Raw genomic sequence first — 72,089 nt, forward strand, 5'->3', positions numbered from 1 at the left:
CTCCTTACATTTTTACACAAATATCTGTACTTTCTACTCTTTACATTTTAAAAAATTGGCTCGTTACTTTAGTTTTGAATCATTTCAATGGAGTTACCGTTATTATTTTTCACATCATCAATACCAAATTCAATCTAATTGGATGGGAATCTACGTTGCATTTGACGCACCACTAAAAGATGAATCGACAGATTCGGCGGTATTCATTGGCATAGTAGTATGGACGACGAGATGATTGAAAATGAACACAACGGAGATCTAGTCCTATTGGCAGACATCCATTTAAAATGTAGGCAACGGCATGAAAAAAGTGGTTTCTACTTTTACTTTTATACTTTAAGTAAATTTGCAAGCCTGTACTTTGTTACTTTTACTTGAGTAAAGAAGTTTAATCAGTACTTCCACTTTTACCAGAGTATTTTTTAACACAAGTATCTGTACTTTTACTCAAGTACGGAAAGTGAGTACTTTTGCCATCTCTGGGTGGCAGTAGTGTTGTTTGACAAACATGGATGCCTCCAGTAAAGCACATTCAAAGGAAATTTACTCTTAATAAAAAAGACTTATCATTTATTGAACAGTATGTATTAATTTCATATTTAAAGTACTTTCAGAAGTTAGAAAAATAACATAAAGGTTTTTTTGTGTTTTGGGTCTGTTATTAATTTTAAGTGAGTCTACCGTATCATAAAGTTACAATATTTCCAGGCCAAAAAGGTAAGAAGAATATAATTTCCCTTCTCTAACAAACAAAAGCACCATGAAATATATAGCCTTCTGTTATATATTTCGTCAAGTTTGATTTGGCATTTGCAACTGAAACTGACATATCAAAAAATAAAAAATATTGATCCTTGATTTAAACTTTAAATTTAAATTAGAATTCTTTTTTATAAAATATTGGATATGAAATAATGTTGAACAGGTTAACTCTTCACAAAAAAAAATCTGTTTTTATGAAACATGTATGATGTATAATGTATAAACATTATAATAATACCAGTTTGCCAGTGATTTTGAGTTTATAATTTGAGATTTGTCCTCTTTCATTTCTGTTGCTTTATCTTCCCTGACTTGTTTTAAAGGACTGACAATTTAATAACTTTGTTCAGTTTTTCTCAATTTCTTTACTTATGCTTATATTGTGAAAAATAGAAAATATTTAAGATAGGACTTTATTGATCTCACAACGGAGAAATTCACTTGTAACATCTGCTCCAATAAACAAGCAAGGACAAGATGCATTAAAGGAATAAGTCCACAAGTTCTAAAATTACAAATACACACATACAAAGACAAACACATATATCTATATATCTATATATATATATAATAGGTAAAAAAGTGATCTTACGGACAATGGGGTATGATCTGTAGAGTGCAAATACAGTATTGTGACAAAGTGTTAGCAGTGGTTGCAGGTTTGGTAAATAAATAATTAAATACACGCTCTTATTGTATAGACTTTTTGCACTGCTGATATTACACAAGGTTATTTCACAGTAGTACATACTGTAAAGCTAGCAGCGGGGATAAATGTCCTGCCTTAGAGCTTCTTTTTACCCATGGGGTGTATAAGTCTGTAACTAAAGGAGCTGCTCAGCCCCTGAAAGTCCTATCTCTTAAATCTTGATTTAAAAAAATAAAACAGGCAATCCCCCTATTAAAATACTTTACAAAATAAATGTTGGAAAATACTGTTATATTTCACTTTTTTGACAAGGGCTAGTAAAAAGAACAAACAAAAAAAAAAACCCAAAACAAGAACATTCTCTAGCACTTACTAATGATAAGTCTCTCTATTTCTTTTAAGTTTTGCAGGTAAGTAAAATTAAGTAAAACTTGAACAGATATAAATGTTGTTATTCTAAACAGCGTAGGGACAGTTAAATAATAGTGTAGGTGTTTTCTCATAGAATCTTGTCATTCCGAGCTATTCTTATTTGCATTTTGGCTAACTTTAAATAAAGTTAATGAAAAACATTTCAGCCCCTGCGCTTTCGTCCTGTAACCCCGTTGAGCGCGTTTCCATGGTGCTGGGTCTGAGCATGCGCCTTTAGGGTCTGCTCTTCCTCCAACCTAATAGGTATGGTGGATGACGCGCGCTTGTCAGTTTTTGGATTGTAACTTAGGAAAGAGATTGTTGTTCTATTATACTAACATTGCTGATCTGGGAGCTGCAGGTGAGATTTACAACCACTTAATTGACCGATATTTACAATAAATAGGTAAAACTCGACGTTGTGCTAGCACTAGCCTCGCAAGTGAAAACCATAACCGGCTAGCCAGTCTGGTGCGTGCTGCTAAGTGAGGACGAAAGCGTATTCAATATTTCGCTTATTTACTTTAAGTTAATTTAGTTTAGTCGGTGTTTGGGGTCGATAATTAAAAATGCAAATGGCTTACTTAAAAGACAATTACAAAAATTACGCACTCATAAAACCAACTCGGCTAGATAACTTAACGACCTAGCTAGCTTTAGTTAGCTAGCCTAACATCGCCTCAGACAGGCCTAGAGGCCTAACTTAACGTTGAACTTTGAGCAGGCGATCACCCGGATGAGACATCGCCTTATTAAAGTAAACAATGTCGGCTGTTGCTTTACTAATCCTTTTCTAAATGTGTGTGTTTGTTGTGTTTTTGCTGTATATGCAGCACAGATCAGCTCAATGACTCCGAAGTATCTTGTTGCATCACCATCTGGTACTTCTGCTAACTCGCTGCTGGTTCTTATTCTCAGCGCTGAGTTATGTATATAAAGCTGCGTTTGCGGTTAATCTTAGTGATCCCGTTGAAACCAAGTGTTTCATTAGATTAAAGAAAAAGCCGAAGTTGCTGCAATTCAATTTGAGGTTTTGACATGTCGTCAAACAAGTTCTGGAACTTTTTCTTGTTTTTTTTTTGCCTCAGGCGACTCTCTATTGAAATGCTCTATGATTATGAAGGACTTTTGAGAAGTTTGTTTTTCTTCAGGTGCAGTGTTAATTAAATTTGTGTGTGTGTGTGTGTGCCATTTTTGTGTTCCTGCTTCTTCTGTCAACCAGCACATTGGTTTTCAGACTTAAATTGAGAATAAAAGTGAATTCTTGCAAAATGTTTACTTGTTTGTTTTTAAATGTATTTCGACTTAATTTTTTATTTTTCTAAAATATTCGTTTTTTTTCCCCTCAACAGGTTTGTGATAGCAAAAGTGCCACTCTGAGTGGAATGCTGGACACTGAGTCCACTACTATGGAGAGTAATGGGAACACATATCTTCCTGACCTTCCTGCTCAACCAGCAGCCTGGCCTTCAGACCAAGTCCCTCCACCACCAGCGCCCGAAGGCTCAGATTCTTCTCAGAATGATCTTGGGCAACAGCAGCAGATAAACCAACAAATGAACTCCTCTGAGCTTGGATCTGTGGATAAGGCTGTTGAGCAGTTTCAGATCGCCAGTGCTTCTCATTTCCAAGAAGAGCATCCGCCTCCACCCCCGCCCCCACCTCCACCACCTGCAGAGGAACCAGACCAAGCAGTGCAGTATACGACAGAGTCTCAGCCAGAGGCTGTTATGCAAGATGGAAGTCAGGGTAAATACTAGCTAGTCTTGTTTAACATCACAAACAGAACTAGATCCCTAAATCTCATTACATTAAAACTTAAGTTTCATTTCCTGCTGTGATTTAACCTGAAGGGCATTTTTGTATTGATCCACCCTGTCTAGATGGTACTGAAGCACAGCAGTTAGAGGATGGCATGGAGCTTGAAGACCCATCCAAAGAAGGTTCACAGGAACCATCTGTTCCAACAGAACCAAGCCTACCCTCAGAGTTTGAAAGACTCTTTAAGATCTGTGAAGACAGCCCAGAAGACTTTAATGCCTGGGTGGCATTGCTGCAATACGTGGAGCAAGAAGTAAGAAAATGCTGATTATTTTCATATTTCTTAAATACAGGGAAATCGTTATACTCAGCTCTAATTTTAAAAGTAGAATTTTAATGATCCTGTCTGTTGTTTCTCTTCAGAATCTCCTTACGGCTGCAAGAAAGTCGTTTGATGTATTCTTCCTACGTTATCCTTACTGCTATGGCTACTGGAAAAAATATGCAGATCTTGAGAAAAAGCACGGCAACATACAGGTTGCAGAAGAGGTAACATTTTCTGACATTTTTCATTGATTTTTATCTCAGTAACTGGTATTATCAAGGTATATCACACTAGTATCAGCCTGTCATGAATTAATTTAATAGTAAAATTTAATCACATGACGCATTTGGATTCAAACCAAACAACAGTATTATATTTTATTGCAATAATTTTTGGAACAGTTGATCAGTTAACCTTATAGGCCGACGCTAGTGTATTCACATGGTAGTCTTCAGGGTGTTTTCTTGCACATCTCAGATGTTTACCATTTAAACACACTCGGCTTTCACTGACTTGTAATTACCATAGTTTTGATACCAAAGAGCTCTCGTGGTATTTATTTTTTTATTAAGAGCATGCTGGGTAGTGACTTTAATACTGCAGTTTCAAAAAACTGTCTTAAAGTAAAAAATGAAAGACTGGATTATGTGGTTGGACTTGAATCCTGATCAAATGTGTATTACTAAACTTTTTAACTTTTAAAGAGCATCCTAAACAATTCAAAGCTTATTTTATTTATTTTTTACCCAGGTGTACAGAAGAGGCTTGCAGGCGATCCCTCTCAGTGTGGACCTTTGGCTTCACTACCTCACCTTTATAAAAGAGAACTCTGATCCTGACGATCCTGAGACAGAGGGCCGGATCCGAGCGTGAGTAAAACATTATTGGTCGAAAAGCAAAGCCTTCTCAAAACTCTTAACATAACCAGTAAAGTACCCTTTTTTTTTTTTTTTTTTCTAATAGGTCATATGAACATGCAGTTCTTGCAGCAGGCACAGATTTTCGTTCTGACCGCCTTTGGGAATCCTACATTACCTGGGAAACGGAACACCAGAAACTGGCTAACGTCACCACTATCTATGATCGTGTCTTAGGCATCCCAACTCAGTTGTATTCCCAGCATTTTCAGAAGTACGTGTAAACATGAACCTATTTTTTGTCGTAAAAGATTATACCTTTTTTGTTTGTACTTGATTGTTTTCTAATCTTTGTTTAACTGTATTCTGAGAGTAACATTTGGCTGTGTTTGTGTAGGTTCAAAGATCACGTGCAGGGAAACCACCCCAAGTACTTTTTGTCAGAAGAGGAGTTTGTTCAACTTAGACTGGAGCTCTCTAAATCTAGCCTGTCAGGAATGGTTGCTGAAGATGGAGAAGCAAACGTTCCACAGGAGGAGCTGCCACCTGGTACTGAGGACCTTGCAGATCCCGCTAAGGTAAGAATGGCTTTACAGTTCCTAGTGAGGGAGAAGACTGACAAAATTCCACTTGCAGGTTTAGCAGGAGCTTTCCTGTTGTCCATGATAACATAGGTAAAGAATTGTTCAGGTTTGAAGAAGTTTTTCTATGTCACCAGCCAAGCCAGGAGGTCCAGTAAGGGACTCGCCCTTAAACTAAAAGGATCAACCGGGGCTCCTTTGAACCCAGCTGTGCAGGGTGCAAACTTTCCTGTCCCTTCTGCAGGCTTCTTGTCTCTGGCAACATCATGGTGATGTAAATCCTTGGTTGCAGGACTAGCAGTATTCAACAAGTGGACAATGTTGTGCTGGAAGGGGACATTAAAAATGCTGATCTAGATCTTTATGTGTTTTTATTTAGAGGGTGACAGAAATTGAAAACATGCGCCACAAGGTGATTGAGGTTCGGCAGGAGATATTCAACCACAACGAGCATGAAGTCAGCAAGCGCTGGACCTTTGAAGAAGGGGTAGGTTTCATTTCTCTTTCATACAAGTTTGCCAATGAAATAATTTTTCATGATGCAACATTTTCTAAATAATTTTATTTTTTTGTCCTTTTAGATCAAGCGACCTTACTTCCACGTCAAAGCCTTGGAGAAGACACAGCTAAACAACTGGAAGGAGTACTTGGACTTTGAAATTGAGAACGGGACCCCGGAGCGCGTGGTGGTCCTCTTTGAACGATGTCTCATCGCCTGTGCCCTCTACGAGGAATTCTGGATAAAGGTATTTTGGGCTTGAACTCGCGTCTCGTTGCTGCTGCCTCCCTGCACTTCCCCATCAACGTTGATGATCAGATCGGCTCAGTAAAAAAAAACAAAAAAAAACAAAAGCAACAAAGCACAAAAACAAAGAAAACGTCCTGCACTCTTTGCGTGTAACGTTGATATGTGACTGTATCTGTTGTATTAGGGGATGGCCAGCTTGCCACACAAGATTTGACTGCAGCATTTGCCAACTACTACGTTGCATCTTCTTCGTCTCCCACTACCTTACAGAAACTTATCTAATTGGTTCCATGAAGGTGCTGATGGGTTTACACAGAAAATTTCTGAAAACGATCTTGTCTATGAAGCATTTCACTGTGTGTATGAACTGTATATACAGGTTAAAAATGTTTTGTCTCTTTTGCCTTTTCTTCTCTTTTTTTTGTCTGTCCTCTTGCCTTTCTTCCAACTTGCTTTCGTTTTTTCCACTCTATAAAGTATGCAAAATATCTAGAAGGCTTCAGTACTGATGGTGCGAGACATGTATACAAGAAGGCTTGCACCGTACATCTGCCCAAGAAACCCTCCATTCACCTTCGTTGGGCAGCCTTTGAGGAGCAGCAAGGTAAGCATATATTCAGCATTGGATATGTCTCTTATGGCCAGTTTTATCTGAATATCCTACTCAAATATCTTACATGCACCCACACAATATTGGATAAATGTAATTTTGGTGCAGGTTATGATTAAGAGAAAGATAACAGAATTATCTGTCAAAAGACGAAACACCATTTGCAATCTTGAAAAGTGCTGTATTTATGGTTTAAAACAAGATTTTTAATTCTCAGCGATGTCAAAATGATCAGCAAGGTTTCTCAAATACCTTTCTTTTAAATAAGTTGAAAACGAAGGTAATTTTGAAATTATTCTCAAATTAGATTTAACGTTGAGTCAAGATTTGTGAATAGGCTCCAAAAGAGAATGCTTCAAGTCCTATACTATGCTTTCTTTAGCCTTTCAAAGCCACCTATAGGCAAATATGTGTTGAACGAATGACCTTAGAACTATGCAGGTATTGATTTGTTGCGAAGTATCGTTTTCTACCAACCCCAATGAAGGATACTGGCCTTCAAAGTGAAGCCGCACCTCCCCATCTGGGTGCTACCTTTCTGACAACATCTCAGTTTTTCAGCTATTCTAAAGCCTGAACGAAGCCTGAGACCTCTCGCAACCAAAAAAGATATCCATGATGTAGACATTAGCTAAATATAAAGAGCTGCTAATGGAGCCACTTTGTGTAAACTTTGAGCCAGAATCATTATTCCCTGCCTCACTTCACCCTCCCTGATTAGAAAAAGTGGGGTTTGTTTAGTGCTGACACCTTGCAATTAAGGTACGCGCTGCGTGGAAGGAGTGTTTATCACTGGTTTGGGAGAGACTGTTAATCAGACAGCAGAACTTCTGATTATTACTCAGAGATGCATTTATCAAGACAAATCTTTGTGCATGATTCTGATGAATGAGTAGCATTACAATGTATTTAAAACCTTAAAGTTATTGAGAAACTGCGTATGTCAGTGGGATAATTGTTAGTTTCTAACGATTACCAACCTTGGTAAGGAAAAAAGGACACCGTTTCAAATTGCTCAAATACAGCAGAGCTAGATGGCTGAAAGGCAGGAGCATAAGTGACTTGAAGCTGTAAACCTTGTTAACAGATTCTGCTAACTTCCCAAGGTGCTATAAGGGGAGTAAAATCATAAGGATTAACATATTTATTAACCAAAAAACCTGGTGGTTTATGGCAATTTCTCCAAACTATAAAAGTGTCTACTTTAAAAGGTTTTTAATAATTAAACACTAATTTCCTTTATGTATCAAAGGACACAAGTTCTCTTCTGTTAGGCTCTCCTAGAAAACTGCCTTGATGCTTCGTATCATTATAAGAAAACAGCTAATTTAAATGATCTGAACTGATTGATGGGAAATATCCAGCCAGAATTGTGAGAGGCTTGCCAACATCTACAAAAAAAATAGAAATCCTCCAGAAACTTCGACGTTTGTCCAAATATTAGTTGGAAGTAATGTTTATATTCCACTCTGCCTGTCTAATTTGGACATTCAGGATACTAGAACTTCAAGAATAAAGTTAAGGCTATGTCAATTTCTAAATGTTGGAGGCAAAAACTGGAAATTAAGCTACATTTCAAGTTAATGGCATTATATAAATGAGCTTAGGTCAAAGTGTGGTACTCGTCTTTGTTTAGGCCAAGTGGAAGAGGCTCGCAGAATCCTGATGACCTTGGAGGAAACGATCCCGAGTCTGGCCATGGTTCGTCTTCGGAGGGTCAGCCTGGAGCGTCGCCTCGGGAACCTGGAGCAGGCTGAGGCACTGTTGAAGGAAGCAATGGAGTCTGCAAAGACTGCTACAGAGTCATCATTCTATGCTGTAAAGCTGGCAAGACACATGGTGAAGGTGCAGAGAAGTCTGAGCAAGGCAAAGAAGGTGCTTCTTGATGCTATGGAGAAAGACCCGGTGAGGAGTGGTGCATGTGGCAGTTCACATGGATACCTTTGTCCATGCTAGATCAATTCTTTTTGGGATGTGAAATTTGGAATGGTGTATGTGATATGTATTTTTGCTTTTGTAGACAAATTCCAGACTATATTTAAACCTGCTGGAGCTAGAGTTTAGTGGAGACGTGACCCAGAATCAGGCGGAGATCTTGGCTTGTTTTGACCGGGCCCTGAGGAGCCAATTGCCCCTGGACTCCCGCATCGTCTTCTCGCAGCGCAAAGTCGAATTCTTAGAAGACTTTGGCAGTGACATTAATGTGTAAGTAAAACAAGATATGAAGAGACTGTTACTAATGTGTTGAAACTTTGTCTTATTCATATTTGTAATTCACCACTTAGGCTTGTGGCTGCATATGAAGAACAACAAAAACTGCAGAAAGAAAGCGACTCTTTAAAAAGGAAGGCTGAGAACGGATATGACAGGTGAGGAAACGAGGCCTGGATAGGCCAAGCCATGTTTAGCTATTAAAGATAGAAAAACTGTTCCATGATGATCAAATCAGAAGAATTGTCTAATTTTCCCTCTTCTTCTAAAGCTCCCAAGAACCTGATGGCAAAAGGCAGAGAATGGATGATCCCTCTGCAGTTGCTGCAAATGCAATGACTGACATGCAGGCAAACAACTCGGCATACAACTACAACTGGTACCAGGTAGGTTTGTGTCGAATGCTTCCCTGGAACAGTTTATCTTGTCTAAAAATTAACTTAATGGTTTTTGTTTTATTAATTTTTTAGCAACAGTATGGTGGTTGGGGACAAAATTCCTGGGGGCAGTACAACCAGTATGCCCAGTACAACCAATACTACCCTCCTCCTCCAACATGATGGACTTGAAGATGGAGATGCATCTTTTCCTGACTTTAAAACCTGGAGCAGAGCAAATTGCTTGGATGTCAGATTTTTAATTCAGCCTCACACTGGGCAGGATAACCTTTTTTTTTTTTTTTTTTTTTTTTTAGATATTTTTCCTTCCGCTGTTATTTACTTTCCTGGTGAAATTTCATGTTACAACCCCCACGTTAGAAACACTTGTTTTCTATGATCGAAACAAATCAGTTGGTTTTAAAACTGCAATTGCTAGATATGGTTTCAACAATCCTTTGATCTGAAGAATGTTGTTTGAAGGCAATTTTTTTTGTTTTTATTTGTCCTGTATAAGAAAAAAAACGTTTTTTTTTTTTTTTTAGAATGACTTAGTTTGTTTTTTCTGTCTTTTTGCTTTAAGGTTGTTAAAGAAGCATTTATGTGTTTCTTTAGTCACGTTTCATTTTTCCAAACATTAACACTTGTAAAAATTTCATGATGGTGTGCTTTTTTTGACTTGATTTTCCTAATAAAGAGATTGATATCCTGAAGACTCCTGGTTTAATGTCATGAAGTAGTTTGAAATTGAAAGAAAAAAATATTGATCTAACCATGTCATGGGTTTGTTACAAAAACATGGGATGTGTTCCTCTCCATGTAAGTGCATTGAAATGTGTGGAATAAACCCACGTTTGCCATGTAATGATTTTAATTTCAGTAACAGAGAGGTAATAAATATAAAACCTGCTATAAACAGGTTCTCTCAAAAAACCTGATACTGCTGACCTTTAGCATTTGGGCTCTTATTGCTTGGAAAATAAGGCTCCTACATTTTTACTAGTTAGGTGAAATATCCTTTTTTTTATTAACTAAAGCTAAATTTTTAGTACTATTAGGTGAAATATTGTTTTATAAAATACAGCTTCTAAATATTTAGTACTTGTTTAAGTTGGGTAAAATATCTGTTTTTTGTTATTTAAGGATTGATTTCTTATCGATCAACATGCTATCACCGCCCTGGTTTTATTGGCGTCACTGTTGCTTCCGCCTTAAGTTACGCAAATTACGCAAGTTACGTAAATCTGCACATGCGCTGTTCTAACCGTCAATCGGTCCTTTTTATGCTCGGCGTGGAACGACTAGCATCAAACGAGGTGAAACGCCTTCACTTAATGCCCTTTTTCCTTCTCAATAAGTATGAATCTTCACAGTTATACGTCGATTTTGAACTTTTATTATAAGACGCAGTGTTCCGTGGTCAGTTTTGTGTCTCTGGTTTGTGTTTAGCATATTTTAGGACTACTTCTGTAAAACGCAACTACCATGTGGCTAGGCTAAGCTAAGCTAGCATATACTAAGCTAGTAGACGAGAACCTCCGGTTTATTTACCTAAAGTTTCGACGAGTTGCGCTTCGTTATCGATTAAAACATTTATTAAATATAAATATCGGTATGTAATGCTATGATAACAATGTTTGTTGCTGTGATTAAATGTAGCGCAGAAGCTTTGGTAGTTTCCGACCAAAGGCCGACATATTGATTTGTCAGATGCAAAGTAGAATTACACGAAAGTGTTAAAATGTCGCAGTTATCCGTGTTTAAAAAAAAAATGAAGGCAGTTTCTAATGAAGATTTTATCTCTAGATTATACAGTTGGAAGGTCCAGAAAGCTTTGAAGTGTGAATGCCTTTCTTAACCAGTCTCTGTGGTTAAGTTTTAATATTTTAATAGTTAATTAACGTTGAGTCACATCTGTTCGAGAGATTCTGACCTTTGTTCTCAGGGTAGTGAAACATGTTTATTATTCTAAAATTAGCAGATCTACCGATCATAGCAGCTCACACACAATAACAGGTTGTCTATACCGAGTATAATAAAACCTAACCCTCCTCTAAAGATACGTTTCTTCAACTATGTTTTTATGGAGTAGATGATATTTAATGACTTAAATTCAATAAATGCAGTTTGAAACTTTGAGAATCTTTGTTTAACAACCTACGAAGGCAAATGAGAAGCAAATTTGAGGCAATGGTAGTCAGCAGCCTCATTGTAAATCCAGTGACTGGCACAGAAATGGCAGCTATGGTTTCAGTATTGGTGATGCCCATTTCTTTACTTTTTCTCTTGTAGAGTAAAAGATGCAGCTCTTTTTGCGTGCCCAGAACACTCACACCCTTGAGGTGACCGGACAAGAGACCGTTGGTCAGATCAAGGTAAAAAAAAAAAATGCTAACAGCATGCCTTCTAGGATTACTTTTTGAACTTTCCACTCACTAATAATGACTCGAATGTTCTCCCAGGCTCATGTCCAGGCTCTGGAAGGACTCCTGGTGGAGGACCAGGTCCTGCTGCTTGCTGGGTGCCCACTGGAGGATGATGTCCCCCTGGCAACCTGTGGTGTGACTGAGCACTGTACGCTGGAGGTGGCTGGCAGGCTGCTCGGAGGTTGGTACATTCTTGCAGAACATTCAGATTTTTTTGACCCCGGCATTATAAAGTGTTCTTTAAATTATTTTAGTCTTAAGAGACCTCAAGCTACATAAATGTATTGAGGTAAAATATATATATTTTTTCTTTCCCAGGTAAGGTGCACGGTTCTCTTGCTCGTGCAGGAAAAGTAAGAGGACAGACTCCCAAGGTAAAGTATCCTACATTTTAATTTTTTTCCCCTCCACTTGTTTTTCAAGTCACCTTAGGTAACTTGCAAATCATAACTAAGAAAATTATAAGCCCTTTTTTGTTCTTCCAGGTTGACAAGCAGGAGAAGAAGAAAAAGAAGACTGGCCGTGCCAAGCGCCGCATCCAGTACAACAGGCGCTTTGTGAATGTTGTGCCCACCTTCGGAAAGAAGAAGGGACCCAACGCCAACTCCTAAATGCTTCCCTGCTCTGATGGAGGAATGATGCCACCAACATCCCAGTTTTTACCAAGTTAAAGTTTGTCTTGTACAGAATAAAGCATATTTGACTTGGCATCATCTGGTTATGTCTTTTATAAGGGTAGTCTAATGGTGCCTTCATGTAGTATGGTAATTATGGTAAATACCGAGAGCCAATGTGAAAATTGTACAAGAACATTTAACCCATATCATAATTTCCACTGTAAAGCTGGGAATATTCTATAATACCAGAGCTGCAGAGATGAGGTCAACTTTGACCTTTCAGCGTGGTGCAGAGTATAGGCTAAATGCAGGTGACCGCAGACAGGGGGTCTCTGATTGGTCAAATCTACATCTGCTCTACACTGCATATTTCCTTTGGTAGCTTACCACCTTGTTTTGTGTACCACCATTGTGGAGAACGACTCGTGAAGATGGACCAGCTAGAAGAGCGCAGGAATGTTGGGGCCCTTTTTCCTTTGCTCTTTTTCGCCCTCTTTTCTCCTGTTTTCATACAAACCTGCCCTCACTTCCTCACTGCTTCAGCCTTATCTAGACCCCCAGCTAGTTCGTGATTGTCCATCTTGCATTTTGGCATGGAATTACATAGCGCAGACCACGCTTTAATATTAGGCATAAATAAAAAATATCTGTGACAAGTTCACTGTGACCGATAAAAGATCTCTCTACAAAAGCACTGTGCTGCAACAATGTGCTGGTAATTTCCATATGACAAGTGAAAGGATCATCTTCATCAGAATACATGAAGGCAGCATAATTTGCTAAAAAAAAACTTTTTTTCAGGAGTTTTATTCATTCAAATTTTTTATGGTACCTTTAAAGAAAGACCTTTGTTTATTCCATTTAAAATTTTAATTAAAGAGGGCTGTGTCATATTGGGAACAAGTATTTTAAGGAATGTCTCACTGAAAAAAGGATTATCCCCATAAACACATGAATTCTTTTCTTAAATTTACATTCAAGGCAGTGGTGCATCCCTTAGATATCTCTGCTTCAGCACATCTTCATAAATGATTGCACTCAGCAGCCACCACAAGATACAGGGGCCTACTAATCACCATTCAATTCATGTGTAGGCAGGGAAATGCCTAAAACATGCCAGACAGTGGGTCCTGAGGTCAGTTTTAAAATCATTCTTTTAAGATTTTAGGCTCCACCTGTCTTTGTTAACCTTTCTGGTACGTGTATTGAGATGAGTTAAAATGGACATTACCATAAGGCAGTTAACTTAGATACATGGAGCCATAAAAAAAATAAAAGCCATAACACCCATAAAGTCTTAAATGTAACTGCATGAAACCTGAAAAGGTGCAGAATGTTAATGTTTTCTGATTGTGGCACAAAGCTGTGCTTCCACAGTGAAGGTTTCTGTCTAGCATAAATCAACTGCCATTATCAACTGTTTGTGTAAACTGACCCAACTCTTCAAGAATTGGGTTTTTAGCATAAAATCACTTCACACTCATGCAAGGTGAGCTGTATCATTAAGTACGGGTGCAACTTACAGAACTACTTGATTAGTTTAGAATATGGTGGCATTTTTTATTTTACCTGAAAGCTATCAGACACCATCTTAAATCAAACAAAACATTTGAAAGAGATTTATCATCTTTATTGTACATGCAAAAAGACAACCTGTTCCATATCAACATTAAAAATGCATTCATTTTTATCTGATCATTTGAAATGGGACGGCAATTATTCTTGATAGTAAACTGAAGAAAATTTAGCTGTATATACTGGAGCCTGGTTCATTACAGTCCAAAGACGGTGTAAACTTAAAAGGAGGGCGCAGTAGGGTGGTCCATGTGGGTAATATCTAATCCACAGCCACGAGCTCCACTTCAAAAATCAGTTTTGCATTTGGTGGAATTCTGAGGGAATAAGAATCAAGGAAAAAACAAAAACAGCAAAAATTCTGGCCCAAATATGTAGTCAAACAAAACTTTCTGTAAAAAAGAGTAAAAATGCCACTTAAAGACTAAAGGATACTTTGAGTCTGGAAGGCCCTTTTTTCCATAAGCCCACTCAGGTTCGATCTCCAGCCGCGCTGTCTCACCTTTGCTCATCGTCAAAAGGGCCTCATCCCACTGTGGTAAGAACAGAAATGATCACCTCTAGCTGTATACATTCAGGCCCCGTCCACACGAAGACGAACCCTGGCCTAAACGCACAAATTTTTCACCAAACCAGCCTCTCATCCACACGAAGCCGGCGTTTCGGGGGTCTGTAAACGATCTTTTTTTTATTCAGCCTTCAGAGTGGGAAGATTTCGAAACGCCGTTTTCGCGTTTCCATCTTTGCGCTCTAACCGCATATTTTTTTTTACACGCATGCGTCATAGCGTCGCCTCTACACACGCATGCGCGACCAGTATCACAACAACAATGGCGCCGTTGCTGCTAATGCTACTCACCCTGCTGTCGGGCTTACAACAGAATCTTCTTCTGGAATATCTCCAGGAAGAACAGAGCAATATCGACGACATAGTTCAGCACCTGAATTTGACTTAACCACGAAAATGGACCCGCAGGGCAACCATGTATAAATATTAGTGCGCATGCCCAACATTTCGTCGCTTATTTTTGCTTTGGCACCACAGCGCCACTTACAGGCCTGGCATACATTTTGCAGCGTTTTCATGCATTCGTGTGGACGCTCACATTTATTTTACGTCTCCGTCTTTACGGCAAACGTTTTGGAAAAAATCAGCGTTTCGTGTTCGTTTTGACTTCGTGTGGACGGGGCCTCAGTTCAGTCAGAGGTTCCCATACTCTGGGTCCTGCTCATTCTAACTAAGGATAAAACAAATTAAAATAATTTTCAAAGAGGATAAAAACACTGTGAAAAATATGCTGAAGAAAACTGAACTAGGCTTAATAGGCTCTGTAGCAACAAAACAACTAATCTAAATAAGCTTTATCATATGTGAGAGGGAGTGAATAAACACATTTGAGCTTCTATAGATAAGACCCTCTCAACAGTTTATTGTTTTAAATGCTTGATTATAGGTTGAATGAATTTGTTGCGATTATGAGTGTATGTAAAACAGGATTAGGGTAAATACAATGGGTGATAACGTACCCCTCTGATGACTCTGCCCAGGCCCACTTTAAAACTCAGAGGTTTGGTTTGCCTCTTCTTTTTTGCTACTGCAGATCGAGAAAAGGGAGGTCGTAAAAATAAAAACAAATATATACTTTTACTGGACAGATGTGATTTTAACAGAGTCGCCACAAAACATAGGCCTAAATAAAAGCATAAAAAGGGTTTAAAATTGTTCCAACGAAGCCTGGAGATTTTGCAGTTATACCTGCAGGGATATTCGTGTCAAAGACCGTCCCATCTTCCAGGGTACCAGTGTACCAGCAGCTCACAGTGTCTCCCTTCTTTGGGAAGTTTGTCTTGTCTCCTTTCTTCAGCACTGATTTGGTATACTTTGGTGGACCCTGAAACAATAAGTTAGGGATACAAGTCTTTAAAATGCTCTGAATTAATCTAGGAAGTATTAAAAAGTCAATTTATATAAACCATGAGCTGAGCACCTCGTCCACAACTTCAGCTTTGACTTCTTTGGGCTTGTCTTCAATCTTCACAGCTTTGACTTGTTCGGTTACATCCTCCACTGGCTCTGTACCTTTAAACCTCTGTCAGACAGAAGTTCAAACCTTTACTTTAACTCAGGTAGCTGATGAATCATTCATATGAAAAAGGTAGTTGTCTTACTTTGCTCTCAAAGAGCTGATTATAAGCGATGGCCAGCTGCTCCTTCTTTGAAGTTTTGGCCACATTTTTAATGTTTCCCAGTAGTTTGTGTTCATTGAGGAACTGAAAGACAAAACATAGCACAGAGCTTAATATTAGCAGACTTCATTGCGTGTTTTGGATGCTAGCATCACACTCATGCTGCTCCCCTATGCTAACTCTGCAGACGGCTTGCAGTTCAGTGTGGGGAATGACAAAGTAATAATTTTGCCTGAAACCGAGAAAACACTGAGGTGGTAACCCTACCGAGTGGGCTGCATTATCCTGGAGGAACTTTATTATGTCTTTTTTAGGCAAATCATCACTTTTGAGCTGCTCATCGCTCCACTCCCGTGTAGGTTCAGCCGCCATTTTGAGAGGCGAGCCGGTGAACTATGACCTCGGCCGGAAGTAGTCTTCTTCTTCGTTTAATTAAGTTTTTTGGCGGCCGGATGTCTCTGCGTCTTTTACTCTTAAATCCACACTGAGAGGTTTACGTTCATATCTTCAGTTAGGAACTACTAGGAGATTTGATGTAAAAAGAGGTATTCGACAAGGAGACCCGATAAGCCCACTACTTTTTATAATAGAAACAGAACTATTAGCATTATACATTAAAAATAACAGCAAGATAAGTCCACTAAATTTCCTAGGTAAAAAAAATAGGAACCGTACGCAGTTAGCAGACGATGCAGCGTTGTTCTTAAAAATGCTGACCAAATCCCTGAGACTTTAGAAGCAGTTTCTTTCTTCTCAAAAGCTTCAGGCTTAAAACTGAACGTGGAAAAATGTGAAATCTTAGCAATTCAAAATAATCAATCCACTTTAATTTATAATATCAAAGCAAAAAATAAAATATTTAGGTACAATAATTAACAAGGACCACACTGAAAATGAAAAAAACAAATATTCAACCAATTTGACAAAAACAAACAAACAAATATTTAATAGTTGGCTCCAAAGGAACATTTCAATTTTTGGAAGAATATTATTAACAAAAACGGAAGGGATAGCCAGACTAATTTATCCAGCATATACCTTAAATATAACAAATACTACGATAAAAAAATAAATAATAAAATTCATTACAATTTCATATGGAATAATAAACAACATCTGATCAGAAAGAACGACATAGTAAAGTCAGTAGAAAAAGGAGGAATAAATGTTATTGATTTTGAAGTAATGGATGCTGTAATAAAATTAAAATGGCTGCAGACTTTCATAAATGAAACAAGTTTATGGTTTAGTTTCACTTCACAACTTTTTCAAAAAATTGGAGGAAAAAAAATTCTCTTAAGATGTAACTTTGATCCTGTCAAATTACAGATTAAATTATCAGACTACCACACACAAGTTCTAAAGTATTGGAAAATGTTATACAAGCACAATTTTATGCCGCATAATATGATTATTTGGAATACAAACTTATTTTGTATAAGAGAAAATCTCTATACTACAGAGATTGGGAGGAAAAAGGTATCTGGGCCATTGTAAATCTTATGGACACAAAGGGTGATATTCTGGATTACACAGTATGTAAAAGAAAATATATTTTAGATTCACCACACGGAAACAATTTCTATCTTTGATTAGGGCAATTCTAGCAAACATGATAAATTTGGTCAAAGGAATGATTTAATATTCTGATGTAACACCGATCTTTCTAACTCTTCTTATAGATAATTACGATTTTACGGATCTCAAATTTAATAACAAAATGATAAGAGAACACATAAACAATACAATTTTTCCTCTCCCAGTTAAGAGGAACTTATCTTTAAATGTATTTTCAGAGATGGAAGTTCTTAAGGTTAGAACCAGATTTTTCTCATTTCCTATATTAACAAAGATGAAAGAAGTTCATTTTAAAACTATAAATAATATATATCCATGTGCAGGGTTCTTAAGTTTAAGATTTAAATTTGATGTTAATGTACCGGTATGTAACTTTTGTCAGAAAGATCTAGAAACACAAGAACATCTTTTTTACAATTGTTGTGTGGTTAAGTCTTTTTGGGACAAGATTTATGATTGGCTATCAACAAAAAATGTGATTCCTAATTTAAATATAAAGGAGTTAAATTTGGCATTACTTTTCATGATAAAAATGTGGAATTGTTATGTAATATTATTTTCATTATGGGAAAATTCTTTATCCACAAGTGCAGATTCTCCAAATTTTATACATATATATATATATATATATATATATATATATATATATATATATATATATATATATATATATATATATATATATATATATATATATATATATATATATATATATATATATATATATATATATATATATATATATATATGTATATAGTTACATTCTTGGCTCAAGATACATTTTTTTCTTTTGAAACATTACAAATGACACCCCCCTCAAATATACATCTTCGACCAAAAAACAAAAAATGCATAATACAACCACGAAAAAGCAGCCTTAACACAGAAATAACAATAAGCAATGTATATGCATATATGTACACATATTCCTATCATACATAAAAGACAAAGAAAAGCCTTTTTATGATATGTACTTAACTTCTGTAGGTTTTGGCCATCAGATTTCCATGCATTACTCTTAGGGATTCTCAGGAAGTATCTTGAGCTTTTTGAAATATATTATTAATTGATTCCAAACACCATAACACCAATCACTCAACCCTCTTAGTGTATATTTAATCTTTCCTAATTTGAGGTACAACATTAGATAATTTGGTGATCAGGAAGATTTCCTGTGTAAAAGAATTTGTCTTCTAGCTATCAAAGATGAAAAGGCTATTCTATCTTTAAACATAGAGATACCAACACTATCAAGTGGTATTGTTAAAAAAAAATTGAGGTATACATATTGCGCTGACATTCTATTCCTATGATTTCGGATATTGTTTAATACACTCCAAACCAAAATGATTTCAAGGATGGGCATGACCAAAACATATGTGTTAAAGTTCCAGGAGCACTATGACATCTATTTCAATTTTCATCCACATTCTCAAATGCCTTTGCCAGTCTAGCTTTAGAATAATGCATCCTGTGTAGGAACAATTGAGATAACTTTAATTTTATCTGGGGAAAAATAATATTTTACTTTGGAAGAAGGGATGTCATAAACTGTCAGACCAATGATGTTTAAATATGATTCATTTTGATCCAGTGAATGATACAAGAAACAAAATTTGGTGTCTAATCTAATTCAGGTCTGATTTAAATGTTTACTAAATCAATTCACACACACATAAAAGGCAAATAAAAAATCCATAATGTCAGGAGTGTGGAATCAACCGCCTGACCAGGAAATGTCCCTCATTTGACTTTCACAGAGTTGGCAACCCTAGTTAGAAAGTTTCATATAAACAAAATCGAAAGTATAATTTTCCTTATAAGTGTTTTGAAGCTATTGGTTGATTACATTCTTGATAAGGTGTGACTTTTAAATCTCTAAATTAAAAAATCAGATTTTCATAAGGTTTGGAAATGTATTCTTCAACAAAACTTTTCACAACAATCTGTCAATTTGGAAACATCTGTTGCACAGTGATGAAAAAAGTTATCTTATTTTATAGAGATTGGTTGGAAAAAGGCAATCAACTTCTGCAACAGAAACTATCGGAATTTATGATTGCATTAAATGCACATAATAAAAAATATACATTAACATATATTGTTAAAGTATTTAAGGCGACCACTCCTGCTATGACTCAGCTAATAAGGATGTTATAATATATTCTGCAATGATTCAGTAGAACCGTCTTTAGTTGAAAATTGTGTGACTTTATAGACAAAAAAATATAATAAGTTTACTCTGATTTTAAGGTTCTTTCCATCAATTAAACATGAAGAGATTTTTTAAAGTTCAAAATCTCAACTAATTACCTTTTTTTCTGCTCTTAACAACTGTACAAGCAATTGATTTCCAATTATGTATTGTGTCAGTAATGGCTTTTTTCATAAATAATGTAACACTGATACCAATTCCTGTTTGTTTTATGACTCATTTTTAATGCAATATCATAAATGTATTTATTAGAAATGTATTAGAATGTATAACTAAAACAAGTATATCAAATTCATAAAATATATTGATAATTCAAACATTCTTGTGCATTTCCTCAATAAAATATATTCGAGTTATTATTTTTTCATTATTTACTGGATAATACTTCCCAAATAATATTATGATTGGATGCTAAATATGATTTGATATTTCAAATGTCATTCAGTCTATTTCGTAACTCTTTACGTTGCCCTGCCATCTAGTGGAAAAAGATTGCATGGACACTGGTGTGGATTTTTTGTCAACAGGAAATGTTTTAATTTGAAGCCTATTTTATTATTACAGCCATTCTATGTATGCCAGATTTTTTCTAAGCCATTTTTATCAGATACAAGATTGCACACATTTGTCAAATGAAATGTCGTTATGTGTCAGACAGGGAAAATTAGGTCTTGACAGTAGCCAAATTATATGGGAAGCTTACAAAGAGGTAAGAGAGCAATACAAAAAAACCTATGTAACGAATATGATTGTGCAAAAACAACAACAAAAACAGACACGCAAAAAAATGCTAATAGTCATAACATCACGTGCCTATTATTATTATTTGGACACATGTAAAGGGGATTAAAAGCATGTAAATGAATTCATATAATAACAGCTGGAAGGAAAGAGCAAAGGAAATGCTCATTTGTACCTCTATGTTGAAACTGTGTTTCACTAAATAAGCTCCCAGGCTCAGTCATTATTTCTAGATTGTATATGCATAGAGAAAACATCAAACACTATGAAGCACACATATAGCATGACATAAAACATCTAAAATTGTGCGTTAATGCTGCTTTACATACTCTTGTTTTTTTTAAAGTTATATTCATAAAATAATCGCACAAAATGACTTTCCATCAGTCTAGAAGGAGCTCCAGAGAGATAAAGATTGACCATTAAATAAGATGGTAGACTGGTAGCTTATATATTTAGAAGTTCAATTTGGGGCGATAGTGGCGTCAGATGTAGGAGTTTGCCCTGAAATCGAAGAGTTGACAAGTTAAGCCCCAGCTCCGACTATCAGTGTTGTGTCGTGGGCAAGACACTTCATCTGCATTGTCTACTGATTGTGATCATAGGTGGCGTCAGTGTTCGACATCCTCGCTTTCTGTAAGTGAGCCCCAGAGCAGCTGTGGCTACAATGTAGTTTGCCACCATCAGTGTGTGAGTAAGTCGGTGAATGACTGAATGTAGTGTAAAGCGCTTTGGTCAAGTCTCCTGAATTTGATCAAAGTGTTCATTCTCATAAAATCTTTTGTGACATCACTACTGCAAATGTCAAAATATATTATTGGTCTATTTTTGTAACCCACCAACCACAATGTAAAAAAAAAATTCTGGTAGAATAAAAACAATTTTCTGCCTTGAGGAACCATTTGTTTTAGTAAATTGAACTGACATCTGTATAATTTAATCTAATAAGGAATGCAGATGTTCTGTAAAGGTCAAACAGGTTTAAATAGAATAAACTGTGAAGTGAAGATCAAGGAACACAGAAGACAGACAGGAAAAGTTCTCACAGGGTTTAAGCTATATGACATTGTTTTGGCATCTCACTAAGCACTGCTCTATCTTTTGTTTGAAAGTCCAGAAGTAAATGCACAGCAACAAACAAATCATTATTCCTCTAATTAGACCTATATGTAAAGATTTTCAACATTTTAATTAATGTACAAAATATATTCTTTTTCGATGCCAAACAATTACAATGAATAGCATAAAGTCCTTTTGGCACACTTCTCCTTTTCTGAGCTCAGCAGATATACAGTGTGTATTTGTTTGGGTGTCATACATGTTTTTTATCACACACCTGACATTTTCTTTTAATATATTTATTTCCTTGAAGGGCACATTGGACATGAAGGTAAAGGAAATGAATTTAAGAATAAAACTACAGCAGTATTTTGCATTGGTACTGTGGCGATGTGGAAAATTAAGATTTTTTTAACCTTATGTTTAAATGTAGGTTTCCAATTAAAGAATCTGTATCATATGATAGTCTGCAAAAAGTGCAGCTCTTAGTTTGTCTTTCTATCTGCCAGTCAGACCTGTTGAAGCCTTATTCAGCGCAAGGGTTTAGCTGGAGCCTCTTGTTCTCTGTCAGTTTGCAGCCTCCTAGCACCTCTCTTAAAGTGGACATGTCGGCCTCATCCTTTTTGCATCACCCTCCCTCTCTACATGTGCCCCACTGCTCTGCTTGACGTCTAGTGCTAATACGAGAACACCGACACATCAGGCTTGAAAAGGCCCCCATAGAAATTCCTTCTGCAAGCTCCTGCAAGCTTCTGTTTATCAGTAACCATGAAATGCAGTGAGGTGATAAAGATTTGCAGACACTGTACGAAACTGCAGAGCAAGGCTGTGCAAAGGGGCTTTTTTTATTACCCTGAATGGTTACTAGGCAACAAGAGTGACTCTGGGAAAGGAAGAGGAGAGGGATAATTATATCTTTATAGGAAGTCTCCCAGGTCTCATTTTTTCTCTTTTGTTGCGTGGAAAATAGTTACAACTGTGCAAACTGTGATGATGTGACATTAGCAGAGCTGATCTCACAAATGAATGTATTGGTTCTCCTCTTTCTTTCAATAATGTGATACTTTCTTTACGGCTACATCCTACACACATTGATGATACTGTTTTCTGATATGTCACTCCCTTTAAATGAATTATTTTCCTTAGGTTTGATGAGAGGTATTGTGTTCCATCCGTTAAATCCAACACACTTACTGTCATATATCAACTTCAAGTCCCTGTCTTGCAAGAAGCTTTTAGGCTAACTTTGCGACAAATCCTTAAAGCAGATGACTCAGGACATAATCAACTTTTATTATTGTGGTTTATTTTTTTATTAGTAACAGGGGCAAATTCTCTGCAAAATAAATTGTGAAAATTACACTTTTTATGGCAAAGTATAGGCCATTATGATACTTACCTTACCTACTGATTCAGAGTTGTAGAAGTGTGTCAAGCCCTCACAGGTCAGTTTGCCCCTTCACCAATTTATATCAAATGTCACACTTAATATTATTTTTTCTTCTGATTTTCCTTCTGGCTGGAGTCCTTTCCAAGCAGGCAAAAGCTACGAAACAGAATCCCACAGAACTCAAACTGGGAGACAATTTAGAGTGACATACATGTCAGAGGAAGTGGGAGTACCAGGAGGGGGCTAATGTATCCAAAGTGCAAATTTGCAAACACCTTATTATTTCAGTTGAATATTCTAATTTAAGAAATTTTTACTACATGCTTTTCCTTGGCTCTACCTTTCTGATATCTAACCCAAAATAGTTTGGTTTCTATATTTAGGCAGCTACAGGCTTAGACTGTTGGAGGACATAGGGACCACTTTTCATCATTCAGCTTCATTCTATCTGTAGTCCAGCATTCTGCATTATTTGCTAGCTGAACACATACTTTTATGTTCTCTCTGACTTTTCTTGTCATAGTAGTTTCACATGATATATTTCTATTTGGCTGTGACACAATCCTGGAGAAAAATATCAGCTGTGCTGGTGCCACCAACACTTTTGTTTATAGATGTTTGAGTTTGGGATATTTTCTTTTTTTCAGTGTAGTCGTTTTTTTCTGTGACTAACTGTTTGAACTCTCTCCATCCTCTAACGAGAACTGGCTCAGAGCTCATCTTCTTGACTGAATCTTTCCTGAGCGGGGCCACCTGTGGAGCTAGATAATGGTTACCTTTGATATCTCTGCTTCTATCTCCTTGAACGCCAAACAACCACGACCGAAGGTGCTCACACTGAACCTGGTTGCTGGAGGTTTCTTCCTGTTAAAAGGGAGTTTTTCATCCCCACTGTCACTGCATGTGTGCTTGGTGTGAGGAAATGCGGCAGTGTGAACGACATAATACAACCAAAAATCGTGGTTGCAAGCTCATCCAGGAAGTGCATGTCTTGCAAGTCAAGGACTCAATTCAATCAAGTGGTTCTCCTTGATAGAAGGTTTTAACCAATCTGACTGTATTGTCTCTGTAAAGTGCCTTGAGATAACATGTGGTATGATTGGTGCTTCATAAGTAAACTTAATGACTCAAATTGTCATTTAGTTTGAATAAAGCAAATGTGTCTAATAAAATATTAAGGGGTTTGGTCATAATAATTGTAAATGACTTACTGGACTGAAATTAAATAAAATATTATTTTTGCCTAAAAATCCCCCTTGCATGGAAGTCTCTCTAATGGGGATTTTATTCTCAATAATTAGAATGCTATTAACACAAAATCGTTATTCCTTCTGTAAGTCACCAGTAAAAAAAACAAAAAGTGGAAAGTGGTTAAAATCAGAACTGGCCACTATTGATCACTGGATCGACAAAATATATGATGTATACCTAATGGAAAGGCTTTTCTTTTCAAATAATAAAAGAAATTAATAAAAAAAAAAACTGTAAAGACCTCCTGTTAGACTTAGACCACATGTATTTTCATTTATTTTACTGATAAATTTTGTGACATTTATTGTCACAAAATTTCGTTGTGTACAGCTCCCATGACATTTCCATTTTCTGAAGTACAGCAGAGATCAAATGTAAACATTGTGGGAGAAAAAACATGGTGCACAAAAAAAATAAAAAAAACTTGATGCAGAGTCTGACATGATTTAAAGTTTTCTCAGCAGTTCAGCTGTCTGATGGCGGTGGGAAAGCAGCTGTTGCAGAATCTGCTGGACCTGCATCACATGCTGCAAAGCCTCTTCCCAGAGGGCAGTAGGGAGAACAGTCCATGGTGGGGGGGTGAGGGGTCATTGATAATGTTACGGGCCTGAGACAAGCCGCGCTGGGACGAAATGTCTTTAATGGAGGGAAGAGGAGCCCCGATGATCTTCTCTGCAGTTCTAATTACTCTTCTCACCTTCTTCCAATCTGCAGCGCTGCAGCCCTGCAGACGGTACATATGATTTAATAGAACATGATATGAGCAATTCTTTACAGTGGATCATTATTAGATTATGGAAAATATCTTTAAAATCTAATTTTTCAAGCGAAAAATACAAACTAAACGGCCTACATGTTCCTGCCCTCTTCCAGCTAAGCCTATTGCAGTTTTACAGAATTAGGAGAGTTGAGATCAAAGGGACACTTTGTTTTTTTAATTCTGTGGTATTAGACCTGAGTGGAGAGAATAAGGGAGAAGGTGTGCAACAAAGTTCCTGAAGTAGGGATGTGAACTCTGAACTACTGAGCTGGATGCAAGTTGTGCCTGCCCTACCACTTTGCAGCATACCGCCTCCTAGAGAGGCAAAGTATCATGTTTTGTTTCCAAGCAACAATAAAAACTGTCCGTATATATTCTAAAGCCACTTTAGATGACCTCAAGTGATCATAGAAAAAAACAACTTCTATTTGCACATTTGTTGTCCTGAAGTCTCAAAACTAGAGGAACTTTACTATCATTATTGTTCAGTAGGTTGTATGCCTGCCATGACAAGAAGTGAAAGCTTATTTCAGATGAGAATGAAAGTTTTATTAGCTTGGTTAACTTAGAAATCCAGAAAGCTTACCAACTTTGGAAAATTACTAGTAAATATTAATATACACCATTGGCTGCATAAAAGTTTTCTTTTATAAGAGGAAGGTTTATCAAAAAACATATTGATATAGCTGATATTATAATTGTAAAAGTTATATACTATTATTGTCTTTATATATATTTTTGCTGTTTATTTGTTGCTCAGAGGAAATATTTTAGAGTGGTGGATTTGTTTAAAGTCCCTATGGTTTCCAAAAGTATGTATCAGATTGGTCTAACAACTCCCAACAAAGAGTGAGCTGCAGAACTGAACTCATCTGCTAAAATTGAGTTAGGGGACTCAACACACACTCTAATACTGATCACTTTTTCCTCAATAAGTATGCAACAAATTATTTGGCAGATATATCCTGGTTACTGTTAAGTGGCGGTTCTGAGTTTGAGCCCCACTCCCACAGATTGTGACTCTGGGTCCCCAAGAAAAGACTCTTAAATGGGATTTGGATGGGTTACATGCAGAGAGTGGATTTTGTTGCTCCGTACTTGTGACAATGTAATGACAATAAAAAAGCTGGGGGAAAAAAAAGTGCATTCTTGGTCGTCAGGTCAGCAGATGGCCTTATTCAGTTACTTACATCACTAACACTCACCTCTGCCCCTCAATAAAACATACTTATGATGATGAGTGATTCCTGCAGTTTCCTTGAATTACCTCCATTTTTGAATCTCTACTATCACTCATAAAATTGCATCTAAACCCTAATGAAAAAAAATATGTGAAGATTATTACAACAGGTAGAAAAGAGTTATAAACAGATAAAAACCCATAATATATATGTAATTCAACCAGTGATATTCAGGGTCTCAAGTACATGACAAAGAATGAGATTCTTTGGTATGCAGCGTTGAAAAGCTCACATGATGTCTGGGATCAAGAATGAGGGAGATCTAATTTGATGCTGCAGATGAGGGCTCTCCACATCTACAGTTTACACAAACAAGTGATCCACATCCCCTTAGAGACACTCTCAACTCGTCCTCAGTTACACAAATCTAAACTCAAGTAGTTCCTTATAATAGATTAAACATATTGTATTTTAACATGTAAAGTAAAACACAAGTGTAATAAATAAAAATTCAGTTGAAGTGCAGTTTTCACCGTAAACCTCTAGGGGTCAGTGTTTACGTATTCTTAAGATTACCTTGCAAGGTTTTAGAGTGCACAAATTATAAAAAAAAGCTAGACTGGAATGGTCATTATTCACCTAGCTGTGAAAAACAACAATAATTACCTTAACCTGTATTGAGGATACAATCCAATGGTGTATTTATTTCATTAACAAATGTGCAGTAACATTAAAAACACTGCAGGGTAATGAAGTATGGATTTCCACTGCAAGATTTTACAAAACACTATCTTTTTTAAAAAAAATCACGCTGTAGAAAGACCTGCTACCTCTGCTTTGGGCGTGTCAGTGTGTAGACCAACACAAACCAGGCTGGTATTAGAAAAGAAAATGCCAGACAAGTGAGTTTTAACAGACATTATAATATATTTTGAAGCATTAGTGTTGCATTTGAATTGCGGATCTCACCTTCAAAGGTCTTCACTTGAATCCTCCTTAGTGATAAAGGACAGCCAAGCTGGAGCAAACAATGATAATGATCATAAATCTAAAAATTATTTACTGCATTTGTATCACCTTGAATAATTTGTTGCTGTGCATGCAGTCTGAACTTTTACAGCTCTAGCTAACTAGGACAGCCTCTCACGTTCTGACTGCCAAGTGATGGGATTTCTTTCTTACTTCTTAGCTTCAGTGTTGACTGAAATGATGCCAAGGGTATGGGGGGGGGGTTCATGCACAGTGGAGCTAACTGGCAGCATTGGGATTGTTAGGGAAACTGTCTGTCTGGTGATCTTTCACAGCACAAGCAGTAAATGATTCAGCAGTTCTGCAGGAAACGTCACTGGGATGTAAAAATGTAATAATGCCACTCATTGTCCAGACTGAATGGTACATCTTTGCTCAAAATGGCACCTGAATGTCTTTGATAATGTAATTCAGTCATTTCCGTCTGCCTTGGACCGCTTCACCAACACACACATTGTGTTTTACTGATGTCAAATTTTTAGGAAATCATTGCAATGTTCTTGCATATGGCTCAAAAGGTTTTAGTCCATCTTTACAAGATACAAGCTAACATCTTTGATATCTAAATTTGATTAGGATACAAAGATAGCATAAAAATACAGAAACATCCAGTAGATCATCTGGTTGTGCTTTTTTGATGTAATCACAGTTATAGTATATTTTATTGTGAAAAGTATTCCCTCTGGCTTAACGTCATAGAATATAATAACATCCCATATGTAATCCATAGGGTTTAATATGATATTGGCCCATTACTGCAAAGCCTGAAATGATCAAAAATGCCTTGAAAGGATTGCATTTTTTTGGAGTTAAAAACAGCCAAACCTTATAAACCTTTCTGTACTAACTTAAAATTCAATACAAAGTAGTCAGGCATGTGTTGCTCTTCTGTTTACTTTTGAAGAGGCATGATTTGCCATCACAGAGATCACGTATCCAGTATTTTAGAGTCAGTGGTGGTGTGCTTTAACCTGGCATAAGCCCGATGGTGTAGAATTCAATTTGAACTACATGTATCCACCTGCAAAGCCTCCCGTTGAAAGTGTTCGCAAAGGGGAGGGACATTCAGTAAGATTCTTTGGGCTGATTGGGTTAATCAAGTGGCACATGCCAATTGTAGCAGCTGAACTGTATCACATTCTTCATTTGTTACACAAACAGCGCAGTGGTGGGTAATCCAGGTCCAGAAAAGAAAAATCCTGTACAGAGATCATTTCTAACCATTTGCATATTCAGCTCATATGTGAACAGCATCAACGAAAAACAAGGCAGGGATTTTACTTTCTGGACGGGGATTACCCACTTCTAAGGAGGAGTTATCTAAAGAATCAAACTCTTCTTACCAGATCCAGTCGGGAGGATCAGAAATAGAGGGTATTCCAGCTAAAACCAGCGCAGCTATCTTTGTCCTCTGGTTGACACGTTGACGTCAAACACGTTACTGCATTTCATTGGCCCGAAACTAATGCATCTGATGGCTTCTGGCAAGATGTAGTTTCAGGAGTTTGTGAATTTGCAATTCTTGTGACAATTGATCTTATTTTCTTGGTAAGGTGAGATTTACGCATACTTCATTGCAGTTGGTGATGTTAGGCTCGGATGCCACTACTGAGCCATAAATATTCGTTCTCTGAAGCTCTCAATGCTGGTTTTCAGCTTTGGAAATCAGAAAATCTGCAACTTTGGCACAACACTGCATCCATTTAAGATGCACTCTCAGTTTTTAGGGCCTAACTTCTGTCACTTTTATTTTAAATCCCTCTATCTTCATTATAATACAACTCACAGTTGACTGTGAAGCATGGAGATTTCACGACTGAGCTCATTTCATTGGTAGTCTCCTGTCATAGTGCCATGCTGGAATTCACTGAGGTCCTCAGTGTTGGGAGCTGGAGTAGTACCATCTTTCTCCAGCAGAGTCCGCCGTGGATCCTCCTGAGCAGAGCCTCCTGCACAGCTGCTGCTCATTACCATCATCAGAGGATCCACTATATAAGCTGTCTTCAGACCTTGCCTCAATGCCGCAGTGTTGTTCCAGTTGGTCAGCTCTAAAGCCTAGATCTTCGTTGTTTCTCCATGACTTTGAATCCAGGTTGGATTCTAACCACTATCTCTGTTTTTCCAGGAAAACCCGTGCCTCCCCTGTGAAAGCTCAGGAAGAGCTAACCAGCCGAGCCGACCCTCAGAGCCAAACCCTGAAGATTCTCTGAGAACCTCCAAGCAGCTCTGGACTAGAGCTGGGAAACCAAGCCAAGGTCTGTTCAAGCTAGACGTGAGACGCTGAAGCAGCAAACGGACTCTGCTGTCAAAGTCTTCTCCAGAACCAACAGTGACTCTCCCAAAGAAAACCTCAACGACCCTCGAGACTCCGGTGAAACCAGAATCCAGGCCCGAACCAGAATCTATACATTCTGTGTGTTTGTGCTAAATAAACTGTCAAACTTTCCATCCCTGTGTCCGTCAGAGGTGTTCTGCATAATTGGGTTATCTCCGAGTTCCAATCATGACACTCAGAGCGATCCAGTCTTTTCTAAATATTTGTAGAGGGAGTCTGCAGACTTAGGTGATGGATTTCAAACATCTCTTGGCATAGAAGTGACTGGAACACAAAAATACAAACATTTTCATGACTGAGTGAAAGAAGACATTTAAATATAGGACAAAATGGATTATGCCTATAGAAAAACTCCCTGAGTGTGTTCTATAGGTGCCACACTACATGTTAAAGTTGAATGAATTTGTAAAACAACAAAAAACAAACAAAAAATCCTAAAAACACAAAAGAATGCTATTGGTGAGGATTCCTGATGTCTTCTTCTTCTGAAGAAGAAAAGGAACGTCAGTACATTTACTTTTAACTCAACACTGCAACCACTGACTGAACATCTTTAATTAACTCAGAGAAATCAGTCTCACCTTTTCCCAGTGAGTAGAAACAGGGACCTTAACATTATGCACCGACCAAAAAGAGAGAGGGATGGGTTTTTTTTCTTCTATGCCCCCTCTTTACACCTCCTATTGTGGAATTAAAGGCTTTCTTAATGGAAATCATCCTTCAGTGGCCCCGGTCCACTGTGGATAATGTGTTTTCTGCTCTGAACCTAATAAGCTCCCCTTTAAGCCATATGGTAAGCTCAGTTCACCTGCCTGGAAGCACTGCTGTAAGAACACGTCCTTTGCAATAGTGCACAATTCATATGCTGGAACAGCTCGAGCTGACAGCTCACACCTAAGACGGGGTAGCATTTCCTCCCCCTCAGGGAGCTCTCCCAGAATGTAAGGTATGTTGGGTCAGCAGTGGGAAAACTCCACTAACATCTGGCTGCAAGAAAGTTTCAGCATTTGCTTTTTTTACTCTCTCTCTCTTTCATAAAGTATGAAACCTTCCTGCCAGAGCTTTACCTCGTGGGAGGAGAGCGAAGGCTGGGTTAAAGTATGTCACAGCAGCAGGTGGGTTGGTGAAAAAGGAAGCGTGCCGTTTCTCACACGCCTGAGACCATCATGCAGCAGTGGAGCTCCCCATCCAAATAGCTGCTCCATGCTTTGGAAGGTTTCCAATCTAGAGCTTAGTTTGCAGATCTGCAGCCTCAGTAACAGCCAATGTCTTGCCCTGTCAGATCTAATCTCTGGGCTGCTCGCCATGAAATGGCTTATTAAAAGTTTCCGTCACATCACCTTAAACCTGGCCTCAAGTATGCAACAGCAAAAAAAAAAATCTAGCAGAAATACTTATGAAATATAAAAAAATAAGAAAAAAATCTAATATCAGCCACCAGAGGCTTTGTAGTACACTGCTACATGCTCTCTTCCCTTCTGTCTCTTCAGGATGCGTCATCTGTTCACAGCTAATTAGAAACCAAAGAGAAAAGACGGATTTTGAAGTCTCTGTTGGATCTGATCCCAGTCTAATATCTCACCAAGCTTAAAAGGACAGACTTCAGAGCCACATGCTCCAAAAAAAAAACTCTCCACAAAACTCTTGTCTCCTCACATTTCTCTGTGTGTTTGCTGTTTAGGAGTAGAATTCAGGGCTACATGATGGCTTCAGCACCACTGCACCGAGGTTTCACACTGGTCTCCATATTCACAGCTTGTTCCCACACCTCTGAGATTGATATAAGAAGTACAGCTTCTTAGGTCTGCTGAAAAGAAGTTGTGGCCTTTATCTTTTCACTGCCTTTTCTTTACTGGGTTTATCTCCAAACACTATACAGGAAACACACAAGGAAAATGGAGCACAAAAAAACAAAAAACAAAACAACAGACCCACTATACTTGCAAGCAAGCTCTATCATCTTGAAACTACAGCAGCATATTGTGACTGCAGTTCAAAAGAACAGTAATGTTTTATTGCACAACAAAAATGAAACTTGCCTCTTGATGTTCTCAACATTTTTTTTCATGGTACAGCAGAACATTTTCAGGTGATTTATAGCTTTTTATATGACTGACTAACAGAAAGCATTATAATTTAATTCATTTTATTTATGTATCACCAATTCACGTGTCATCTCAAGGTACTTTACAGAGAAAATACAAGCAAGTCGTATGTGAATGCATGATAATGAAGAGGAAGGAAATGATACATGATAAAGACATAAAAAGAGTGTTTAATATTTAATAGTTTGTATTTTTCTTCTCAGGGTGTTTTTATTTTATTTTTGGGGTCTACTGTAAAGATCATTACTTTTTGTTTTTCTGAAAGGGTTTTTAATATGTCTGCATATCAAATGAGCTTACTGGGCTGAGTTTCACCAATATTGTTAAGGTTGCACAGGGAGAGAGACTCTTTTGAATTTTTTAGATAGAAAAACACAAATTTCTGAAAAGAGTAGTTTACATTTTTATTCAGCCCTTTTAACAATGCCATCCATCCATCTTCCGTTAGGCACACAGCGGCAGGCTATGGGCTTAAGGAGGAAAACACCCTGGACAGGTCACCAGTCTTTCGCATAACAATATTGAGACACAACCATGCTCACATGCTCACACCGAAAGAGAATTTAGAGAAGCCAATTAACCTTACAGTCTTACTTGACTGTTGGAGGAAGCAGGAGTACCTGGAGAGAACCCATGCATGCACAGGGAGAACATGCAAACTCCATACAGAAAGACCCTGGGCTGGGAATTGAACCAAGAACCTTCTTGCTGCAAGGAAAAAGTGGTAAAAAATGCAACGCAACCAAATGCCTTTTTACAAATTAGTAAAGAACCTGTTTCCAAGAAAATTATTAGTAATTCCATTCACACATTAAAATAGTGAGAAAAAGACTGTGGCTGCTATGTGCTACCTCATATAAGTCACCATGAGAAGTCATATTTGCAGTTTGCCTAGAGTCTAAGAAAAGGACACTTCAAACATGGAAGAGGGTGTCCTGTTGATCCAAAGTTAACCTTTTGCCCACATGGGAAAAAAAGATAGTTTCTCAAAATCTCACAATTAACATCACACTGAAAACATGACAGTGAAAGATCCACATGCTCAGAGTGGATGAAAGGATGGAAATTCATCAAAAAAAGAGCAAAATACTAAAACAAAACAGTGGCAGTAGCTCTAAGTTTTACGAGTAAATCAATTCTTAAGATTAAGTGAGTAGTATTAGAAGTACTGGGCCATTTGTGCTTGAGCTGCATAACTAAAGTCCAAACCTCATCTATTTGAAAATTAGACAAAGGTCAAAATTAAAAAAAGCAGATCCAGCATTCCAATTTAGTAATCTCTTTTTTTTTATTGATATCATACATAGTGATATATTTGCAGCGATCCTGTACCTTAAATTGTGATATAAATTATGATAGCAATGATTATTATCTCATCATTCAGACCACTCATAGCAGCTAGAGATTATTTATATCTGTGTGAATTTGTTACCTTTTTTATACAATGTTCATGTCAAGAATGATGCCTGTAGTCAAATGGCAAAGTATACAGTTAATTTAACAAAGAGTAGCATTGGATCAATTTTGGATATCAGCCAATACACCACCTGTGTATCGGTATTGGATTGGATTGAAACAAAAAGAATCAGTGCATTGCATAAATTCTGAGATATAACCTAGGGGTAAGGCAGCTACAGTTGGACCAAGAGGTGGTTCCACAAAGTAAAAACAAATGTATGTGTCTAGCAGTTCCCATTGATTTTGCTTGTAAAGTGGGGAGAATGACGCTAGGCTTATCACACCATGACGTCACCTGCAAAAGATGTCAGGAGTGAGGTGTTACTCTATTTGAGCAAAAACGGCTGTTCCCGGACTGGGTGATCGCAATGAAAATTATAATTTTTATTTTTTACTGATTGCAAAACGTATTAGTTTTAGGTATAAATAATGATCCATTGATCATTGCTTGCTGACCTGACTTTTCCTTTAAGTTTTTTGGAATAACTATGACCTGGATGACTGAGAATATTCACCTGCATTTTCACCACAGCTAGTATCAACACATATACTAGCTGTGGTACTTGGTTCCAGGTACTCAGAGATTCACTTCCACAGATATGGAGAGAGAAGTATCTTTCTGAGGCTTGCATTCAGGACACCAGCAGCAGGATATAAATATTTGAGATGAGGTATCACATAAAACACAATGAAAATGCATAGAAGTTGGTTATTTTTTAATCCAAGATCTGCAAGTAGCTAATGTTAAAAGTTTGCACTGTAATAGCAGACTGATATTGAATTAGACATATCTGCATTTCTTTCACCTTTAGCAGCTATTAGAAAAGTACTTATTTAAATATTAGAGCAAATAAAATACATTTAAAAGCCATTCCTTCTAATGATCCATATTCACGCATGACCACACATTCTGAAATGCATTACATTCATGTCTGCAAGCAGTATTGCCTTCTGCCGTATGATGGCTGTCGACTGGACAGGCTGACGTTGAGACCCTGCTAAAACACAACATGCTGTCTGTCTGCTTTTACATGAAACATCGATCAAAGACGTCTTTGTGAAACTTCCACTGAATGAAACACTCAGTATTTGAGCGTTTCATGTGTAAAATCTTGCAGGTCTCGATGGAAATTCTCAGCGTGAAGATAGGATGTAAAGGGAAGACTGACTGCAGAACCGTTTTAGTCAGGAGGAGAACTATTCAACGGTGAAAGACGTGTCAAGACAATTTACTTTAGATTTAGAGGGTCTCATACAGCTTGATCTCATGTTGATGTTATAGCTGTACTACATGATGTAAGGCTTGTATTTCTTTCAGGAACCACACACTCAGAATCAAGCTGCTACCTTTATCATTTCAAATGATTACTCAAAATGCAATATGTTTGATTATCTCATTATTTTAGAATAATCAGATTTTCAGTGCTTGATTTATCTAACCTCACACACAGATGACTCAAAGGAATTGGCAAAAGCCAGTTTTATCAAGTACCTTCACTACAAAAGTGATTCAGTGCTTGTATCAGCCTCCATTAAATTCATGCCAGCATACTCAGCATTGGCACTAACTGCCTTCTGATCTCATAAAACACACCACCTCCCAGATATTGCTCAGGCAAACCTTCCTTCTTCTTTTTATAGAAATAAGGTATGGATACTTTTCTTAATCAGTGTGTCTAGCAAACACAAATCAAAACTACTTCAGGAGGTTTTCTATACTTTGTTTCTCGTCACAGACGAGAAGTTTTAATGTCAATGGAATTTTTCGTCCAGTTTTTGAAACAGTCATACAAAAAAATCCCATTTAAGGGGCTTTCTATAAGTTATGTAGGGGATATATGGAGGTGCCCTTGTTGAATGACCAAAATTCAAATAAATGGCAAAAATATGTTTGCATATCACCCTGGCATAATGTGAGGGATGCTTTTCTTCAGCATGGACTGGGATGCAGCTCAGAGATAATGGGACAGATAGACATAAATACAGGGCAATCCTTGGAAAAACTATTGAAGTCTGCAGTAGGCACGTGAGAATTGAGCCAAGGTTTGCCGTCCAACAGGATAATGACCCTAAATCATGCTTTCTATAAGGGAACTTTAACTAGTAAAAAAGTGCCACTCATGACGATCGTTGTTCCAATTGCACAGAAGTTACTTGGGCAAGAACAAAGACGCCACCTGTGAGTCTGCTTTTATTTTGGAAAGGCATTGAAGAATGTGTCGCACAAACCAAAGGGGCATGCTGGTAGGTTGCAGTTGCTAAGCAGCAGAAAAAGGTTCATGTAGGACATAAGCACTTCGCTTACTACCATGTTGGCTTGTTTTTGGCTTGACTCCATGTTTGGGGTAGTTTGGATGAATCGAGGCCTTTTTGTGTGTTCATGCCAGATCCCATCTCGTTCTTGGTCTCTTTTTCCTATTTCCCATTAATGTTGATGAACTGCTGAAGACTTGAAAATCAAAATAAAATAATATAGTATATTTGGCTCACCTCTGGTTCAGATTAAAGCATATATTACAACAGGTCCAGACATAAATCCTATCAAGAATATAAGCAAAGCTAGGCACCACCCACACTTTGTATTGTAATATTAAAATATACTGCTGGTTAAGACACAGCCCAACAAAACTCACAGATTTCCATTTGCAAAGAATTTAGAAAAATATATTTTAAAGCCAGGGAGAGAATTATCCCTTTTCTTCGACTAAAACAAAAAAACAAACAGAAGCACGAAGAGCTATAATGATCTTTGAGTCCTTGCACACACGTTCAATCACACACACCCACGCCTACACGTACCTAGATCAGTTACACCAAACCAGATTGAAAGTTTTGAGTTACTGAAAATGGTTTTCAGTTCAATAAATGGAATCCCATCTACCCTCCCTTTCTCCCATCCTCAGGAAGGAGCAGGTTTCTCTGCCTCACCCATGTAAAATGCACCGTGTCTGCAAAAAGGATAGGATTTATCACTGAAAGACCATGTTCCTGTATTTAGTATTTATGATACAAGTGCTAGAATTTTATTAGACTGATCTCTCCCCTGGAAAAGCTTAATTGAGGCTGAAGATGGGACGTGTGGGTTGAATGTGAGGCATGGAACTGTATTGCTTCCTACACTCCGTGGTCAGTGAGGGCCCTTTTATGTTGTCTTTTTCCTTTTGTCCTCTGAGTGTGCGTGCATTTGGATGAATGCGCTTGGAGGAAGATAAGACAAACTGAGGGAAAGAGAGCAGTTGACGAACCAAGTGTTAGTGTGTTAAATCCAGTGAGTGCACTGAGTTTGCACCTGGTGCAAAAACCAAGGGGCATTAAAGCAGCCCAGAGAGCTGTGACCAGTCTTTTTGTTATGTGCAGCTTTTCTACACTGTCCCCTGCAGACTGAGCCACTCAGGCTCAGAGTTTGATCAGCAAGCGGAGCCTGACAGGAACAAGGTACCATGTGGCGAACATGAGCAGCAAAGTAAACACGGGAACATACACAAATTCTCAGAGAGGCAAACCTACTCCTCTACGCTCTCTTTTTCTTTCAATGTGCTCACCCCGCACACACTCAAATCTCTATTTCACCAAAAGAGCTCAAAACACAAAAGTTCACACATGGCAGCTCCCTGCCATCTATTCTTCGCTCTGATGAATTCCATTCATCTCGGTAATGGAGAAGAGTGAAGTGCCAGGAGCAGATTGTCTGCGGCACTGCCACCACCTTGCATTTTATCAGGGTGCCAAACAATCTTTCTATCTGACTAAATTCATGCAGGTACCACTTTAAAAGGAGGACGTTGGGGGGGAGTCATGTTTGAATAATTAATCTGAGTGAGGAAAAGATTACAGCTGAGGTGTCGGCCTGAGTTGGAGAGACTGTGAACATTGGGCTGGAGTCTGTCAGCCACAGTTGGAAACATCCTTAAAAGTAAATTCACTGCCCACACAGGGGGCGACACAACAATCTCCTCCTATGATGAATAGATAACTGAAAGAGAAAAACAGCAACTTGCGGATGTAATGTTAGACCTTCTGCTGTTCCACAGTTTGTCACATTAATATCAGAAACTTCAGGGTAATTTATGTGACTAACAAAACAGCAAATAACTTCCCCGCTGTGTTGTAGTCAATACCACACCAACCGAAGCATCCTCTTCTGTGTCTCTGATATGACAAACTACAATCTTTAAGTTTTTTTCTTCCTATAGTTGTCTCCTTGTCACTTTTCCACGAGGACCATAACTGTGGAATGCATAGCTCATAGATAAACTGTTCAAAGATATTCACTTAATCTGTGAATATCTGCACCTCCTCAAGTGTTACAATTGGTGTGCAACTAAGAGAGAAAAATAGCAAATTGTCTGTTTTGCAGTATGTTGGTTCTGAAATGTCAACCATCACGACTTAATCTTGGTCACTCTGGAAATCTGGACCCTGAGCCTGTTACCATGATCTTGTATCTTCCAATGTGAAGCCCTGGGCAGCTTCAGCTGGACTGAGAGGGGGTTGCAGAGCAGAGAAGAGCAGCACTGTGGGGACAAACTGCATACCTCTAATCCAGTGAACATGTTAAGATGAAACATAATCATGGTTTATGGCCCCACACCACGCTGCTGGATATCTATGTCTTTATCATTTTTAGGTTTGCTGTAAAACTAAACTTCGGATATTGCTTTATAACCTAACAGTGTTTTCAAACTTTAACACAATATCCCTGCTGTGTTTTGCAGTTATTAAGATACAGTTTGATAAATAATGTGCTGTGAAAAATCTCAGGACAGCTAGCTTTGGAATTTGACTTTTCAGGGTAAAGAGAGCTAAATACCTTTTTCAGTGAATAGTGATCATGTTAATGAAATGATTGATGAAAAGAATAATGTCATCTGAAAAGAAAAGATTATACAGTTGGTTCTTCAAGCTCATGAACATAAAAAAAAGAAAAGAAACAGCAGACAACATAGTGGTTTGATCAAGATGGCTGAAGGACAGCAATATCACCACATACAGGTGGAGAAAAATGTAATTAAAAACAGACACATTTGTCAAAAATATGATCTGTTAGTAAAATTGTGACAATAGTGGTGATTCTTTATTTAAACAGGAATATTATTTTACTTTACACTCTTTCAAGGGAAAAAAGTTGGAAGAGAGCCTGCAGCTAAGGGTTGATTGGTTCTTTATCTGTCTGTTTTAAATGTGTTTTGGAAGGCAGCTTAAAGCATTTTAGATCTCGTTGGATTCTTTTTGCAAAAGACTCTCATTTTCTTTCTGTTTTGCATGCACTGCTCTTTCAATTCCAATCTACAGGCATTAAGGGATGTTCGGCTTACGGCTTTAGAAAAAGATCATACATTTAAGTTCATCCAAATTCTCTTATACAAGCCATACGTTTGTCTTCTAAGCTTTTTCTCTCTGTCGGGTAATGCTTTCTGAAACAATTTTCTCCTACCTAAAAGAAGAGCCTTTGTTCCTCCAACACTGTCCACATTTGATTGCTTACAGTACCTACTGTATGTTTCTATAAATGATAAAAGAACTTTCTGGATGCATCACAGTAGCACTGCATCATTAAAATAAGGCTTGACTCCTGATTTACCCCATGCAACAAGATCACAAATTAAATTCCATTAGGAAATCGTGCAAATAAACAACATACCTGCAACTCATCCAGGATATATGTATATGTTTTTATTTATTTTTAGCTAGAGGATAATAGTTGAACATATGCTTTACATGTAGTTAATGCTTTTTGTGCTACATCTTGCAATATAAGCCAGAATGATCTGATCTAAGTAGCGTGGGGTCCCTCCTGCACATCCTTCCGCTTCGTGCAAACCTGCATGCAGTGTGTCAAAGTTGTTCATAATGTTTCATTGCTCCACAGGTCTATTTCCAAAATGTGTCACTTCTTTAAAAGCTATTCTGAATTGTGTACTGAGAGCACAGGAAATGTTAGATTCTTTTCAGTTTTGGTAGCACAGCAGGACAATAGCTTTTATTTTTCCTATGTGAGAATTTTCAACTCAAACCGGGCCTTTGAATTCTTTTTTAGTTCTCATTGTTAGTTCTTGACCTCACATTCTGAATCAGATTAAAAGCAGTAAAAACATCAAGTTGAAATTACTCACTTCTTTTTTTTTAACTGTTGGCTGTCATTGTACAATAACTGTTCAGTTAGGTTTGAGGCTACTAACGAAATAGTCTGTGTATTTAGAGATGTGCACTTCCTGGCCTTACTTAATTGTGCTTGCATTTTTTTTTTTGCGGTTTAATGAGATACTTGGGTTAAAACTATGCAAAAAGCTTTCTGAGAGCACAAATATCATGGAGTGCTTCAACTTTTCTTCCATTATACTTTTTCATTTTTCATTACAAAATAATTGCAGTCCCTGCATATATTGTTAAACAGGTTTACTTTATCCCTGCCCAAACTCACAAACAAGAAAAAGCCCTTTTCATTTGAGATGTAAAATCTAGAATCTAACGGTAATTTGGGTTAAGTGAAATGTAGCCCCACTTTAGAAAGAGGTTTTTTGTAAACAGGTAAATGAGAGACACCAGATGCCCTTTTTTCCATTATATCTTTAATTTGTGCATATTTCCATGCAATTGAACCTTTTTTTTTTTTTTTTTTTTTTACTTTCAAGTTTTTTTGATTTGCAGCTCTCTAGACTGTTGAATTTTTGGAAGGGTTTGGGTAGCTAGACTGAATTTTCATTAATTGCCTCTTCAAATCTTTTAACTGACTATAAGCATAATATGCATTTTACCTAAATTAGGATGTTTAACAAAAGAGGGTAAATACAGTTCAGACCAAAAAAAAAGAACCAATCGAATAGGAATAAAACTTTCTATGGCAGATGAACAGCACAAAATCAATGTTTGGTTTAAAGCAACACTTGATTTAGGTCCTGAACGAACTGCAGTTCATAATCTAAATTAAAAATGACCTACTATGATTACTATGACCATAAATTTAGTAATTTAAAGGAATCATCACCTGGTATTTTACATATACAACTGTTCTTACTGTTTTATTGATATTAGAGGAACCCTTTCTTTAAAATAGAATTTATATGTACCACATTTTACCCCCTTTCTTTTCTTCCAAGGGTACACAGGAGAGTTTGACGTGTGTCCGCGCGTTCATGTGCTCTGCTTTATGTTAATAAGGCATATATTGATTGGTTGCAGTAAGAACAGAGCTAGTATTGGGCTGGCCCAGTTTTACATGCATGGCTGCGCGACAAAATCATAGCAAAACCTCAGCAATGGTGCATACATTAAGAGATGAGCCCAACCGAACTGAGGCTTTTGAAATCCAGCTGTTTATGTTGAAGTTGGAGTATATTTCAATGAACTGTGATGACTTTGTCTAAATCTGATGGTTTTTAAACTGTATTACTTTGGTTACTTTTTGATTGTAATTAGTGGATTTTGAAAGTTGGAAATCTTTACTTCCGGAGACAGATTAAATAATTTAATATATTCAATTATTCTATATTAATGGGTAAGAAAAGAAAATACATTAATAAAGTCCCATTTATATGCTATCAAATGGTCGAAGGACTATTAGGTAATTGTGAGGTGCTAGTGATTTAAAAAAAGAAAGCTAGAAAAGTGGTTTACAGGTGATCAAAGGCGAAAATTCTGTTTTGAAAATCTATGAATATTGCAACATGACCGTTTCATTCTTTCTCTGCAGAGGTGTCATCCTTCTAGAAACCATGTTTATACGCTGTACAGTACATGCGGTTGGTCACAGCCAAGGACAGACTGGCACTACAACACTTTGTTTTGGCTGGCCCTCAAAAAATTGTCATTTGGAGAGTCATTAACACCTGGCACATGTGTCACAGTATTTGACACATGACCCCTGAGACTATAGCATCCAAATTACAGTATCAGCATTGATGTTGATTTAATGTTGTGTTAGGACCTTAGTCCTAACACAACATCATTCTCTAGCTTCACAAAAGAATGAAGATCATATTCCATTGCAGTATGGAGTTATTTTTGTGTTTTTATTAAATTCTAGAAAAAAGCAATCTGAAAGGGGAAAATAGGTAAGTAAATAAGTAAAATGGAGAGAAAAAATGTTCACACTGATAGCACAAACTGATGTTATTTGATGATATGGAAAATATGTTGAATAGAATACATAAAAGACAAATTGAGATTTAGAAAATGATTTCCAAGTGGGAAAAAAGCTCTCTCATTTACTCTTAAATATTTTCTTCTTTGCAATCAGAGTGAAAACGTCTCTTAAAACATTTTTTCTTTTCTCTCTCAAGTGGCATGAGGCAAACCTTTGGTTAAAAAAAGTCCCATGAAATCCATTCATAAGTTTTCAGGTTTGGGAGAGAAAAGAAACAACTTTTGAGAGAGAAATTTATTCTTGAGAGAAAATGTTTTCACTCTGATTGCAAAAAAAAAAAAAAAAAAACAGAGTAAAGAAATATTTTTAAGAGCTCTTTTTTCCCTAGGAAATCATTTTCCAAATGTCAGTTTATCACTTATTTATTAAATGACAAAATATTTTCCCTCGGTCTCAAATATCATTAGTTTCTGCTATCAGTGTGAAGATTTGTTCTCTGCAGTTTATTTATTTTAATTTTAATATTATTTTCCCTGTTCCAGATCGCTTTTTTCTCCAATTTAATAAAAATGCAATAATAACTCCTTACTGCAGTCCCTCTGACTGAATCAATGTAAAACAAGTTTCTTAGAAAACATAAGTTATGATGAATCATAACTTAAAGATACTTCACTGTATCAAACCTTACAAATCCCAAACATAATGCACAACACAGCATATGGTTATCTCCACTGTATATGAAGCACATTCTGCCCGTCTTTGTTTAAAGACTCACTGTGATGTCTTATTTTCTGTTTTCTTCCAAGGACAGTGAGAAAAGAAAACCTCTTGGCTGAGACAGTCTGACTTTAGTCACAAAGTAATTTAAGGTCGAGCTGTGTGGGCGTTATCCCCTTGGTCTGAACTCAACCGGAGTAAATAAAGATTAAATGGATTAAAAAATAGGATTTTATGAATCCAAATGATTAAACCAGCATGTTACATAATCCGTTCCATGCAATCTTGATATTACCTTTTTATTTTATAATCTCCATTTACACAATAATTGAAATTATGAAAACGTGTCATCATAGTCTTCTTACTTTGTGAGAAATATAAGGAAAGTTTAAGATTATAAAAACTTATAAATGCACATCTACATGCCTATCTACCAACCTACTTAGCTTGTGATATTACAGAGTATAACATTTTATACAAAAAAACTCTCAAGTGAAGATGCTATAAATGCTATGATTTCACTTTTCTGCATTGTTCAGAGTAAACTATATATAGATAAAAATAAAGTGACACCTTAACAACATCTGCAGACATCAGCCAGTTAAGACACTCTCTCCCTCTTTCTCTAATGTTTCACACTTACCTGCTCTGCATCTGTCAGTGGAGCCTCCACCCGCTAATCTCCTTATCCCTCTCCATCACTGGCATGGCCCTACCATGCTGAGGCTGCACAACTGCCTTCTTCACTCAGCTTTCTTCGCTCACTATTGGATGTTGCTAATATTAATGTTAACAGGGACCCTAGTGCTGCTGCTGGCTGAGCTGCTGATATTTCCTTTAGTTTGTGACATTTAGCAGTCTCACTTGCTAAATATAGCAGTTTTTCTCTCCCCCTTTTCTCCATTTGTTTCTTTGTGTTTTTTTTTTAACCAATGTTATCTTTATTAATTCCAAGCAAGTGCTTCATTACTACTACCAAAGATGGAAGGGTGCTACTGCTTCTCATTTATTTTTTTATTATTTTAAATCACAATAGCCCAAAAGGGGGTAAAACACTAGTAATGACTGACCAATGGCTGTTTTATGATTCTCCAGGGCAAACAGTTGCTCGTCTGTCCCTTACAGTATTAAATAAAAGAATTTGGATGCTCCATTCACCTCCATGGACACAGGTGTATAAAATTGGGTGTGAAGAAAGTTGACTTACCTCTACAGAGTCCTAACTTAAATCTGACAGAGCACATTTAGGATGAATTGGAGACTGAGAGAAAGATGCTCTTGTCCAAAATCATTACATGACCTCACAAATGTGCTGCTGGAAAAAATGAACATGAACATTCCCATAAACAATTACCTTACACAAAGGAGGGTCTTTTCAGCTTTTATTGTCATTCCACTGTCACAAATACAGAGCAACGTAATGAACTCTCTGCATTTAACCCACCCCCTTGGGGAGCAGTGGGGTGCCATTGTGCAGCGCCCAGGGAGCAGTGTGGGGTTAAGGGTCTTTGCTCAGGGACTCAGATTGGAAGTCTTTAGGAGTGGGGCTCGAACTCAGAACCTTAGGATTCCATACTCTAAGCCCTAAGCACTAGGCAGCCACCCCTTATAAGTGTTGAAGTTGGTATAGCAGCAAAGGGTGAGTGAATGTCATAATGGAGTAAGAATAGGATGTCAGTTGATTTCATATGAGTCAAGGCAGATGATGGAATCAGTGACATGCACAGGAGAAGGGCAGTCGCCCTGCTTTACGGACACTTTAGCCCCATTTACACAAACTTCTGAAAACTGATCCGTGCAGACTTCAGACCGAGCTTGCACGGTTCCTCTCTCATAGTGACGATCTGCGGTACTACCGCTCTCTAGTGGGAAACTCTAGAAGTTTGCAGAGAGTCAGGGAAGAAGGCAGCCTTTGGTGAATTTACTTTACAGAGCTGGCTTTTGGCAAGACGATACGATAAACGATAGTCTAATCAGGGTTTACAGTACAGATGCAGGAAACAACGACAGACGTTGAAGATCATCACACTGCTAAGCAGCAGCATCACTGGAAATCGTGTGGCACGGTAGGGAGGCTAGTATTTTTATGAATGCCTGAAATTTCTTGATTACAGAGGCTGAGTGTAAGGAGATGATGCGGCCTGTTCATGCACCCTTTGTTATCTGAGAACCGAGCCAGAACTGAACCGTACCAGTTTAGTGTCTCTGGCACGGTTTTGAGTTTTGCCCGCCATTTGCACTCAACACTTATCTTGGTTACCATGCTTAGACCGATCTCGGCATGGTTTCAAAAAGGTAGCATAAGTGGGGCTAATGTCTGTGCCCTCCTTTTTCTTACCACCCGTGCCCTTCAAAACGTCTGTGCACACTATCATTGCTATATTTAAAATTTTATTGTAATTATAGTAGTGATATATTATTTTCCCCTTCTTCTTGACCAACAATAATTTCCAGATGGGGCTTAACATGTTAATGGTCAGGCTACTTTGGTCACTATGTTTTCTTTTTTAAAAATGCACCAGAGATTCCGCATCAAGCATAGCTTCACTGCAAAAGCTCTTAATGAAGAATTCAGATTTTATTAACAAAAAATTGCAAGAAATCCCCTCATGTTTTTGTTTTTATAAATATGTTTTCTTTAAAACTGGCCTTTTCTTAATACATTTTCATGTGCATCAGTTGCAGCCTAAAATGTTTAATTCTTCTGTCTGGTGCTTGGCTAAATCCTACAGGACATATTAGAATACTAGAGCAAAATCTGCCTTCTTGACAGCATTTTATAAAACAAATACAGGAGAGAGGGATATAGAATACTTGGGTGCATAATGAAGCATTAAATACACTTTATGAGAATATGACACAGCAAATTTTCTCAGTCATTGGATGGTGTCCTTTTATTATATTGTTTTTGTACTTAAGGATTAAAGCTTTACACTATGCAGTCTCTTGGAAATGCAAGAAACCATGGGAAGTTTTCTCAATTTAACATAAATATCCATACATCTTATTGTGCTTTTATATTATGCAACATATATTCTGGTGAATATTAAAAGGATTTTAATTTTCATTTCAAATACATTCAGAAAGCTATATCAACAGTAGTCTTCTATAAGTACTTTTAGCTTGGTTTCAGCTGTGTTCTGGTGTATTTCTCTTCCAGCTTTGCATAATCAGATACTTAAGTTTACCTTTTTTTCCTACATAGCTAATGCTAAGTCAGGTGGAATGTTCAGTTTTTAAGTCCTTCTACATATTGTGGCTGTCCAAGTCAAGCCTGTAAAGTCAAATCTCAGAATAGGGGACCCAGTATTCAAGGCAAACGGCGGATCAAGCAGTAACAGCAGCTAGAGCTTCTAAGGTAGGAACCTCTGGTTTGATCATTCAGTCCAAGGCCATATAACGAGGTGGGATCCAGCTGGTGGGCTGCCAACAAAGTGTGCCAGGCACTACCCAGAGTGTCCAGGACGTGGCAGCTGTGGAGGACAGAGAACAAGCAGGAGACCAGATCTGGGGAGACAAAGGAGGACAGGATAATCCAGATGGCGAAGCCAAAGCCGGGGTCAAGGACGTGCTCAGGATACAGGAGATCAGAAGTCCGAAGAGGTTCCAAAGGGAAATCCAGGTCAGTGACAGAAAACAGCTCCAAGTTCAGCAAACAGGCAGAATCCTGCAGGACTCCAAGGACAGGTCAGGAAACAGATCAGACAGGAACAGGCAGGCTTAGTGGTTGAGAGGCAGAACATGTCAGGATCAGGTAATCAGAAATGCAAAGGTAACGCTGAAACACTCTCACCTCTGGCTCGAGATTAATCTGGCACTGATAACTGGTTATCAGGGTGGTTAAATAGAAGCTGGAGGGTGGATCAGGTGAACGGCAAGGCGAAAATGCACAGAGCTAAGCAGGTGAATGAAATGAGTAATCCAGCCAGTCATTGGCTCAAAGGTCATGACATTAGGTGGCCAGAAATGTCTTGGTGTACTTTGCAGCTTTGCCAAACTGTTTAGATTTTTTTTATATGATGCACTGAATGGTGCTCTGAGACATATTCATAACATGGGATATAATTCTATATCCTAACCCTGATTCAAACTTCTTGGAACACAGCACACAGCTATCCCTGACCTGTGTTTCTGGGTCCTCATGTAGGCTAGTTGTTTACCAAAACAACAGGTTTTACAAACAATGGAGGCAGGTGCCTGTGGACCCTTTGAAATTAATCTAATGAGTAAATATGGATTCATTCTAATGGAGTCTCAATGGAGTATTCAGGCTCACTACAATAAAGGAGGACTCACTCCACGTTATTTGTAAAAGAGCATATTTTTCTTTTTCATTATTGTATTTAGTTTCTTATAAACTCCTAATCAGAGTTCATGCTGTACCTTCAAGTCACAGAGTTGTAAACAAACAAGCTGGGAACAAAGTATTTTGTGTTGCAGATGACTCAGATGTTTTACGCCTCCTTCTTCCATTGTTCTAAATTCAACACACGCCCTCACAAGTCACACAGGTATGATGGAGTTTAATAAACAGCACACACTTGAGGTGCATAAGTACGACAATGGATTTAATCAACAATCCACAGAATTGAGTGTCGGCCTCCGGTGGACACGAGCATCTGCCGAAGAGCGAGCGATTCTCTACATAATGATGAGACAGAAGTGGTAAGGGAGGGGAAAATGCATACGTGATGATGCCCCCAGGCTCGGTAATTTACTATGTGACAGGAGTTGTACACCTGTTCGACGGCTTGTTAAAGAGCATATCTTATCAGCCAATCATGTGGCAGGGGCTCAGAGGGATTGGGCATGTGGACAGCAACAGGAGGGCATACTGAATTTTAAGCTATAGATCAGAATGGAGAGAAGGGGATGTGGTGACTCAACAACTGCTGCACCACTAAGGGTTTTTATAATTTGGCATAAACAAGAAAATGGAAATTCAAAAAGCATGCATAATTATTTGGCATTATTTAAAGTCCTATTTGATTCCATGGAGCAGAACCGGGTTAAATGTTCAGCTGTTTAACTCAAGCTATTTATGTTCCAAACCAAAGTGAGAGAAATTATATGATTTAATGCTGGACCCCTCTGCTAATAAAAGTTTAAAGGCAGGATGCAGTGCTGCTTTTAAAGCTTGTTCCTGTTCCCCTGTAATGCTGCATTCAGGAAGACAAGACTACAGCTCATCCTAATTATTTCTAACTGATGGGACAATCCATCAAGGAGACAGGATGAGAGAAGCAAAGAAGACAAAGAGCAGGAGGTGGAGGAGAAGAAGAAGAAGGAGCACAGGAGGTAGGTATGAACTCCTGCTGAGCTTCAGCTTCTCTTCCTACTGGATTCTTCCTTCCTTTGTTTTCTTTCCTTTTAAACTCTTCCACTTTCACACATCTTATTGGTTTTACTTCATCTCCGTCCTTGACTGGCTTCATCCTCCCTGTGCACAGAAATGTGCCTTCTGATCTATAGTGCACATTTGGGAGGTTGTAGCGTGAGGTGCTGGCACAAACGAATGCACGATGCTTTCCTGTGCACGAGCATGCACCTCCCTGTCAAAAATGAGTCAATGCTAATTCAGAAAGCCTATTTAACATGATTTCTCATATGAGAATTGGGAAGACAAATGTCCACAGTCCAGGCGTATTGGGCTATTAAATTCAGATTTAAAAAGATTGATATCAATACTTATCAAAACACAGACGCCCCTTTATGCCATCAAAAGCCCCGGGCAGCTATTCTCCACTCAAGTGAAAGGAGAGATGGATAGACCCAGACGCTGAAAAAGAGCACAAGAACAGAAAGGGTAGGGGAGAAAAATTTCCTCTGCCAGAGCAGAAGAGCAGTTTCCCATCACAGCTTTAGCCAACATCTCCTGATAACAATAGTAAGGGATTAATCAGTATGCTGCACATACCTGAGGGCTGTACTAGTCCTTTATCACAGCAGCAACTGCGGCCTTCGTCTAAAGGTAAGGTTAAAACGGAGATTATGCTTTGTTCCCTCGTACCTCCTCTAATGAACCTTATCTCTACTCTCTAACCACCCTTTTCTTCTTTCTCACTTAAAAAATAACATAGCCTCTGTCCCTTTTTGTCTTCCTTGTGGAAAAAAGCAAATTTTTTATTATTCTTTTTTTTTCCAGGTGCAGCATAACAGCCATCTTGTTTTCTCATTCATTTCTGTACCGAAATGATATTAGGAGGGTTTTCTCAGCATACACCGTGTCAAAACACTTTGGTAAGACTACGGTATCTTTTCATGATACTCAAACCCTCAAACTTTTTTACATTTATTCGTACTAAAGCAGGAGACGTTAACATATTTTATTTGGATTTTTAATAAAATTCCTTTTGCCAGTTAATACTTGCAAGTGGAATTGGAAGGATACAAATATGCAAGTTTTTGACAGGATATACAGGAACTAATTTCCTCCACAAGATATCTAATTTGTGTATCAACTCATTTCTGTGAAGGCCTCAGATTTTTGTTAGACAGACCAAGAAACATGGCGGACAAGGTAAAGATTAATGTGTAAAGAAGTTTTAAGCGAGTAGAGGTGAAATATCATAAGATTTAAAATCTCACAGAGCTCATTTGAAAGTGGGAAATTTCAGAGGAGCAGCTAATTGGGTTGAGGTAAGTTGGAGGGGTCGTATAGATCCACAGCTCAGCTAGGGGAATCTGTCAAAAGTCCCACTATTAGCTGTGCTGTACACCAATCTGCTCTGTATTAGAGAAAAATGCCACATTTTCTCATTTGCAAATAAACCTTTAAATCGATAGTTGTGTTTCCTCTGTATCAAAAAAAAAAAAAATCTGTGTAATTATGTTTGGGGACTGTGAGGAAAAAATCTTTGTGATTGTCAAAATGTAGATTTTTTAAGGATTTTGAATCACTTGGCTGAGGTAATGTTTGACTTTCAATTCTATTTAGCTGCCTTAATTGCTGTCAAAAGGCTATCCATACTTTAGATAACTGCACAACATTTTGTGAACTTAGTCCTATGTTGTGTTCAAAGTTTTGTCAAGTCCAAAGAAAGAGGAGGCCAGTTGCCCTTTTGATAAAAACATAAAACTTGTGGATTCTCTACATTTAGCTGCTTAATAAACTAAACATGCATGATTTAAAAAAAAAAGAACCAAACCGATGTTTGCAGACAGATGATCTGTAAATCATCATAGATCCATAACATAAGATATGTTTTTGGGTTGATTGCTTTTTTAAATGAAGCACAGAGAATGGTACTTTGCTTACTCTCTTCGAAAGTGATCATTGAGGGGTAGGATTATGGAAGTTTGTGTTCTGTTTATGCAGAATTTTAAAAACAAAATAAATATATAGCATAAAAATAGAAATAAATTATGTTAATCTGCATCTATCGCAAATGGCCCCCTGGCAGAATTTTTGACACCTAGTCTTTAACTGAACAATGCATCATAGCAGTTACTTCCTAGTAAGGTAATATTAATTATTTTCAGGATGTTTTTCTAGTAGAAAGAAGAAAACCTTTAATGAAGTAATAAAGTAGAAGAAGTTGCATTTGGAGGGCAGATCATAGGATTATAGATCCAGCTTAAAAATTCTAGCCACTACGCTAAAAGCAATCTCTGGCAGAAAACCGAATATGAACGTCACTCTGAACACATAATCTCTATCATGAAACAAGTGGTTGGAAGCATTATAGAGTAAACTGAATTTTTACAATAAGGACATAGAAAAGACAATATATTTAAAAAGATGAAGGAGTTTCAACAACTTTGCAACACAAGAACTTTTACAGTTTTTGTTTGCTTTGTTCTTTCCATGGTAAAAGCATAATCAAAATAGATTTATGCAAACCAGCAGTCAATTTCTGCAGTTGAAAGAATTCCCTCTGACTAATTAAAACATGCAAATCCAGTGTTTTCTGTCTCACTTGCAATCCTGCAGGCTAATTTAATAGTGTCGTTTTCATAAAAATCACAAAGATTACCACTAACTTAATATATAATAAACAACAGAGATAATAGTTTACAGTATTAATAATTTTTAGGACAAGCAGGATGAACCCAGTGGACTTCTAGCTGAAAACTTGCCAATATGTCAGCGGCAGGATGATGCCTCTCTCAAGCCTTTTTTCAGGTCTTTGCTGATTTATTTATTTATTTTTAACATTTCTTAAGGGCATGCATTTCATTTTCTATTCATCTATTTTAGATAGTGTTTTAGACCTGCCACTTCCTATTTTCTCCTCCACTACTCCAATTTCCTTAGAATGTCCTTAAGAGTTTCTTAAGGACACCGTAAGAGTTTCTTAAGGAGACACTGTATTCCACACTGACCTCATCAGCTAAAGGGAAAATGAGTGATAAAGCAGAGGATGTCCAGAGAAATACTTTAAAAGACTTTCAGAAAGCCTGGAGAACTATTGATCAAGATCAGTTTAATTCATTAAAAGAAGTGGTAGATGTTTGGAAAAATGAAGAGATGAGCATGGCTCCAAATCTTTGCAGAGCATAAAGAATCCTCAAGCTTTGGAAGTAACTCTATGATTTTAATCATATTCTAAATGGGCATAGGATTGATTTTGGGCCAATTCAAATTTGAATATTTAATATTTTATCAAGTTTTGTCTATAAAACTAACAAACTTGGCAGGACTAACCTAAATATTTCAAAATCTTCAAAGTGATTTAAAACATTGTTTCTGCTTTGCTCTAAATGTCCCCTTAATCGGTAAAAACTTTGTAACTCATTTATAGACGTTTATTATGCATTAGACATATTATGTATGCTATATAATTATTTATGCAAATGCTTATGGTCTTACAATATAGTAACTTTCTGAAATGTTGAATATAAGCAACACTAGATAAATTATATAGTTGAAAAGATTATGTTCACTATTTGGCAAGAAGCTGGTCAGTTTAGTTTGTTGCACATCCTTAAATAATGCATAGTAAACAATTATAATTTAGATACAAATTGTTTACAGATAAATTGACATTTCTATAAACGATTTATTACCTGTCTTATTGTAAAGTGGTAAAAAAAAAAACTTCAAAAAACAGCTTGAACAGTTTCTCTGTTAGTCAATTGTTAGTGGGATACTTTGTCCCTGGAACAATTATAACCAGAGGTGGGTAAAGGTGACAAAAATGTACATGTTTGAGTGGCAGCAGCACTACCTCAATCTATTTTTACCCTAAGAGAAGTAAAAATAGTCATCCAAATAAAATGCAACATACATAATTTAAACATATAGCCAGTTGAGTTACTTAGAATGATGAAATAAAACAAAATGAGAAATTAGGGTCTAATGGGAGCTGGTGCCTCTTCAATAGTGTCTGAGCAAGAGGTGACATAGACCATGGACATGCCAGGGCAACACTCATAGCTGAGGGGAATTCAGAGAGACCAATCATTAATTATTAAACTTTATTTAACCAGAAAAAAACCCCTTTGATATTAAAAACCTCTTTTGAAAGGAGTCCGGGCCAAGAGGCAGCAAAGCTACAAACTGAACAGAAATACATTAAATTAAATGACAGGTACATAAAAAAACATCCATCCATTTTCTGACACGCTGTATCCCAAGTGGGGTCGCGAGGGGTGCTGGTGCCTATCTCCACCTGTCTACGGGCGAGAGGCTGGGAACACCCTGGACAGGTCACCAGTTCATTGCAGGGCAACACAAAGAAAAACAGGACAAACAGTCATGTTTTTGGACTGTCGGAGGAAGCCCGAGTACCCGGAGAAAACCCACGCATGCTCAGGGAGAACATGCAAACTCCATCCAGAATGACCCCGAGCCGGGAATCAAACCCGCAGCCTTCTTGCTGCAAGGCAGCAGTGCTACCCACTGCTGAGAACAAAAAACATATCAATTAAAAAAGTGACTGATAATTGAAGCCGTTTCAAATTCTTTCATTTTCAACATAAAACCATTTAAAGTAAAATGAACAGTTATGCATCTGAAATCTGGGAGGGGGCCATAGTCGAGGACCAGCATGCATAAGGAGAACATGCTAACTTCCTTTAGAGAGATACAAGGTAGCATTGTGCATTGAGGACATCAGCATCCCAAAGAACATCACCACCCGGGAAAACCAAGGACCCTGGATGAACGGGGAGGTTCTGAACCCTTTAAAAGCACAGAACTCAGCTTTCAAGTCTGGTGATAGAGAGGCACTGAAGACAGCACGTGCCAACTTGAGATTGTGCCATTAGATCAACGAAGTAGAAGCACAGCTGGAAGATCCAGGTTCTCTTCAATGGTCCCAGGAGGATGTGGCAAGGCATATGGGCGATCGCAGACTACAACACCCCTCCCCCCCGGTAGATACTGCTGATGCTGACTTCCTAAATAAACTAAACAACTTCTTTGGAAGTTTTTTGTTGGAACAGCACTCCAGACATAGCTGAAGTGAGGAAAACAGTCAACTCAGAGAAAGGCCCCAGGCCCTGTTAACATACCTGCATTGGTCTACAAGGAGTGTGCAGATCATCTGGCTGGTGTCCTCACAATCTTTAAGTCTGCCACCATTATTCCAGTCCCAAAGAAGCCTCAGGTCACCTCACTCAATGACTACCGGTCTGTCGCACTGACTCCAATCATAATGAAGTGCTTTGAAAGACAGGTTAAAGAAAAACTCGTCTCCAGTCTCCCCCAACATTCGACCGGTCCAAATTTGTCTACCGATGGATCAGCTCCACTGAGGACGCCATCTCTGCTGCTCTCCACCTGAGCCTGGCACAACTGGAGAAGAAGAACACCTATGTGCGGATACTGTTCCTGGACTTCTGTTCAGCTTTCAACACCATCATCCCACAACATCTGATAGGAAACCTGGAACAGCTTGGCTTCAATAAACCCCTCTGCAATTAGCTGCTAGACTTCCTCACCAACAGACCTCAGTCATCCTGAGCCTCCAGCTGTTTACCCTGATGACACATGACTGCGTCCCCAGGTTCACCACCAATTACACCGTGACATTTATTGCTCCACTGGTTGCTCAGTGGAGCAGTGGGTAGCACTGCTGCCTTGCAGCCAGAAGGTTCTGGGTTCGATTCCCAGAACCTTCACACCACCTTAGGTGTGAGTGTGTGTGAATGGTTGTAGTCCTGTTTGTCTCTGTGTTGCCCTGCGATGGACTGGTGACCTGTCCAGGGTGTACCCCGCCTCTCGACCCATTGACTGCTGGGGATAGGCACCAGCAACCCTCGCGTCCCCAATTGGGACAAGCGTGTCAGATAATGGATGGATGGATGATTTAAGTGTCATTTAAAAAAAAAATTAAATAGGAAATGCGGGGCAACATGAATGGGACGAGGTGTTACGTTCACAGCTGGGAAACTGTGAAAATCTAACAGCCAGTTAAATAAGAGCATATACATATATCGGTCACATCATTAAATCAAACGCTGTGTGTCCCAGGGCACTGGCATAATTACAGCAGAGTGGCAGGAAAATTAACATGAGCGTGGAGCGGATTTTGACTGGAGCGTCCTTGTGCAACTTTGAGTGGAGGAGCGAATGTACGAATATCCTCCTGAGTGGGGAGCGGGGAGCGCGAATTGCGCTGCGCTCCACTCCACATGCTCTGGTCAACAGCATATCACAGACATCCTCACCGGGACTGTAAACAACACCCCACAGGAGAGCTTACCTGCCCAACCATCCTCATGACCTTCTACAGAAGCACCATAGAGAGCGTTCTGACCAGCTTTCTCACTGTGGGGATTGGAGACTGCAGCGCCTCAGACTGGAAGAGAGTAAGAAGAGTGGTGAGTACAGCAGAGAAGACGATCAAGGCTCCTCGTCCCTCCATAAAAGAAATTGCATCCCAGCGCTGTATCTCCCAAGCTCGTAACATCATCAATGACCCATCACACCCCCACCTTGGACTGTTCTCCCTGCTGCCCTCTGGGAAGAGGCTGCACAGCATTCGATGCAGGACCAGCATACTCCAAAACTGCTTCTTCCCAACTGCCATCAGACTTCTGGACATTTGAGAAAACTCTGATTTATGTCACAAACTCTGCATCACACTGATAACACCAGACCAAAATTCTGCATGTTTGCACCATAAATATTTATTGCTCTGAACTTCCACAACAATGCGTTTTTTGCACCATGTTATTTTTCTCCCACACTGTTTACATTTGACCACAGCTGTGCAAAAAAAAAAATTTCGTTCTATATACACTTTGTATACAAAATGACAATTACAGTTGTCTAAGTCAAAACATTTAAAACCTATACTTACAGTAAGTTAAATGTTAGAGAAATGCAAAGAATTTCCTATCAGAATATCTTCTGTTTACTATCTGTTTACTTGTTCTGTTCAAGAAAGCTTGTTTACAAACCAGGAGAGTTTCATAAACAGTTTTTTTTACTGACCTTTGAAATAACGGTAAGTTGGAATCTCCATGAAACTACATCGTGTTGATGCTTCTAGAATTGGTTTGTTGAACAATGGCTTGATTGCTGCAGAAAAATTGACTGTAGGGAAGTTTACACCTTTGGGAATAACCGAAGCAGCCAAAAATCAGCTTTTAAAAACCTGTTTGGGTTTCAGGTTATTCCCGGTCTCTGACAAAGATACATATTTCAAGTTTGTTAAACTTTCGTAGAGTTTACTTTGAATCAAATTCAGTAACCATATTTAAACAGAATCCATTTGCATGCTACAAAGTTCAGCATAATCATTTTGAACACTGTTTCATACTCCGATTTTAACCTTTGACTCTGAATTAACTCTCTTAAACAGATTTTCTGACTTTTTACCGATCACCCGGCAAAGTCAGATGAAGCTGAGAACGAATATACAGACTAAAAAAGTCACATCTATGTTGACATCCTTCTGCTCTGTATTCTTTGACATGTGAGTACTCTCTTTCGCACATTACATTTCAATAATGGATGCACTTACTTCCAAGTATGTGATTACCCTATTTTTGTGTCCCTTTATATAAAGTGGGTAATGAGGCAGGCTTTGAAGATGGCAAGGTCGAAGAGAGCAATGTGCCTGATATTGCATAAACTTGTAATTTCCCCTAATAGCCAGCATTAGGACCTACAGTACATATTTTTTTTTTTATAGTTTTCAAGGCCTGGTACAACCGTTTTATATCTCAGAATAACAGCACCGTTGCTCCCACTTAATGGCTGATGTGGCAGCTTGATACAACTTTACCTTTTACTTAGCTACTCTAAAAACATGGCAATTTCTCCTGCAAGGACCTCATTCGATGTTTCTCCACCTAGCACTTTCAACAAATGTATAAAAATAAAATCTTTTTGACAAATCCAATGGTGAGGATTTTTAATGGCACAACCACAAGGCTGCGCATCATTTGTAAGAGCAGCAGGTATACATGATTCAAACTTTTATTGTTCAAACTTATTCACAATACTTACTTCTAAAATCAAAATCTTAAAGCAGCGAGGGACATAAAAATTCAGTAAACATACAGCCATTAGAGGTTGAATAAGTTATGAATATTCTCCACCTGTATGGTTACCTCAATATAAATAAAGCTCTTCTCACATGGCATTAAAGCTTTTTTTCAAAAACATTACTGAACATAGAGCATCATTTGGACCATCTCTATTAAAAATATACCAATTAAAATATTACATTTGTGAATTTAACATGGCCAAATTAATAAACCTGTTCTAATTAAAATGTGAGTTGAAAGATCAGCAAGTATGTCATAGATAACTTGTCAGTGTTCATAGCCATGCCTTTTTAACTGTCTGTGTTTTTTGTAAGTTGTTATTAAAGGCAATCACTTAACTTGCAAGTTAAAATGCAATATTTTTTTTCTATTTGCACAACATGTAGAAATGTTTTTATTTTTATAAGAGATGCTCTTTACTGTGAGTGACAAAATCTGACACAAAGATTTAGAAAATCACATTGTATGATTTTGAGGTGTTTGATTAGCATTTTATTGCATGACATAAATGTTTGAAACAACAAAAAACAAAATATAATATTTGTTATATGAACCTTTGTTTTCAACTCGAGATTTTAGAGGTTTCCTGTAGTTTTTGACAAGGTTTACACACATTGCAGCATAGATTTTAGACAACTCTTCCAAACAGATCTTGTCTAGATCCCTCAGGTTTTAGGGCTGCTGCTGGGTAATGTAGCTTACTAGAGTTAGGTCTGTAGACTGGCTGGGCCTCTCCAGAACCTTGAGATTATTTTTATGAAGCCACTCCTTAGTTGCTCTGGCTGTGTGATTCAGGTTGTTTTCATGCTGGAGGACCCAGCCATGAGGCATTTTTTAATGCCCTTATAGGACGCTAAACTTTTCGGACCTATGGCTACATTCATCCACTTTAATGCAAACAATTATGTTTCCACATCCAAGCTTCACAGCCATGATGTTGTTCCTGGGTTTGTACTCATCCCAAAGGCTCTGATCTTCTCCCATTCCTCCTCTGGATCAACCAGATGGTCCTTGACAAACTTCAGACTGACCTGTACATGTGTTGGCTTTAGTAGGGGCGCGCTGCATGTGCTCTTTTTAATGCGCAAGTGCATTGCATGCATAGTGTTGCTAAAGGCCTTCTTTAAGACTCTGTTCTGATCTTTCTTCAGGTCATTAACCAGGTGCCTCCTTGTACTTCTGGGATGATTCTTTCTGTTTTGCTGTCTCACAGACCAGCTTGTCTACTTTCCTGTCTCCCATCCCAGCCTTGTGCAGGTCTACGATCTTATCTTTAATGTCCTTACACTGCTCTCTGGCCTTGGCCACTGTGGAGAGATTGGAGTTTGTTAGACTGAATGTATGGATGGTGTCTTTTATACGGACAATGACTTCAAACTGTTGCAATTAATACAGTTAATGAGTGGTGAACAGCAGGGCTTGTTAAAGCAGAAGTAACTGGCCTGAGAGAGCTCTAATTCTTACTGTTTTGGTAGGTGATCAAATACATGTCATGCAATGAAAAACACCAGACCACATGAAATACAAATGAATTACTTAAAAATCATACATTATGACTTTCTGGAATTTTCTTTTAGAGTTCCTCACTTACTGTTATAAGGTTAAAGGCCTCTTCATGTTTAGTAAGTAGGAAAACCAGCACAATATTACCAAAAAGTTGTTCTCCCCACTGCATGTCTTAACAGTTGTGCAGACGCCTTGACTAGAGACTACCTTTAGATCAAAAATGGACCTGACAACTGTGCCCATTACCACTCCAAGAATGAGAGAAGTCTGTAAATTTGAGATGTGATTTAAGAGAGGCTGAAATGTGGTTTGGTGTGATCACACATATCTTCATCTTCATTTTATTGCATTTTCAACCATAGCCTGGTGTTTGTGCCTACAATAAAATCCACTTCTGTCTCTCATGGATCAATAAAGTTAATCTTATTTTAACACTCCACCCCCTGCTTCTCTTCCCTGCTGGCTTCACAGTCCTATACCTCTGCCACACACACACTCGCGCATATATACAGTACGCAGACTATTTAATGACATCCACACCAATACAAGAGAGACAGAAGAACATGAGCATACTCAAAAATACAAACACCTCCCACTGCTTATGTGTCATCCCCATACACAGACATGCATGCTACACAAACATGCATGCCCACTCAGACGTACACACTCATACACACCGAGGCAGCTTTTAAGGGGAACACAGAAGCCTCTTAAGTTCCAGCACATTGCATTCGCGATGAGACCAGCGGGCAATCATCGCCCATCTCCACCAGTGAAATGAGCCCAAAATTGTGAAGAAAAGAAGGCCGTTTTGACAGGCAGGGTACAAATACAAGGCGATAGAATCTCAATGAGGCCTGAAAGAGGGAATGCATAAATAGATTAGATTGAAGGGACCGGCGCCACACAGAAAGCAAATCTAATTATGAGACGGCTGTGTCTCCTGATTCTCGAATAGGAGAAGCTCATCCCCACCCAGCGGAACCTGCTGGATCCACTCGGACAACAGAAGCCACTGATGGGGAAAGAGACAGAGAGCAGGAGTGATGCATATTTCATTTTTCAAAAGCAGTGGGGTGAGGGGTTCACAGTGAACAACAAAAACCCAGGTGTTCTTAGAAAGCAGAAAGAGGCAACCAACTGTGAAAAAATATGGCAGCTAATAAGGTTAATGTTACATTCATAATATCCCGAACAAAGTCTGGATTGAGGAACAATGGAGCTAGATAGGGTTAGCAGTCTTGATTCAAGGTTTGAAAGACCTCAAAAACAGCAACATCGCTCTGTAACAGGTATTCCAGAGCCTCTGTAAAAATAGGTAATAACAACGCTCTTATTTTGTAGAAGCCCTATCACTGAAAAAGTTATCTATTCTGACTGATATTCCTATTTAAGCTGAGTATAGCCTTTATACATAATCCTAACGAAAAAAGACCTCAGATGTTGTGATAGAAGATAGATATGTACAAATTTCTTTTAAAGACGGGCCATAACAATTAAAAATCATTTTAAAGTAATTATACAGAATAACATTAAATGGAGAGCTGTTCCTTCCAGGAAACTCTAAAGCAAGTAATTGAAATATTCCAGCGTCGCCATGGCTCACAAAATTAAATATGCATTAGTGGAGCAGCATGCCTCTCAGTCAGGAGGAATGTGTTTCACTGCAACACACGCAGTTGGTTAATATGTGCAGTGAGATGGAGCTTGTTGAGGTAAAAATCCAAATAAAACGGCTACCATTACAGTCCTAATTTGATATGCAAACCCTAAATGGAGATATTATAATGCGTTAGAGTGTAAATGATTCTTGATCTAAATCTTAAATCTGTGCAAGAACCTGCACGAGTTTGCATTTGGTGCTTTTGGATTAAAACCAGGTTGTATACAGAGCTTCAAAAGACACAAATTGACTTTTAAACTTGAACAGGTCCTTCCATTTGAAGATAATTAGAGGTGCATGTCCAGCATTTAAGCTGAAAATCTACATGTAATTCAGGCTTTAGATTATTCGGTTTCAGGCTTGCCTTTTGCAATGCTTGTCTTTTTTGCTTTCTATCCTTGATGTTGGAGGGTTGTTCAGCTGCTCAGGAAAGGATTCTCACACCACTCCATCACTGCCAAGGCTGGACATAACAAGGTGGTTGTTTTTTCCAAGTGGGCTGGGAAAATAATGGTGTTTCTAGACTTAAAAAAAATCACCTGCACTGATCTGTAGGATCTATTTAGACACAAGTCCAAATCAAGTCCTTTACCAATCTCCACCATGAAACCAAAACAGCAGCTATGAAATAATTTGTGTTGTGAAATGCAATTTTTTGGCCCCGCTACCGATACCCTCTGTGTAAAATTGATGTGTGTACAGGTATGTAAATGTATGTAAATATAAGGAACTGCATACTACTTAGCTTTGTCAAGCTGCTGCCTACCTTTGTGAAGCAGGAAAAAGACTAATACAAAGTGAATCCAGTAGAACTTTTTATTGCCTACCTGGAATGGGTGACAATAGTTAAATAAACGTTTGGCTCTCAAAATGGTATCGGTGACCTATTTGTTGGTACTCTCCGATACTGATACCACCATTTTAGTGCTGGATCGGGAACCCGCCCGAGACTGATATTGGTATTGGTGCAACCCTAGATATTATGTCTGAAATAACAAGGATAATACTTTAAGGGTATGTCTTCTCTTATGCCACAAATTTGGACATCTGGACTTTGCATGTTTGCAAAAACAACAACATTTAAAGTTTAAAGTTTTAGTCTCTGAGGATGGAAAACTTGAATCTTATCTGTCCTGAATGTAACCGGCATGACAAAATAAAGCTCACTAATGATCTGAGGAATTGGTTCCTTTTATAAACAATTGAGCTTCAGGTTATGTAGGGTCTGGCTATGCAGAGATGTTGCAGGGAACATCCATCTTGACTGAGGTACTTCGTACTGTACTTGCAGAGATCACTGGATCCTTCAACAAGACAATGCTACAGTTTACACAGCTCCTCTGATCATGTATTCCTGAAACACAACCCTTACTGACCACTTTCTGTTAATATTTTTCCTAGATCTAAATCCCTTTTGAGGATGATATAAAGCAAGGGATGCTGGAAAGAAGGAACATCTGTCAAATACAGTGAATGATAATAATAATAATAATAATAAAATCTTTACCCATAAACACCAAGATCAAGTTTCCCTAAAGAAAGTTTGAAGTAATCATCAAGAACAACATGACTGCACTGTACTATTTTTTGTTACTTTTAGATTTTTTTTCTTTTTTTTTTTCCGACTGTTAACTGGCTAATGAGAAGCCTGTTTAAATTAAAATGTTGTCTGTATTTTCATCTCTTTCTCCTTTTCATAATCTAAAGGAAACCTGCTCATGGCGTTGTGAACTGCAGGAACATGTTCTCTTTTGTTACTCTGAAATTTGGATCTGCAGGGTACGTCATCAAATAAAAATCTTGAAAGCTTACATAAATTGCAAATGGCATTTTGTTTCTCATTGCACAACAATAAAAAATCACTTTGATTTCCAAATGAAAGACATTCATAGATGATAATGGCTTTCCTGGAAATCTCTTAACATAATTACCAGCCATTTTTACAAATGATTACCATCATAAACCTGCAAAGATCAGTCACCTTGATATTTCAAACACATTTGAGAGCTCTAAAGAATTATTCAACCATTGAAAAACAGCAGGTAATGTAGTATTGATTTCATCCCCACACATAAATTCTGTGTTAAAGTCCCCAATGAATAAATAATAATAAGTAACATAATGTAGTAATCAAGCTGCTGACCAAGCCATTGCATAGAGTTGTATATCTTTCTTGTTCTTTTCATTAGAAATTCTCTTTAGCACAAACTATGCCTTAAGGTTGTCCAACTTCACTCCATTTTAGCTACTGTCATGTGACGTTTTGATGGATCCCTTTTACATCATACGGGTGCTCCTTAGAGGCAAATTTATTTGTATTGTTCAATTCAGTACAAAGACCCTTAAAAGGGTTAGGGTTAGGCATTAAACCGTATAATACAGTGGTTCCCAAAGATTTTCTTCTGGGCCCCCCTTTGGATTACAATAAAATTACAGGGAACCAGTGTGAGGACCTCCGAATGGGGCTGATGTGCTCTACTTTCTTAGTTCTGGTGAAAACATGGGCAGCAGCGTTTTAGATCAGCTGCAGCTTTTTGATGGACTTTGTAAGGTAAAGTAGCCTCAGTAAATAGTTTTTTCTTGTGGGGGCTGATTCATCACTGTGATGATTTTTTTTATTTCTTTTTGTTTTACACTTGTGTAAACAAAATGACAAATAAAATCTGTCTCAGTCTAATACCCCATTTACACTACCCTTGAAAAACCCTGCAGAGACCGGTCCGAGCTCAGTAACTGAGATAACTTATAGTATGTAAATGGAAAGCAAACTGAACTGAACCGAGCTAGACACAACCGAACCGGTCTAACTGCAGACCAGTTCCAGAGGTGGGCTCGGCTCGGTTTTTCCCTGGCTCGGTTCTCTGATAACAAGAGCGCATGAGCAGAAAGTGTCAGCTCTGTCTGGCTGCACATCCCGATTCACACTCCATTCCAGTAGTTGGCGGTAATGCCCCTCCAGAAACAGAAGAAGAAGAACAACTTCTTTTTCAACTATAAACAGCAATTGAAATCTTCTCCTTGCAACATTTTAAATAATGGCATTTTAAATAATAACACCGAAGTACAGCAATAATAATCAAGAATAACGTTCTGAATGTGACGAGCGCCGCCATTTTCATTTGCTTGATTCCTTCCTTCTTCTTCGTCTTCTTCTTGTGTTTTATGGCGGTTGGCAAACAACTTTTGGTGCATTACCGCCACCAACTGCTTGATTTCCTCCTTCAATACTGGCAGTAATACCGCAGATCGTCACTAGGAGGTGAAGAGTCGAGGAACCGAGATAGCGTGATGTGTAAACGGTCGTCAGAACCGAGCTCAGCCTGGTTAACTGGTCCGAGCTCGGACCGGTCTCGGCATGGATCGGTTTTTCAAGGGTAGTGTAAATGGGTTATAAGTCTATTTACTGAAAGCGTAGTTTGTTAGCTCTCCAAACTACTACGGTCACACAGCATTTCTAACCTGCTGCCATTCCCTGGATACCCCAACATTTAAATCTTGACTCTATGAAATCAATTTTGAGTTTACTCTTACTGCTTTATGATTTATGTAACTCTGTGTTTTGTTGGTTTTGTTACCATTTTGTTTTGTTTTGTGCAGTCTTGTATTTTTTTGAGTTACTCTCTGTTGCCCCCTTGCCCCACTCTCCTTTCTCTTAGCTCCTTCTAGTTACTTCTGTCTACAACTGCTCCCTGTCAAGTAATTAGTCAACCCATTGTTTCTGTCTCCCATATATACACCTCCTGTTCAGTTACTCTGGTTTCTGGTTTTACTGCTGGTTTCTCATTGTTAATTGGCTACCCATGTGTGTTTTTCTCTGATGTCTCCTGGTTTTTTGATATTGTCCTCTTGGATTTTTTTTGTAGCCGTTTTTCATTTAATCAGCAAAACACATCTCTGCCTCCTCTTCTCTGCATTTGACTCCTCAACCAACCTCCACCCTTTGTTGACAGATATTGAGTCATGATGATACATTATTAGGGTGAATAAAGTCAATAATCTGACCTCAGTTTTTCTTTATAACTACTGTTTTTATTTATATTTAGTCTATTTATTCTATTTATTCCATTTCATTTATCTGATTTATCTATGATACATGCCCTGTAAGTGCAGCTAGTAATTTCTTGGGCATTCATTTTTTTATTTCTATTTAATGAAATTCATATTACATTAATGAGGGTAATATTTTGTATTTCAATACACAAAGGTTGCTTTTTTGGCTACACTCTCAGGAGTGTTTGTTTGCAGCATGATAAAGACCTAACGATAACTCAGCCAGAGCCAAATGGAATTAAAATGCGAGTTAATTCAATTTGTTTAGGCAAACATTGTTCGAGGCGCTCATTAGCTTGTGCCAGGAAGTTTCCTGGTGTGGAGCTGTATGACCCCTACCACCTCTGCAGCATCATGCTGCCTTTCAGCCATTTCAGCTTCAAAAAACAAAACACACAACAGAAGAATTAATCCCATCACAGCTACAGCACTTATGATAACTCCTGCTTTGTATTTCAAGGCTATTATATATAATTTACTCAATTGCAAAGGGAGGGGAAAATGAAAAATTGATTTGCAAAATGTGCTTGACGAGAACCCCCTCCCTTATTTTTGTTTGGATGGTGGCTGACATTAAGAAACGATTGAAATGGGATTTCAATTAGACAGCTTGCGGCCACAACCGTGTTCAGTCTTCTCTGTTAAATTGTGTTAATTACAGAAACCCAAACATATGTGTTGGAATCTTTGTGTATCCCATGTTCAGCTGCTGACATTCATAAAAGGATTTTCAATTATTACGCAGTATAACTGCTCTTTCCTTGATGTTGTTTTCAGTATTGATTCCTCTCTCCATCATTCAGTGCCAACCATGTGCCCTTTGACTGTGCTCCCCTTTAACCAGCCCCCTGATGGAACATTTCGGTCCTGAACTTGACTACACCCTCCAGCATGCCCTCTGTCTATCCTCTTACACATGTTGAGAGCATTGATGGAGTGGGTTGGCTGGCTGGGAGGTGTTGTCCACTCACCCTGGGTTCCTCCATCCTGCAGCTGTGTGACTGACAGGTACCCGCACACCTTATGGGCAGAAAGAGGAGTCAGTTATCCAGTACTGCCACAATGACCTTCACAGTAGTGCTACGGTTAAAACAAATTTAAATGCTACTTCCTGACACTGAACATCAGACTTCCACTCAAAAACAAAACACTCTTAGAACTGTGTCTTGAATTGCTATTTTTATTTTTTACAGTGCCTTAAAAAGATTTTAATTACCTGACATTGTTATACATGTTGCTATGTTAACACAAACTTAAAGTATATCAGAAGTTCACCTGCTAAAGCACTAAAAACTTGTTTTAGCGGCTTGGCCGTCTTTAGAAGATCCTAGACAGATAAACAGAGACAGGATGGTTCCTTTATAAAATAGAGAAGTTGATAAATAAATAAAGTGCATAATTCCTAAGGATGTTACTTTTCCACTTTAGAGTTTTGAAATTAGTATGGGAGATAAGTGAATGCCTATATTTTTTCTCCTACAGCTGGACACCTTATGTTCCTCAGACGTAGCAAGAGAAAGTTCTGCTGTAATGTTTCTGGGTGACTGTAGGGAATGTGTGAGCTACTTTTGAGAAAACAAGTATATGAAGCCTGCTCCGAAACCCTTGAACAGATGCAGTTTATACGGCAAAGTAGTTTTAAGGTCTTTGTCTTTTTCCAAACCAAGAGGCTCTTGAACCAAACTGCATGGTCATACTGCTGGGTGCTTTATATTGTTATACAAAATAAATATTTAGATACCTAAGGTCCATTTGCTTACAGGTAAGCCAGAAGGGATCCAATTTGCTCTGTGCTGATCTATATGAAGTTATAATTTTCAGATATACAGAAGTTAGATCAAAAAGCTTATAATCCTTAGACTATCTATGGGAAGTGTTGGCCTAGTGGTTAGAGCAGTGTGCTTGTGTTCTGTGAAGGTTGCAAGTACCTGGTTCGATCCTCACAGCCTGCACTCCGGGATCCTGAGCAAGACCCTGAACCCCACACTGCTCCTCGGGCGCCACACAATGGCAGCCCACTGCTTCCCAAGGGGATTGGTTAAATGCAGAGTGAATTTCCTCTTTGTGGGGCAACAAAGGGATTTACATTTTTTTTTTATTTGAAGCATTTTTTGTTTTGTTTGTGTGTGTGTGTTTAATACTATGTGTGCCCACTGACAAACAAAACAAACAAACATTCTAGACAAGTTGGGAATAAAGTTGTGAAAAAATGAAATAATGTTAAATCTTTGAACAGCTCACATAGCGCTCTTCAAAATATCTTTCTAAAGATGGTATGTCTGGAGGAGTTGCAAGGATCAACATCTGAAGTGTAAGAGTTTGTCAGCACAGAAACTATCAGATGTGCACTCTATAAATGGTCCATTAAACTATGTCAAACTTAAATAGTGTTTAGATCCTTGCTATTTAAATAACTTTTCCATACTTTGTAAATAGTGTTCTGATGTTGTTTATGCAGTAAAATTCAGAAATACTAAGGTACAGCTATTTATATCATACTCAGTTGCACACTTATTTCTCTCTGAGTATGCTATTTTTATAAATCTACAATATTTTTCATGCTGTCAATTTTCTCTTAGTGTACAGGCTTTTATTTCTTATTTATTTGGAATAAAACAATTTTTTCTTCATACTGTTCCTCAGTAAACCAGATTTCCTCACAGAGAAAGTTTTCAGGGCATTATTTATCCTTCAGAGCAGCCTGGTGTAAAGGTGGACGTGAATCAAAATACTCTAGAGTGTTATAACTGGATGAGATTCAGGGTGGGGAATGTGATTAAGCAGGACTCTTCCCTCCCTCATTTCAACAATTAATTATGATAAGCTCTCCGACAGGCACTTAAACTTGTTTATGTTTAGGTTTAAGGCTGTGGTTATCCTATTATCCAGTTAGATGTTAATATGTGCACCGTGGCTGCATAAACATTAAGCCTTGCATTGCTGGAGAAGAGCATGCATGGTCAGCAAACCATCCCTGGACAAATGGAAGGAGAGAAAAAAAGAGAAAAGAATATTATCCTGGATCAAGGATAAGTCAAGCCGGCTCTTCCCGTCCTCCACAGCCTGCTGCTTAAATCCAACACCAGCTTGCCAAATAAGCCTTGAGCCTGAGCACTATTTCCCTGAGCTGCAGACCTTGACCCTGCATGCTGAGAACCCAGAAACACTCACTCGGCCCTGGTATCATGACTGCTGCCGCGGAGGCGTGAGCCGATAAGGCATGATGAATGCAGATTGTTTGCAGTGTGACAGACTCATTCTTTTACAGTGGGATGGTGCTTTCACAAGGGGGGAGCCCATGCAGCCTTGGGAAAGACTGAAGGAGGAAAGGAGAAAATCAAAGAACAAGATAAGAGGACAAAGTAAGAATGTAATAGAAAATAAGAGATTAAAAAAAGAAAAAAAAGAGAAGTGTGTGCAAATAGTTTTATACCAAAGGGCATTGTGACAACAACAAAAAATGTGAGGAGTCATTTTTTTTCAGGCAGGTAGTGAAAAAGGAGAAAATATTGAAAGAAATTACTTATAAAACAAAGTAAGTAAAAGAAAAATGTCAGATAGAAACAGGAAAGATGCACACCTTGTGCTTCACGTTCAGTTGCTAATCTACTGTTGTTTTTATCGCCTAGCTTTGGGATTTATGTTTCTCCCAGATACACAGACAAAGCCCTATCTGATACTCTCCATGGCACCTGAAAGTGGTGACTAATTTTAGGGTTGCTTTTTGGATAACACTTCACATTATTAAATACCCGTTGGACTGCTTCCCTGCTGTGCCTTCTCTGAACAGGAGGGATGTTGTTTAACATGCTTAAGCGGGAGTACATGACACAGTTTTCCTGTCAGGCACATTGAGGCTTTACAACAAATGCAGAAGCTTAGTTGTTACTGTTTTGGGTGAAGTGCTGCTAAAAAGTATTCTAAAATTCTAACTAACAACAGATAACTCTAATCTGACAAATGTAAATTAAACTTTTTAGACAATTATTTAATATATGGAATTTAAAGAGGCATTAAGGGGTTTTCTAAAGACTCTGCAGCCTGTGGCCAAAACACAGAACTGTAGCATTCTTCTGCTGGTTCTCGTAGCTCACTCACATGTTTCAAAAGATTTGGTATTTTTGAATACTTTTTTCACCTTATGTGGAGTTGTTAATGGTGTCTGAGTTGAGGTGGATGCCGGTTGCTTCTGAGCATCTTGAATATAACACTTCGAATGTTTGCTAGGTCAGACCCATTGAATATGGGCGTTTGACATCACATCCTCTGAAAAGCATAGGAAGTTACAACCTGAAGTATGTTCCGGATAGGCTACAGGTTTATACTGTACAGTAGATGTCAGGGTGTAGCGGTGCCTGTTTTTTCCACCATAGGGCTCCTGAAGCAGCTGCTGTAGGACTCAGAACAAAGTGACACAGTATTCGAGACAGAGAGTGGGATAACTCTCTGTCTCGAATAAGCATTTATTAAAAACTGGATTATCTAAGTAGCAGTGGCTAGGATGTCTGTCACAGAAAAGTGTAAAAGCACTGTTCTCCCAAGCCCCTGTTCTGGTTCAGCTTGTCCCCACGTGACAGTTCATCCTTGCGATTGATGCTTCTAAAATGGGAGTCTGTGCTGATTTCTCTCAACAAAATGTTTCTGACAACAAACTTCAGCCCTGTGCTTTTCTCTCTAGATGGCTAACAGCCCCCAAAGGAGACTATTATGTGAGGGACAGAGAACTCTTGGCCATCCAGCCAACCTTGGAGGAGTGGCGACATTGGTTAGAGGGTGCAAAACGTCCAGTGTTGGTTTTGACCAAACCTTTCATATCTCCATTCTCCTAAACGTCTCAATGAGTAACTGTTTATTTTTTTCCCTTAGGCTGGGCATACACTGTATGATTTTTTTTTCCCCTTTTCGGGCCGATTCTTCAGTTGTGCCAGAAATTTTTTAGATCTGTCCAAGTTTCAGCCTCATCCTGCATACCGCGTCATGTAGTATGCAGGGGGTAAAGAGGGAAAATCTGCCTCACGTTACGTAAGGTCACGTAAGGTCGGGAGAAAATATAACATCAAACATGAAATTCAGTCGACCGTCATAAGGTGTTGGTGGACAAATCCTGCCGTCGAAGAAGAGCTACATGCGTCTACGAGCCGATTTACCAGAACCTCAAGCCCTGCGCATGTGCAAACAACAGAGTTCTTCTTCTTCCACATTGAGGCTGGAGTGTGGTTTTTGAATGTGCAGTGTGAGCAGTTAGATCACATTAGATCGTTGGGCCATACAGTGTAAGAACATACAACCCTGTGATTTCATCATACAGTTTAAACTATAGTTGAATGCAACGATTGAAAAAATCATACAGTGTATGCCTGGCCTTACCAGAGGGCTTCTCCTGGAGCTTTTGCTGAGATTGGGTTTTCAGCTGTGGGTGTGGCGCTACTGCACCTGCAAATCTTTCACCTTATTACCGGGGTGTTTAAGACGAGCAGGATGTCAACTATTCTCTGCTGGAGTGTTACTCATACTTGTAACTCGCAAGGCCCTTCGTGCCCCTTGAGAATATCTTGTTGCATCAAAGTAATTTTGTGAATGATTTTTCAGGTAACCGTTTCTGAGCGCTTACAGACCTTTGAATCAAGGACCTTCTCTAAGAGAAAGCCTCCCAAGAAGCAGAACAGACTGGAACCGCTCCTCCTTGCACAATCTGTCTGCCCAGCAGCTCAGAGATGGGAAGTAACGAAGTACAAATACTTCGTTACTGTACTCAAGTAGATTTTTCTGATATTTTTACTTTACTACTTATTTTAATGGAGACTTTTTACTTCTACTCCTTACATTTTTACACAAATATCTGTACTTTCTACTCCTTACATATTAAAAAATTGGCTCGTTACTTTAGTTTGGAATCATTTCAATGGAGTTACCGTTATTATTACGACGAGATGATTGAAAATGAACACAACGGAGATCTAGTCCTATTGGCAGACATCCATTTAAGATGTAGGCAACGGCATGAAAAAAGTGGTTTCTACTTTTACTTTTATACTTTAAGTACATTTACAAGCATTTACTTTGTTACTTTTACTTGAGTAAAGAAGTGTAATCAGTACTTCCACTTTTACCAGAGTATTTTTTAACACAACTATCTGTACTTTTACTCAAGTACGGAAAGTGAGTACTTTTGCCATCTCTGCAGCAGCTGCCGTTGAACTTCACTAAAGACTCTAATGGAAGGATCTTTAGTCCCCTACGAGCTCTCAGGCACAGCCTTGGATACCATTCACCTCTCCCTGGTGGAAGAATCTCACTCATAAAGTAAGCACACAGCCTGTTGCTTTCTTTTCCCGGTCATGTTCGGTTTTAATCCTGTGCCCTGTTCTTTCAGAGGACCAGAACCACAGAGCCACTGTTTTGGAATCCACCTCCTCTCCTGTTCATGCTGTCGGTTAACAAATATGTTAAACTTGTTTTTTTTATGTCTTCTGTGAGTTAATGTCTGTATGGGGGTAAAAAGTTTGAACAAAAACATGGCAATAGACACATCTTCAATAGATGCATCTACTGAGTTTTCAGTCTGCTCATCAAACAATGTTTTAGTTGTAAGGGTCGAAAGGCTTTAAAAAAAAGCAGAAGGCTGTTTTAAACATATTTTCTGTAAAAACTTAGATAATGTCTCTTTAGGGCTTTGAATCTTTACAGAAATGTTTTAGTTCTAGTGGATAGTTTTTTAGGCTTTTGTAACCTGTAATAAGTCATGCTCCAGCTAATTTTCTTCAGATTATTCTTCAGTCTACTTCATGTTATTAGACAGGTTCTGATAAAATAATTCCTTGTTGGTCAGGTTATCTTTAAAATATCATTGATGATCTGAAATGCTTAGAAAAAACCAAAAGAAGAAATCTGTGAGAGTCAATACTTTGTCTTATGGCCTTGTAAATTCCATGAACCCCATCTCCAGCATTTTGACACTGAACATGTTAATTACCATTCTTCTTTTGTTACAAGTCATTTTCCACAATGTTACTTATTAACCTTGAACCAGATCAATCTTTACTGCTGTTTGCAGCTGAAATATTTTTCTCTGTATATTGACATTTTAAGGAAATGTTAAGGGGAAAGTAAAATGCCGCCCCCAAAAGAAAAAAAAAATTTAAACAGGAAGTGAAAGCTTTATGTGGTAAGTTGTAGCAACTGCTTTAACATTCCAACTCCTCAAGGGTCTTTATCAGCTTAGAGGTCAGTGCTACTGGCCTCTAACTGTTGATGCCCTATGGATATTTCGTCTCTGGCATTAGTACCACACATGAGGTATTTCCCAGCTGTGGTACTTTTCACAGCTTCAAGCTCATGTTGAACTTGTTCACCATGATGTTACACAGTTGATTCACACCAGGCCCTCAGGAGCCTGGAGCTGATCTCTAGACACCATTGAAGCCTCAGGCAAAGGGGAGAACTGAAGCTTTTAGTACAACCATCATGAACTTCGTGTCATTTAAAGCATTATATTCAAATGTAAATATAAAATTATATGTTTCTGTATTTTATTTTGAAAATATAATCTCATCGCTTAATATTTTAGGTAACATTTGGTTTTGTGTAATTAAAAAATCAGGACTATCTATGTCTAAAGGCTTAAGAACAACATATCATTTTATATATTCCTGCTTTTTATCATCTATAATTTCTAAAAATAAAAAAGGAAAATCTAATATATTATGTTTTATTTATTTTACTTATGTTTGATATTTATAATTTAATGACTTAACCATGTTTTCATGGGTTAAGTCATAAAAATTTTAATAATAATATGTATGTATTTAGCACATACTTTGTGTGACTTGGTGGTCATGGAGGGGGCTGTGGGAGGGAGTCTTCTAAAATAGAGCGGGTTGTTGATGGCTGAGTGCTGATGGGCCTGAAGTCTGATCAGACCTGGTGAACACTTAGTTTTAGAACCATTGACTCACCTAAATCCCTCAAAGCTTGGTATTTTTGTATGTTACCAGGAACTATTAAAGGTATAGTGGAGAATTTTCGTGAAATTTTTAAAAGACCCGCCCTCTCCACAAAATGCACATGCACAACCCCTGTGCTCCTGAGAGGTAACGCCAATTAAACGTATGCATGGGCCCATTTCTCCTTGTGCACGCTCTGTTTAAAAGCTGTTGTTCTTATAGCTCATACAAACTTACTGTGCCTGAACGTACACCCAAACCCCTAAATCCCACACTCAGTATATAGAGCAGACTATATAGTGGACTTTATAGCGAACTCAGTTGACCTACCGTTTGGACAGATGTTTACTTCCCTGTTGGTCACGTAACTCCTCCTGCACTGCACGGTGTCTGCGCCATCTTTGTTATTAGTCGCTGCTGTAGCTTATGGCGACAGCCGCTTTCACAGCAAATCCCATAAGGCTTTGCGAGGAGAGCTCTCTGCACAAGGTATTCCAGGATATATCTGCCTCTTCTGAGGCCTTTTTTTTATTCTCATACACTTTGTAGATACTCTTTCTCTTACGACCCTTGGCCATTATCAAAGAACTGTGTTGAGAAAGGTGAGCTTCAATGACTATCTGAAACCATAGCGCACCACAGATATACACCTGATAATAAATAGACTGGCTTGGTTCCTGGATCCCCTGTAAGATCTCTCAGAGAAGAACCCTTTTTAAAATGAGGAACTTTATGTCTTCAGTCAAAGACTTCTCCAGATCCAGTGCAAGACAGACCACTTCACAGCTGATCAATACAGCTTTTGGATCCGAATTTGAAGGAAGTGATTTTATTTGTAAGCAAAGAGAATACGTTTTAGTTGGGAAAATGGTTTAGATTGTCTTGGGGATCATGGGGATTCTTAGTTTCCAGATTCCTAGATCTAAAGAAAAGGGTAAATAATCTACAGTCAAAACACAGGATTTAATGAGTCTGTAGTTCTGTAGACTGCCTTATTATAGTTCAACGCCTTCAGTCAATAGCAAGCATTTGCTTTTTGATTGCATCTATGAGGACAGCAAACCTACAAGTCAAATGAAATGCAGCACTAAACAGCACAATTATTGAATGAGCTGCTTCTAAAGCACAGTATGTCTTTCACTAATAAATTGACTAACATAACAGTTCAGTATTTTTAATTCTCTCCAAGAATGTCCAGCCCCGAAGTTATCATCAAAGCCTTTTGTTTAGCTTTTCTCCTGTCCCTCTTTTATTTATGTTTCCTTAATAATAATAAAAAAATAAATTCCTAACAGATTTATTTCTTTTACTAACCGGTATGTGGAACTTTTCTCCTTCTAATTAACATCAAAGCTCCTTAATAGGTATGAACTAAAAGAAATTCTGCCAGCAGCCTTGAACATGTTTCAAACTTCTTTTTCCTTTAACCTATTGTTCATTTGTTTACTTTATTTCCTGCTTTATTGTGATTTTTCATGACTT

The 72,089-nt window shown here is 38.1% G+C and overlaps 3 protein-coding genes across 3 annotated transcripts; 2 read left to right on the forward strand and 1 right to left on the reverse strand.

The window, feature by feature from the left end:
- The first annotated feature begins 2,028 nt into the window (after positions 1 to 2,028).
- prpf39 (PRP39 pre-mRNA processing factor 39 homolog (yeast)) lies at positions 2,029 to 10,001 on the forward strand. The gene is made up of 15 exons (XM_038268675.1): positions 2,029 to 2,183; positions 3,175 to 3,571; positions 3,706 to 3,896; positions 4,007 to 4,132; positions 4,659 to 4,777; positions 4,872 to 5,039; positions 5,163 to 5,343; positions 5,726 to 5,833; positions 5,928 to 6,092; positions 6,572 to 6,698; positions 8,341 to 8,609; positions 8,725 to 8,909; positions 8,990 to 9,073; positions 9,187 to 9,301; positions 9,386 to 10,001. Exons 2-15 carry the CDS (start codon positions 3,208 to 3,210, stop codon positions 9,473 to 9,475), a joined length of 2,292 nt encoding a protein of 763 aa, XP_038124603.1. The 5' UTR covers positions 2,029 to 2,183; positions 3,175 to 3,207; the 3' UTR covers positions 9,476 to 10,001.
- A 504-nt stretch (positions 10,002 to 10,505) lies between these two features.
- On the forward strand, positions 10,506 to 12,428 carry faua (FAU ubiquitin like and ribosomal protein S30 fusion a). The gene is made up of 5 exons (XM_038268670.1): positions 10,506 to 10,608; positions 11,585 to 11,667; positions 11,755 to 11,899; positions 12,037 to 12,092; positions 12,204 to 12,428. The coding sequence occupies exons 2-5, from the start codon at positions 11,593 to 11,595 to the stop codon at positions 12,327 to 12,329; spliced, it is 402 nt and encodes a 133-aa protein (XP_038124598.1). The 5' UTR covers positions 10,506 to 10,608; positions 11,585 to 11,592; the 3' UTR covers positions 12,330 to 12,428.
- A 1,515-nt stretch (positions 12,429 to 13,943) lies between these two features.
- Positions 13,944 to 16,522, reverse strand: fkbp3 (FKBP prolyl isomerase 3). The gene is made up of 7 exons (XM_038268676.1): positions 16,365 to 16,522; positions 16,080 to 16,181; positions 15,899 to 16,000; positions 15,667 to 15,802; positions 15,438 to 15,505; positions 14,346 to 14,443; positions 13,944 to 14,227 (listed from the first exon to the last, which is right to left on the reverse strand). The coding sequence occupies exons 1-7, from the start codon at positions 16,467 to 16,469 to the stop codon at positions 14,173 to 14,175; spliced, it is 666 nt and encodes a 221-aa protein (XP_038124604.1). The 5' UTR covers positions 16,470 to 16,522; the 3' UTR covers positions 13,944 to 14,172.
- Positions 16,523 to 72,089: the final 55,567 nt, after the last annotated feature.

The sequence above is a fragment of the Cyprinodon tularosa genome, unplaced genomic scaffold (assembly GCF_016077235.1).
Source record: "Cyprinodon tularosa strain WSP-4 unplaced genomic scaffold, ASM1607723v1 ctg708, whole genome shotgun sequence".
Classification (NCBI taxonomy): Eukaryota; Metazoa; Chordata; class Actinopteri; order Cyprinodontiformes; family Cyprinodontidae; genus Cyprinodon; species Cyprinodon tularosa.

Excerpts from the sequence above, each read along its gene's own strand:
- prpf39 (XM_038268675.1), top strand. The coding sequence starts at position 3,208 with ATGCTGGACACTGAGTCCACTACTATGGAGAGTAATGGGAACACATAT. Across the intron at positions 3,572-3,705 it reads TATGCAAGATGGAAGTCAGG|ATGGTACTGAAGCACAGCAG; the intron begins GTAAATACTAGC and ends CACCCTGTCTAG. Across the intron at positions 3,897-4,006 it reads TGCAATACGTGGAGCAAGAA|AATCTCCTTACGGCTGCAAG; the intron begins GTAAGAAAATGC and ends GTTTCTCTTCAG.
- faua (XM_038268670.1), top strand. The coding sequence starts at position 11,593 with ATGCAGCTCTTTTTGCGTGCCCAGAACACTCACACCCTTGAGGTGACC. Across the intron at positions 11,668-11,754 it reads AGACCGTTGGTCAGATCAAG|GCTCATGTCCAGGCTCTGGA; the intron begins GTAAAAAAAAAA and ends ATGTTCTCCCAG. Across the intron at positions 11,900-12,036 it reads GGCTGGCAGGCTGCTCGGAG|GTAAGGTGCACGGTTCTCTT; the intron begins GTTGGTACATTC and ends TTTCTTTCCCAG.
- fkbp3 (XM_038268676.1), bottom strand. The coding sequence starts at position 16,469 with ATGGCGGCTGAACCTACACGGGAGTGGAGCGATGAGCAGCTCAAAAGT. Across the intron at positions 16,001-16,079 it reads ATCAGCTCTTTGAGAGCAAA|AGGTTTAAAGGTACAGAGCC; the intron begins GTAAGACAACTA and ends TCTGTCTGACAG. Across the intron at positions 15,506-15,666 it reads TGACACGAATATCCCTGCAG|TAGCAAAAAAGAAGAGGCAA; the intron begins GTATAACTGCAA and ends CTCGATCTGCAG.